This window comes from Silene latifolia, chromosome Y (genome assembly GCF_048544455.1).
Source record: "Silene latifolia isolate original U9 population chromosome Y, ASM4854445v1, whole genome shotgun sequence".
Taxonomy (NCBI): domain Eukaryota; kingdom Viridiplantae; phylum Streptophyta; class Magnoliopsida; order Caryophyllales; family Caryophyllaceae; genus Silene; species Silene latifolia.
Window position 1 is genome coordinate 462364547 of NC_133538.1, and position 72089 is coordinate 462436635.

Consider the following 72089-nt stretch of genomic DNA (forward strand, 5'->3'; position numbering starts at 1 on the left):
AACACTTGGAGACTATGTGTGGATTACAGAGAACTCAACAAGAATACAATTAAGGATAAATTCCCTATTCCCATCATTGATGAGCTGCATGGCTCAAGTATTTTTTTCTAAAATTGATCTTAGAGCTGGCTATTGGCAAATCAGGATGTGTGATGAAGATGTGCAAAAGACTGCTTTTAGAACCCATGAAGGACATTATGAGTTCTTAGTAATGCCCTTTGGCTTAACAAATGCACCCTCAACATTTCAGAGTCTAATGAACTCTATTTTCAAGCCATTTTTGAGAAAATTTATTCTAGTATTCTTTGATGACATACTCATCTACAATCCTTCTATTGAGGCACATGTCACTCATCTTACAACAAATTTACAATTACTGAGAAGACACCAGTTATATGCTAAGATGAGTAAATGCTATTTTGGAGTTACAAAGGTGGCTTATTTGGGGCATATATTCTCTAAGGAAGGAGTTGCCAATGATCCCAAAAAGGTTAAGGCAATGTTGGATTGGCCAGTTCCTAAAAATGTAAAAGAATTGAGGATATTCCTTGGGTTAACAGGCTACTACAGGAAGTTTGTACAAGGATATGGTCTTATTAGCAAGCCCTTGACCAACTTACTCAAGAAGAATGGGTTTCAATGGAATGAACAAGCCACAGGAGCCTTTCAAAAACTGCAAGTTGCAATGAGTCAAGCACCAGTACTTACATTACCAAATTTTTCAGAACCATTTATGGTTGAAACTGATGCATCTGGTTATGGCATTGGGGCGGTACTGTCACAAAAAGGGCACCCAATTGCTTTTATAAGCAAAGCATTAGCTGATAAGCATAAAGCATTGTCAACTTATGAAAAGGAGTTACTAGCTGTGATTTTAGCTATTGAGAAATGGAGGCCTTATTTAATTGGGCAACATTTCATCATTAAGACTGACCATTTCAGTCTAAAATACTTTTTAGAGCAAAAAATTACAACTCTTTTCCAAAGAAAATGTCTTCCTAAACTTTTTGGGTTTGGATTACGAGGTGGTGTACAAAAAGGGAAATGAGAATATTGTTGCAGATGCCCTTTCAAGAGTTTCTGGTGGAGAATTAATGGCAATGGTGGTGACTCAAGTAAGGTCAGATTTACTCCAAAGAATAGTGGATAGCTGGCAAGCTCCTGAGTGTGCAGAACTTATACAACAACTGCAAAATGGTACCTTTCAAGGGAGCAAGCTTCAGTGGTGCAATGACAAATTACTCAGGAAGGGAAGGTTAGTGGTTGGTCCAGACTTTACACTAAGAAGGGATATTCTTAATGTGATGCATAACTCTACTATGGGGGGGTGTCATTCTGGTCTGCAAGCTACTATGAAAAGAATTTCAAGTTTATTCTATTGGAAAAACATGAAAAAAGATGTGGGGAACATGTAAGAGAATGTACAGTTTGTCAGCAAAACAAGCCATTGTTACAAGCTTCTGCTGGTCTTTTGCAACCTCTACCAATACCAGATGCCATCTGGGTTAATATTTCAATGGATTTCATTGAGGGCCTGTCTAAATCACAAGGAAGGGACACTATATTGGTAGTAGTGGACAGGCTTAGCAAATATGCACATTTCCTACTCCTAACCCATCCATTTACTGCAGCAAGTGTGGCAAGGATATACTTTGATCAGATCTTTAGGTTACATGGAATTCCCAAAACCATTGTCAGTGACAGGGACAAGATTTTTCTGAGTAAATTCTAGCAGGAATTGTCAAACTCTATAAGGTGGAGCTTTTGATGTCAACTGCATACCACCCTCAGATTGATGGCCAAACAGAAATTGTTAATAAATGTTTGGAAACATACTTGAGGTGTATGACAGGTGAAAAACCAAAGGATTGGGCAAACTGGATTCCTCTGGCTGAATGGTGGTACAATAGCAATTACCATACCTCTATTAGAACTACTCCTTATAAGGTAGTATATGGACAAACTCTACATGTGCATTTCCCCTACCTACCAGGAGACAGTCCTGTTGCTGCAGTAGACATGAGTTTTACTGTAAGGGAGAAGTGCATTACTATGCTCAAGTTCCATTTGAAAAGAGCCCAGGACAGGATGAAAAATCAATCTGATAAGCACAGATCTGATGTAGAGTTTGAAGAAGGTGGCTTACAAACTCAACCTTCCTGATCAAGCCAAGGTGCACCCAGTTTTTCATGTCTCACGGCTGAGAAAACATCATGGTCCTGCTCCTATTACAACTGTAATGCTAGTCATGGATGGCATGCTGCAACTTAGAGGTGAACCAATGGCTGTGCTAGAGAGAAAGATGGTGAAAAAGGGCATTCATGTTGTTGTCTACTTGCTGATACACTGGTCAAATGGAACACCTGATGATGCAACGTGGGAAATTTATGATGACTTTGTGAAACGATTTCCTGATTTCAAGCTAGATTAAACTGAGCTCAAGTTTCATTTAAGGGGAATGGATTGTAACAGACTTACTGTTACTCTTTTAGAGCCAAGTCAGCACTCAATTAAAAGTTGTTAGAGTCGGTTGTTACAATAGCTAGCTGCCAGTTAGTTAGTTGTACATGAGCTGGAGCTTGTATAAATAGTGAACAACTCATCAGAGTTAGTTAGCTCATTTTTTCACACAAATATCTCTTACAACTTCTCTCTAATCTTTTAGCTAGAACATTGATCAATTACACTTGTAATCTTGTTCTTGAGCTAATACAATTCAATCTTTCAATTGAATTCCTTCTTCCAATTAGGGTTCCTTTGATCGATTTCTGCATGTGTAATTCATCTTTTCGGATTAATTCCCTGAAGTGTATTACTGGTAAGCCACCCAAATAACTTTATTTATCAATTCTTAGTATGAAACTCTGACACCCCCATATACCAAGAAGTCTTACTAAGACCTTCCCTAGCATATAAGGACATCACCATCTCGGTTGCCCGAGGCAAGTAATCGACAAAGGTCAATAAAAGACCATTTTTAATAGTTTTTACAAGTGATACAACCAACTACTGTTACAAAAGGTACATCTCGCCAAACTCTATAGACTACATCTAGCTTTACTCGTGAGGACTCATCCCGCCAAGACTCCAGCTACCATCCAAGACAACACCTGCTAAGACAGACTGCTCACCATAAGGGATCACGGCAGACACAACAGAAACAAACAAAGGACAAACCACACAAGGTCAGTAACTAAGGTAAGACACAACATCAACTATTAGTATACTACAATCACAACCAAGCACACACACCAGATACAACCATTCCAACCAATCACCGTCACCGACTGTCCACTGGACCAGCCCTGCCAGTGGGGGACCGCAGCCGTTCCCATCTAAGCCCGCCTCATCATACCGAGCAATAACCCTGTCTCATTAATGTGCACATCCCCTCCCGTGGCGGGTTCCACGGAGGGCGAAACTAGGGCGTCAAGCCACTCCCGCAAGTGACTCCACTCAGCCGAGGACGCACCTCGAGAACCACAGACAATCAGTCACAAGCAGCTATATCACAACAACGACAACAACAACGACCACAGCAATGACAACAACAATCAACAACAACAACCGACACTCTAACAACCAAGAGAGACTGAGTAGGCGAACCTACCTTTAACCAAAAGCAGCGATTCCTCGTCCATTCACACAACATCGACCAAGCAAGTAAAACCTCTATGGAAAATAGTACAACCGCCTATTACTATCACCACAAGCCTATAAGAAACAATAAAGACAAAGATGATCACAATGACATACCTACGTATCTCACAACGGCGTTAAGACCGCCACCCGACTCAAGCAATCCACTCTTATGGCACAAATGCCCATGAAGGCTCCCATGGGATGTTCTATATCAAAGAGAAGAGGAAGAAATGACATCTAGGTTTTGGGAAAGAGGCGAAAATGATTTGCGGTTTTAACAAAACACGATTATAAACCCCCGCTGAAAAGACGCTACTCGATCGAGTAACCCACTTACTCGATCGAGTGGCCCCTACTCGATCGAGTACCCAAGCTACTCGATCGAGTAGCCTCTAATCTATCGAGTACCACTCACTTCTAAAGGCAATAAAGGCACAAGGTAACTCCGGCACGCCTCACTAAGGACTATTGCCTGTCCCCAAAGGTCGGTCAACGTTGGTCAACGGGTCCCTAAAAGGGCGGGTATTACAGTCTTTACCCCTTAAAAAGAACTTCGTCCCCGAAGTTCAACTCACCCTTCCCCAACTGCACGACAAGAAACCAAGGTTGACAGCACTATTCTCCCGACATAGGTCACTACTCTCTAGAAACATTACCCACTATATCATCATCATCACTGTCTGACACACCATATAAACCGACTTCTACAACCCACAACTTGGAGTACCAATCGCACGACATGTACCAACACGACCAACGATTATACTACTAATCCAAACTCTTAGCCACGCATTATGAAACTATACTTTCACTAATACACAACTATTAACACCAAAACATGTCACACAACGATCCTGTCACACTGCATGATTCTAAGCTGCACTACTTCGTTACCGTTCCTGACATACATATCTCTATATGACCGTCTTTTCATAACAAATTACTCAACTTTTACTTGAGCATACAAATTACTCATCAAAACAATTAAAACAATTATAACTTCATGCTAGAATTATAACAAAGACAATAGCGAGCATTACAAACAACCAACGAAGTTAGTACAGTATACAACAAAATTATTATAATATCAGCCTTTTTATTTCCTTTTTATTTTGCGACATTACTCTTCCCCTCTAAAAAGGAACTTCGTCCCCGAAGTTCACTATCAAACAATTTCCTATACGTGAAGCACCTTGCCGACATTACTCATTAATCACTAATAACAAAAGCTTAATTGTATATAATATGGTTATAGATATTCTGCGAACCAATTAACAAGTCTTTTCGATAATAAATAAGTTACGCTCTCTTGTAGACGTGAAGAATTAAAATGAATGCAATAAAAGAAACCCTTGTGTCACATCTAATCCTACAAAATATCATTTATAAGTCAAGAATGGACCCAAGCATAATTAATAAGTCGACTCAAACATGACACTAACCTTCAATAACCATTATAAATATCGAAATATGCAAAAAGAAACATTCAAACAATTTGCTTTTCGAAAAAGTTCTTGTAACAGTGCCACTTGATCGAGTGGGTTAGGCACTCGGTCGAGCTGGCCCTACTCGATCGAGTATCTTAGCTACTCGATCGAGTAGCCCGAAATCAGATTACTCCCAATCTGCTACACCTGCAGCTACTCGATCGAGTGAGGGGCACTCGGTCGGGTGGCCACAGGTCAAATGTTACTCGACAACCTTCCTAACACAACACAATATATATGTATACGGTCGCATAACTGCGAGTCGGAATGGTAACCCGACCATAAGTCCTGCAACAAGTCTAGGAAAACAAATACGGCCTTATGTCCACCATACAAACCGAACATAAAAAAAAAGGTACGAAATGGAACAACTAATATCCAACTTAACCAACATCCATAATCAAAGGAGAAAGAAAGGAGTATCACTCCTCCTGCTGCTGCTGCTCATCCATGACATAATCCTCATCCCCACCACCACCCGCATCATCACCTGCTCCAACCTCTAGACCCACGTACCATGGGGTCAAACCGCCGTAAGGATAGGACTGTGGTGCTCCCCATGTAGTCATGTCCACCCCGTAGGAGTGGAAAACCCCGCTGTAGTCACCAACTCCCCTCCACCATACGGGATGCGGTCCCTCGGTCCTAATGCCCTGAGCATATGCCATCTCGTGCATGTTCCGGAGTGTCAAGGTAGAGGACACTCTCTCTGCCAAGTAGCTGTCACGCGTCGCCGAGGTATCAAGGTAGGGGTAGCAAGGAAACGGATGATGTGGTGGAGCTGCCGGCTGTGACCGGGTCTCGGCCATCCTCTCCCTCACTCTGTGCGGCCCTCTCCCTAATCTAGGGCGATCCTCCTCAACCCTCACGTTCTCCCCCTTCTTTGGCTCAGGCATGACTTGGAGAAGCTCTGAGTTAATGAAGTATGTCTGCCACGCAGGACGTGCCTCCTCAACCTCCTTCTTATCAGACTCTACAGCTACAACCGTCGCAGGTAAAGGCTCTGTCGGTGGAAGATGCTCAGGATCAGGTATCCTCATCCAGCTAATGCCTCATACTCTCCACGCCAAACTACTATCCCCCAAGGTTCTCAACCATTTCAGGTCGAGGAAATAAGTTCTATCCAAGGTAGGTACCGGGGTAGCTAGAGGGGTGTACTCCGAAGAAGCCTCAAAGGAAGTTAGCTTTTTAGATAACCGGGTGGCAATCGCACCACAACTAAGGATCCTAGAACTAGAAGAGGCCATCAAAGCAAGACTGGCACAAACCATAGCGGGAGCATTAAAGACCACTCTCTCCGTCCTCTCAGGGTTAAGGTAAGCCATCAGAAGCAACAACTCGTGGGAGTTTAACTTAATCATATCAGACCTCTCGTAAAGGAGACACGACACAGCACGAAGAAAAATCCTCAAGGTAACATGTTGCACATCGTTGATCAACATGTTACTTGCGGTAGGAGCATATTTCCCGGTAATACAGGGCATAAGGCGGCAAACCCCGCACTCAGACGGTATGTCCCGGAGGGCATCCTTGGGAGGCTTAGCCAAACCAAGGTGGGAAGCAAACAGGTCCATGGTTAACATAAAGTTGGTGTTCATAAGACGAAACTGCACAGTTTGCTCAACCGGCTCGCATTTAAACGAGCTCATGAACTCAAGGGTCAGAAAAGCATAGGAATGTTTCCGTAAAAGGTATAGCCCTGTGAACCCCAAAGTCTCGAAGATGTGACAGACATCCGTCTCAATACCCAGGTCCTCTAAGATAGTCGTGTCAACACAACGGGTTTGTATCATCTTGCGAGACTGCAAAGCTACAAACTTCTTCCGTTGATTAAAGTCTATAAATACCATTGATGGGTATTCGGGTACCGCTGGGACTACTGGCTCACTCCCCTCACCAACAACGGGCTCAGCAGCCCTGCCCCTCTTACTCTGACGGGTGCCTATGTTCAGTCTCGGCATCTGTTTCAACATATAATTTAAATACACCACATATATGTGACACCCCCATATACCAAGGAGCCTTACTAATACCTTCCCTAGCATATAAGGACATCACCGTCTCGGTTGCCTGAGGAAAGTAATCATCAAAGTTCAATAAAAGAACATTTAAACTTTTTACAAGTGTTACAACCAAACTGCTAAAAGAAAGATACAATTCATCACTATAAACTATATCCTGTCGTAACTCGTGAGGACTCATCCCATCCCGGACTCCAGCAACCATCCAAAACAACACCTGCTAAGACTGACTGCTCACCATAAGGGATCACGGCAAACACAACAAAACAAACAAGACAAACCAAACAAGGTCAGTAACTGAGATAAGACACAACAAACAAAACCAACCTATAACAACCACAACCAAACACACACACACAGTCACAACCACTCCAACCAATCTTCATCACCGACTGTCCACTGGACCAGCCCTGCCAGTGGGGGACCGCAACCGTTCCCACCTAAGCCCCGCTCATCATATCGAGCAATAACCTTGTCCCATTAATGTGCACATCCCCTCCCGTGGCGGGTTCCACGGAGGGCAAAACAAGGGCGTGAAGCCACTCCCGCAAGTGATTCCACTCAGCCGAGGACGCACCTCAAGAACCAGAGACAATCAACCACAGACAGCTGTAGTACATCAACAACCAACAAACTGTATACACCAACCGATTACCACATATACTCTGCCACACAATTCCAACAACACAACAACCATGACACAACAACCGACACACTAGACCATCCACAGAAACTGAGTAGGTGAACCTACCTTTAACCAAAAGCAGCGATTCCTCGATCAGCCATACGACATAAACCAAGCAAGTAATCCCTAAACAATCAGTATACTAGCCTATTACTATGACTAGCACCATATAAAAAAGTACAAAAACAAAGATGACGATGACGACATACCTACGCATCTCCCAACGGTGTTAAGACCGCTACCCGACTCAAGCAACCGATCCTCAAGGTACTAGCATCCTCAAAGGCTCCCATGGAAAGTATTTGGTTAAGGGAAGAAGAAGGGACGACATTTAGGTTTAGAAGAAAGAGGCGGAAACGATTTGCGGTTTTCAGAAAACACGATTGTAAACCCTCGTTGAAAAGACGCTACTCGATCGAGTATCTACTCGATCGAGTAGCCTCTACTCTATCGAGTGCCTCTCGCATAAAAATGAAACCAAGGCACAAGGTAACTCTGGCACGTATCCCTAGGTTCTATTACCTGTCCCAAGGTCAGTCAACGCCGGTCAACGGGTCCCTAAAAGGGCGAGTATTACAGTCTTCCTCCCTTAAAAAAAACTTCGTCCCCGAAGTTCAACTCACCTTCTCCAAAAGCACAAGACACGAAAACAAGGTCGACACCACCGTTCTTCCAACATAGGTCACTACTCTCTAGAAGTACCATCCCACCACGTCATCATCATCAACCGTCTAATACCATATACGCAAACTCCTACGAACCACAACGTCAATTACCAAATTTACCACATGTACTAACACAATTAACAACCATACTACGACTCCGAACTTTTAGCCACGCAACTATGGAACTATACTCCCACTAGTCCATAATTACCAACACAAAACATGTCACATAACACAAACATGTTACCTAACAAGCCTATTACAACGCATGATTCAAAGTAGTACCATTCCGCTACTCAACTTTTACTTAAACATACTTAACTTGTACAACCAACATACAAATTACTCATCAAACAATGAAAACAATTATAACTCATGCTGGAAATATAACAGGAACAATAGAAAAATTTATAAACAAATAACAAGATTATTATGATATCGGCCTTTTTATTTTGCGACATTACTCTTCCCCTCTAAAGAGGAACTTCGTCCCCGAAGTTCACCACCGAATTATTACACACATTACTAATACGTATACCTTGTCATTTACCCCACACATATAATTCCTTTTTGACATTACTCATTATTCATAGCAAACATGACGTTATAAATGCATCCGCTACTGTACTCGAATATTTAGCAACAATCACGAACACATGTATGTATCAAGTCGTATATAAAGAAAATACGCGAACTCCGTGAAATATATAACGAGTCTTTTCGATAATAAATGAGTTAGGCTACTAAGCTAGTAGACATTGAAGATGTAAAAAGAATGAAATAAAAGTAACTGTTACTTTCACTATTCTTCACAAATCTGCATTCAAAATCCAAGCACGTCTTCCAACATATCAAATTAACGGTCCAGACATGTTACTAATTGTCAACAACCATGTTAAACATCGACACATGTAAGAATATAACCATTAAAACAATTATAATTATCGAAATGTCTCTGAAACAATGTTACTCGATCGAGTGTATAGGGTACTCGATCGAGTGCCCTCTACTCGATCGAGTGTCTTAGCTACTCGATCGAGTAGCCTGAGATCAGAATGCTTTTTTCCTGTCACACCTGCAGCTACTCGATCGAGTGAGGGGCACTCGGTCGAGTGGCCACAGGTCAAAAGCTACTCCAAAAATTCCCGACACATCACAAGGTAAGTAAATATATGCACAACATCTCATAAACGCGAGTCGGGATGACAACCCGACTCCAAAATCCTGCAATCAAGTCTAAACTAAGAAGATACGGCCTTATGGCCACCAATACATCCCAACGTAAAAAGTTCGAAATGAAATAAACTAACATCAAACATAACCAACAACCATACTCAAAAGAAAAGAAAGGAGTATCACTCCTGCTGCTGCTGCTGCTTCTCCATGACGTAATCCTACGCTCCGTCACCACCGAAGTACCTGCCCCCAAAGCCCCAAGACTCGCACCATCCCCTGCTCCACCCTCTGGACTCACATACCATGGGGTCAAACCGCCAAAAGCAAAAGACTGTGGTGTTCCCCACGCGGACATGTCCACTCCGTAGGAGTTGAAAACCCCGCTGTAGTCTCCAACTCCACTTCCCCACACCGGATGCGGTCCCTCAGTCCCAATACCCTGAGCATATGCCATCCCATGCATGTTCCGGAGCATCAAGGTAGAGGACACTCTCTCTGCCAAGTAGCTCGAATGTGTCTCTGGGGTATCAAGGTAGGGATAGCAAGGAAATGGGTGCTGAGGTGGTGCTGCTGGCTTTGGCTGGGTCTCAGCCGTCCTCTCCCTCACACGACGTGGTCCTCTCCCTAACCTTGGTCTATCCTCCACCGCTCTCACATTCTCCCTCTTCCTCGGCTCGGGCATAACCTGAAGGATCGTATCATCTATGAGGTACGTCTGTCTCGGCCAGGGTGCATCCTCATCCTCCTCCTCATAAGAATCAACCGCATCCAAAGGCTCAGTCGATGGGAGGTGCTCAGGAGCCGGTATCCTCATCCAGCTCATACCCCACACCCTCCATGCTAGGCTACCATCCGCCAAGGTTCTCACCCATTTCAGGTCAAGGAAATAATCTCTATACATGGTAGGCACCAGGGTGGCTAAGGGAACGTACTCGGAGGAAGCCTCAAAAGAAGCTAGCTTTTCAGCTAACCGGGTGGCAATAGCACCGCAACTCAGGTACCTGGTACTAGAAGAGGCCATCAAGGCAAGACTGGCACAAACCATAGCGGGAGCATTGAAGACCACCTTCTCGGTCCGCTCGGGGTTAAGATAGGCCATCAGAAGCAACAACTCGTGAGAGTTCAACTTACTCATATCCGACCTCTCGTAAAGAAGGTTCGACACAGCACGAAGGGAGATTCTCAAGGTTACATGTTGCACATCATTAATCAACATGTTACTAGCGGTGGGAGCTGACTTCCTGGTGATACAGGGCATAAGACGGCAAACTCCGCACTCAGACGGTATGTCATGAAGGGCATCCTTGGAAGGCTTAGCCAAACCAAGGTGGGAAGCAAACAGGTCCATGGTTAAAAGGAAACTGGTGTTCATAAGACGGAATTGCACAGTCTGCTCAACCGGCTCGTATTTAAACGAGCTCATGAACTCAAGGGTCAGAAAATCATAAGAATGCTTTCGTAGACGATATAGCCCAGTGAACCCCAAAGTCTCGAAAATGTGACGGACATCCGTCTCAATACCCAGGTCCTCTAAGATAGCCGTGTCAACACAACGGGTTGGTCTCATATTGCGAGTCTGTAAAGCTACAAACCTCTTCCGTTGGTTAAAGTCTACGAAGACTACCGAAAGGTACTCTGGTACCGCCGGTACTACTGGTCCGCTACCCTCCCCAACTTCAGGCTGAGAAGCCCTTCCCCTCTTACTTTGTCGGGTTTCCAAGTTTAGTCTCGGCATCTGTTTCAGCATATAATTTAAGTACACTCACATAGGCACCAAAGCATGTGATTTACACAGATTAAGCATTGAATAAATCATCCATGTACACACTATCACCAACAATTTCCCAATTTATACATAGAATTTCAATTTATTGCATTTCAGTCGGTCTCTACAGCTATGAAAGTTTTAGCATAATTAACATGAATTACTCAACTACTACAACTCTCAACACATGGCTTGAATACAACCACATATATACTTGAAAACATGTAAAACATTCATGTACGTTCATAGAAAAGAGCAACTAGGTCCACATTATCACAAACAATCCAAAAATTATAAGTAAAGTTCTCAATTCTAGTCATCAGACGGTCTCTACAGCTGTAAAATTTTTGACATATTTAGCATGAATTACATTACTACTACTACATCAAAGGTTTAACCGTTCAACATATATTCCTGTTCAACACAAAATTCCAATCATAGAAAACGAATTTCAGATTTGGGGCACTTTTAAGACGGAGTTTTAAGGCAAATTTTGAGGTGAAAATCACAAAAATCAACTCCAAACATGATATATACAACATATATTACTCAAATTTCATCCTTCAACATGTACAAGACACCCAAAAATCAATTTAATTTCACAAACCCTAGAAAATTCGACCCCAATTTTTGCAATTTCTATTCGATTTTTAACATAATAAACAACATCAATCATAAAAGGGAATCATATGGATCATATTACAACAATTACAAGCAACTTCTCTTCCATATAAATTGAAATTTCAGATTGTTCTACCATTCCAATCGTTTCTAAGTGATGAAAACATTAAAATAGGGAAGAAATTCATACCTTAATCAATTAGGGAGTGAAGGAACAAGTAAAAGCAAGGAAAAATCCCCCAATAAATTACCACAAGCACAAGATTTCAGGCGTTTGAGGGAGATTGGGGGGTTAGGGTTTGCTATGAATGAGGAAGAAATAAGAGGAATGAGGAAGGAAAGGGGTTTATGAACCCGCGAATTTTCCCGGTACTGTAGCTTACTCGATCGAGTGTCTAGGGTACTCGATCGAGTGCCCTCTACTCGATCGAGTAGGCGCTATTGTATCGAGTAATCGTAGGAAATTTCCTACATCTCGGCGTCATAGCTTCCTAACTAGATCGAGTGAGGTCTACTCGGTCTAGTAAGCACTCACACTCGGTCAAGTAAGGTTAGGTACACGGTCGGAATTACAACATTAACTGAAGAGTCCTGCAAGACAATATCACGTGTCAATTCCAAACCAAGTTCAGAAGTCGTCACTGGTTATCGTATTCATTCACATTATACCATTACTACTCATCTAAATTGCAACCGTTTCACCAAGACTTATAGCACATCGTTTCATAACGAAATTCACACAACATAGTTTACCCTACAATTGAGTCATCCATATATGCACTTAACTCAATATATCATGTCTAACCTTTTTCTACAACATCACTAACAAACTAATAATCACCTTATTCTGAGCACACATTTAGCATTAACCTTTCATGTGTCATCCAAGTACATTAGCAACATATCATGCTTCAACATAAACCAATTAACTTACTCAAATTAATCACGTCATAGGTGGAAACTTTCAGTCATACACATATCACATTCATCCATTAACGTTTTATAATGCTCATTACAATTCTATAACTATTTAACTACTAACATTAGCACTATTATAGGGCTTATGAAATCATATAAAACTACCATTACCAACAAGCTGAAGCAAATATAACCGCTACCACATTCCAGATCACATCACACATTTCTACTCTTTCACATACCTCTATCGTATTAAACCTTTTCACGATTCTCATTATCATCCCACTCACATACAAGTTCCAACAAAAATATTACCATGCATACTTCTATCTTAACTATTACTCTCACACTATCTTCAACAAAGACTCATCCACAATCATTTCTATCATAATCACCATACACATTAGGCACATCCTTGCCGACTATACATTCCCATACCCAGTGACTGGCTTAAGCTCAATGGGGCCAAGATTTTGAAATGAGGGCGCCTACTCACCCAAAATCTAGCATCAGCTGGGGCTCCCATTACACATACACCAGGTTCATTTTATTAGACTCACTACATTCATTAGGTTCATTTGTTACAGGTTCCAAAATTGTCGCTCTGATACCACTTTGTGACACCCCCATATACCAAGGAGCCTTACTAAGACCTTCCCTAGTATATAAGGACATCACCGTCTCGGTTGCCCGAGGAAAGTAATCATCAAAGGTCAAAAAAAGAACATTTAAACTGTTTACAAGTGTTACAACCAAACTGCTAAAAGAAAGATACAACTCATCACTATAAACTATATCCTGTCGTAACTCGTGAAGACTCATCCCAGCCCGGACTCCAGCATCCATCCAAAACAACACCTGCTAAGACTGACTGCTCACCATAAGGGATTACGGCATACACACCAAAACAAACAAGACAAACCAAACAAGGTCAGTAACTGAGACAAGACACAACAAACATAACCAACCTATAACATTCACAACCAAACACACACACAGTCACAACCACTCCAACCAATCTTCGTCACCGACTGTCCACTGGACCCGCCCTGCCAGTGGGGGACCGCAGCCATTGCCACCTAAGCCCCGCTCATCATATCGAGCAATAACCCTTTCCCATTAATGTGCACATCCCCTCCCATGGCGGGTTCCACGAAGGGCGAAACTAGGGCATGAAGCCACTCCCGCAAGTGACTCCACTCAGCCGAGGACGCACCTCAAGAACCAGAGACAATCAACCACAGACAGCTGCAATATATCAACAACCAACAAACTGTATACACCAACCGATTACCACATATACTCTGCCACACAATTCCAACAACACAACAACCACGACACAACAACCGACACACTAGACCATCCACAGAAACTGAGTAGGAGAACCTACCTTTAACCAAAAGCAACGATTCCTCGATCAGCTATACGACATCAACCAAGTAAGCAATCCCTAAACAATCAGTACACAAGCCTATTACTATGACTACCACCATACAAAGAAGTACAAAAATAAAGATGACGATGACGACATATCTACGCATCTCCCAACGGTGTTAAGACCGCTACCCGACTCAAGCAACCCATCCTCAAGGTACTAGCATCCTCAAAGGCTCCCATGGAAGGTATTTGGTGAAGGGAAGAAGAAGAAGGGACGACATTTAGGTTTAAAAGAAAGAGGCGGAAATAATTTGCGGTTTTAAGAAAACACGATTATAAACCCTCGCTGAAAAGACGCTACTCGATCGAGTATCTACTCGATCGAGTAGCCTCTACTCTATCGAGTGCCTCTCGAATCAAAATGAAACCAAGGCACAAGGTAACTCTGGCACGTATCCCTAGGGTCTATTACCTGCCCCCAAGGTCAGTCAACGCTGGTAAACGGGTCCCTAAAAGGGCGGGTATTACAATATATGCACCAAAACGTACAAAGGACACATATCTACTCATGAAAGGATCATCTAAGTACACACTATCACCAACAATTTCCAATTGACTAGTAAAAACTCAAATTTTCAAAGTTCAGACGGTCTTTACAGCTGCGAAAATTTGGCATGATTAACATAAATTAACTTAACTATTACTACTTTTAGGACTCAAATCTTCAAATTACATTCATGTACTACTCAAATTCCCAATTATATGAGACGAATTTTTAGTTTAAGGCACTTTTAAGACGGAGTTTTAAGACAACTTTTGAGGTGAAAATCACAAAATTAACTTTCCACATGACATATACAACATACGTTACTCAAATTTCATCCTTCAACATGTAAAAGACACCCAAAAATCAATTTAATTTCTCAAACCCTAGAAAATTCGGCCCCAAATATATGCAATTTCTACTCGATTTTAGCTTCATAAACAACAATCATAAAAAGGGAGGCATTTAGATCATATTACAACAATTACAAGCAATTTTCCTTCCATATAAATCGAAATTTCAGCTTTTCTATCATTCTAATTGTTCCTAATTAGTGGAAAACATTGGTATGTAAAAGAAATTCATACCTTGAGCAATTAGGAAGTGAAAGAACAAATAAAATCAATGAAAATCACCCAAATAAATCACCACAAACACAGGAATTGAAGAGCTTGAGGGAGATATAGGGGTTAGGGTTTGCGATAAGTGAGGAAGAAATAAGAAGAATGAGGAAGAAAAGGGGTTTATGAACCCGCGAGTTTTCCCGGTACTGTAGCTTACTCGATCGAGTGCCCTTTACTCGATCGAGTAGGCTCTATTTGATCGAGTGTTCGTAGGAAATTCCTACAATCTCGACGTTATAGCATCCTAACTAGATCGAGTGAGCTCTACTCGGTCTAGTAGGAACTCACTCCCGGTCAAATAAGGTTGGGTACACGGTCAGGATTTCGAGATCAACTGAAGGTTCCTGCAAAACAACATCACGTGTCGATCCCCAAACTAAGTTCGAAAGTCGTCACTGGTTATCATACTCATTCACATTATTCTATTACTACTTCAATATTATCGCACGGTTTCACAAACTAAGATTCATATCACCGTATGCTATAACGAACTTCACACAACATGGTTTACCTACTACTGAGTCATTCATGTATGCAATTAATTCATTATATCGTGTCTAAACTTCTTTTACCACATCGCTAACAAACTTATATTCACATTACTTGAAACACATACCTAACGATAAATTTTCCAGGTGTCATCCAAGTACATTAGCAACATATTCAAGCTTCAACACAAACGAATTAATCTACCCAAATAAATTACGCCACATGCAGGAACTTTCAACCGTTCATACATTACATATACCCATTACTATTTTGATAATTCTCATAATAATTCGATAATTCTTTAACTATCATTATTATCACTAGTGTAGGACTTATAAACCCGTATACAACTACCACCACTAACAACCCGAAACAAACACAGACATTACCACATTCCGTATCACAGCACACATTCCTACTCTTTTCACATACTTCTATCGTAAAAAACCTTTCACGTTCCTCATTATCATCACATACACACACTAACTCTATCAAAATTTCACCATACACGATTCCAACGCAACTATTGTGCTTACGTTAACTTCAACAGAGACTCAACCGCAAACACTACTAGCATAACCACCCTACACATTGAACACATATTTGTCGACTCCACATTCCCGTACCCAGTGACTGGCTTAAGCACAATGGGGCCAGGATTTTGAAATGAGGGCGCCTACTCACCCAAAATCTAGCATCAGCAGGGGCTCCCATTGTACATACACCAGGTTCATTTTATTATACTCACTACGTTCATTAGGTTCATTTGTTACAGGTTCCAAAATCGTCGCTCTGATACCACTTTGTGACACCCCCATATACCAAGGAGTCTTACTAAGACCTTCCCTAGCATATAAGGACATCACCATCTCGGTTGCCCGAGGCAAGTAATCATCAAAGGTCAATAAAAGAACATTTATAATAGTTTTTACAAGTGATACAACCAACTAATGTTACAAAAGGTACATCTCGCCAAACTCTATAGACTACATCTAGCTTTACTCGTGAGGGCTCATCCCGTCAAGACTCCCCAGCTACCATCCAAGACAACACCTACAAAGACAGACTGCTCACCATAAGGGATCACGGCAGACACAACAGAAACAAACAAAAGACAAACCACACAAGGTCAGTAACTGAGGTAAGACACAACATCAACTATTAGTATACTACAATCACAACCAAGCACACACACCAGATACAACAACTCCAACCAATCACCATCACCGACTGTCCACTGGACCAACCCTGCCAGTGGGGGACCACAGCCGTTCCCACCTAAGCCCCGCTCATCATACCGAGCGATAACCCTGTCCCATTAATGTGCACATCCCCTCCCATGGCGGGTTCTACGGAAGGCGGAACTAGGGCGTGAAGCCACTCCCGCAAGTGACTCCACTCAGCCGAGGACGCACCTCGAGAACCACAGACAATCAGTCACAAGCAGCTATATCACAACAACGACAACGACAACAACAACGACCACAGCAACGACAACAATAATCAACAACAACAACCGACACTCTAACAACCAACAGAGACTGAGTAGGCGAACCTACCTTTAACCAAAAGCAGCGATTCCTCGTCCATTCACACAACATCGACCAAGCAAGTAAAACCTCTATACAAAACATTACAACCGCCTATTACTATCACCACAAGCCTACAAGAAACAATAAAGACAAAGATGATGATAATGACATACCTACGCATCTCACAACGGCGTTAAGACCGCCACCCGACTCAAGCAATCCACTCTTATGGCACAAATGCCCTTGAAGGCTCCCATGGGATGTTCTATGGCGAAGAGGAAGAGACGACATCTAGGTTTTGGGAAAGAGGCGGAAATGATTTGCAGTTTTAACAAAACACGATTATAAACCCCCGCTGAAAAGACGCTACTCGATCGAGTAACCCACTTACTCGATCGAGTGGCCCCTACTCGATCGAGTACCCAAGCTACTCGATCGAGTAGCCTCTATTCTATCGAGTACCACTCACTTCTAAAGGCAATCAAGGCACAAGGTAACTCTGGCACGCATCACTAAGGACTATTGCCTGTCCCCAAAGGTCGGTCAACGTTGGTCAACGGGTCCCTAAAAGGGCGGGTATTACAGAAACTTTATGAATTAATCAATAAAAGTCTCCATTTTGATGAGATCTGTTTGTCCGTCTCTATTTTCGGAGTTTTTTCAGTCCTTGTTTAGTTCTATTGGAAATATAAATAGGAGCGCCTTGGTCGTTCCTCATATGGTGAAGATGCGGAAGATCAGTTTCGTAACGGATCGTTATACGGTATTACATACACTACTACAAATACAGGCTATAACAACGGTCAAAAACCATTGTTATATAAAAAAACGTCCGTTGTAAAAGATTTTAACAACGGTTGGTTTTCTTAAGGAAACCGTTGTTAAAAATATTAACAACGGTTTTAAGTATAAAAACCCGTTGTGGAAAGTGTGACTCAATTTTGGGGGGAAAGTTATAACAACGGGTTGTAATATACAAAACCGTTGTTATAACTAAAGACAACGGGTTTTTTATACATGACCGTTGTTGTTTGTTCTTAAAAAATAAAAAAAAATAAAATTAAATATTACTAGATGCATGCATAATTACGGCCCGTTATAATTCCGATGCATGCATTATTACTGACATCACTGTGCATATGAACGGACAATATGGAATGAGAAGGGTTAGTAATAAGATTTGAAGCAGCATTGAGAGATATGATGATGATTATGCATGGCACAACTTCCTAACATATATATTAATTAGAAAACAACTCAACCCACACATTGCTTAGTAAAAATACATTGCATTATCTCAACTAACATTTCCATTATCTCAATATATACATCTCCAAACCCTAACTGCTAAAACAAACTCCAAATAAATAACCCTACTTAATCTTTCAAAACAAACTCCAAACTCCAACAAAATGAATGATTTCATCCTTAAGACTCTTACTATGATCGAGAACAACAACAGTTTCATCTGCCGGTTGCTCCATATTGAGGAAAGTTTCAAGAGCTACCTTGCGGATGCTCGATCCGTACTGAAGGACGCCAAAGAAGATGGCTTGACGGAGCAGCAGCGGTTGCAGCTATATGACGATATAGCAAATGCTGAACGGAACCTCCAAATAGCCAAGGAGGAGAGGAACGATATGATAGAGGAGAATAAGATCCTCTATGAAAATATAAGAATTGCATTTTCATTAATGTAATTTTTTTTTTAATTTATGTATTTATAAAAATATATATATATATATATATATATATATATATATATATGTATGTATTAATTATGTTTATCTTGCTTCTTCATCTTGCTTCTTCATTGTTTTTCTAACTAATTATGCGAACAATACTTAAACAAATAACATAATGGTCGATAAAAACACATACATGCAAAAGAAATAATTAGAAAAAGAAAATAATGACGATGAAACTAACAGTGACGGCGAGATTTACCTGATAAATACAGAACGTAAGAGACGATGAAATCAACAATGACGGCGAGAAGATAAAGCGGCGATGAGAAAGAGAGAAAGAGAGAAAGAGACAATGAGAAAGTGTGTGTTTTGTGTTTGTGTTTGTCTGCTGTGTTTGTGTTTGTGTATTAATAAGGGTTGTGTTTTGTGGGCTGCAATGAGACTTGTGTTTGTGTGGTTTATAGTATGGGAAGGTATTGACAACGGTTATTAAACAACAACCGTTGTCAAATATGTTTTAACAACGGTTATAAAAAACACCCGTTGTCAAATATGTTTTAACAACGGGTTAAAAAAGTAACCGTTGTGATTACTTTTCACTAACTTTGCGCCAATTTTGCGCCAAATTATTAACAACGGTTGTGCATGTGTGACCCGTTGTTAAAACTAATAACAACGGTTTTTATAACCATACCCGTTGTAATTAAGTTTAGTAAAATTCTCGCCATACATTCTACAACGTCTATTGTGATTTTCGTGAATAATCGTTGTTAAAGGGGCGTTGTAGTTGCCTGGATTTGTAGTAGTGATATGTTATCAATTTGTTGGTTGCACTCGATCAATTTGGTCAGATGAAATCGTTTCTCGTCAAAGCTTAAGATTCTATGATCCTCTTGCGAAAAGCAGTTTGTGGCGATATGTTAGAGGATGTGATTAGGAGCAATTCAAGTTTACAGATCTTTCATTGAACGAGAATTTATTTTATTTGGTTCTAGTCGAGTTGTATCAGGTCAAATTTGATACATGTTGTAGATGTCGTATGACTATTTATTAATGAATTGATCAAGAAACTGATACACAGACCAATGCAGCAAATAATCAAAATAAATTTAAAACTCCGTATAAAGTAGGGGAAAGCAGACAAGTACGAGTATATAGTAAAACGAAAGATAATACCACGAAAAAATACGTAAGACTAGTGTGTAAGTTTGAATGATTGATATTATAAATTGGATGACTACAACTGAAGGATTACAAGCCTATTTGTAGTACAATGCTAAGATATGCAAGAATATAATATAGCTACAATTAAGGAAGATAATAACAGATTATTTACACGAGAATTTGTTAGCTAAAATTAGGGGAGAATAATTAGTTTCCTAATTCTTCTCTACAGCCCCCCGCAAGATGGACGACCTTTGGGAAAGACCAATCTTGGACATGAGCATTTCAAAGCGGGGATGCGGCAAAGCCTTGGTAAGTGCATCCGCTAGCTGGTCATCATTAGCTACGGGCACAACACGCAAAGTACGGGCCTGGACTCTTTCACGGACAAAATGGTAGTCGAGAGCGAGATGTTTCATACGTGAGTGAAAGACGGGATTAGCACTGAAACTGGTGGCACCAATATTATCACAATAGACAGCAGGAGCATCAGTGACTTTAATCCGCAACTCAGTAAACAAATTGGTGAGCCAAATTAATTCAGCAGTCGCATTTGCTACAGAGCGATATTCCGCCTCTGTCGATGAGCGTGCTACAGTGCGTTGTTTCTTCGAGCTCCAGGAAAGGATATTACGACCCAAATATACAACATAAGCAGCCGTAGAAGTAAGATCATTGGGATTTCGACCCCAATCCGAGTCAGAATATGCGTGAAGTGTAGGTGGGGAAGTACGATGAACCGTGATTCAAGGAGACGTCGTACCAGCAAGATAACGGAGCAGCCTTTTCAAAGCATTCCAGTGACAAACAGTGGGAGCATGCATAAATTGGGAAAGCTTGTTGACAGCGTAAGCAATATCCGGTCTAGTGAGGGACAAATATTGTAGACCACCAACTAGAGTCCGGTATTGAGTTGGGTCATCGTGAGTTGGAGCGTCTTGTAAACTAAGAGTGGCCAAGGCATCCATAGGTGTGGTGGCGGCCTTAGCATCCGCCATCTTGGCGCGAGTGAGAAGATCAAGGGTGTATTTTTGTTGATTTAAAAACAGGCCATGGGAGCAAGATTGTACCTCAACACCGAGAAAATAAGTTAGGGGACCAAGATCCTTGAGCGAGAACTTGGTTGCAAGGGCAGTGATGAAGGTAGAGACTCCGGACGAGCAAGCACCTGTAACAATTATATCATCAACATACACAAGGACAAATATAGGATTAGCGCCATGGAGCATAAACAAGGACGAGTCACAAATGGAGTTGGTGAATCCCGAGCCTAGAAGGTAGGAGCGCAATTCATTGTACCAAGCCCGAGAGGCCTGTTTTAGTCCGTATAGAGCCTTGCGTAATTTGCAAACATGAGTCGGCTTGGCAGGATCAACAAACCCTTGAGGTTGCGCCATATAGACGGTGTCAGTTAGGGTGCCTTGAAGAAAGGCATCGTTGATATCAAGTTGGTGAAGCGACCAACCATTAGTAACGGCAAGACTAAGTAGTAAACGAACCGTGACGGGCTTAATAACGGGGCTAAAGGTTTCCGAATAGTCGAGTCCGGGTCGTTGATGGAACCCTCTTGCGACAAGACGGGCTTTGTGTTTATGGATGGTACCATCGGGGTTGTATTTGGTTCGAAAGACCCACTTACAACCAACGAGGTTTTGGGAGGGGGAAGAGGGAACGAGTTCCCAGGTGTTGTTCGATTGGAGAGCATGAAACTGGGTTTCCATGGCGGCACGCCAGGTGGGGTCGAGGAGGGCCTGTTTGGCCGTGGTTGGTTCAGGGGAGTGGAATTGAGCATTAAAGTTAAGTTTGTTGATTGGTTTGTAGATGTTATGGGAAGCGCGAGTACCATGGGGATGAGGTGGTGGAGGTGGTGGAGGTGGGGGCGACGGTGAGGGAGCAGGGGAGAGCGGAGACAGGGGAGAAGCAGGGGAGGTGGTGGGGTTGGGCGAATTCGTCGATGAGGCAGGGGAAGGGGGCGAACCAGGGGCGTCAGGTGTTGGGTGAGGGGATACAGTAGCTGGCGAAAGGAGGGGAATGGAGACATTACACCATTCAGTCGAGGTGGGTAATGGAGTGGTGGGCGGGTTAGCAGCAAACGAGTAGGTTGTTTCTACAAACCGGACATGACGAGAGCTGTACACCCGGTTTGTAGATGGGTCAAGGCAGAGGAAAGCATGTTGAGATGGCGAGTAACCGACGAAAACACAAGCGATGGAACGGACCTCGAGTTTGTGATGAGTATAAGGTCGAAGCCAAGGGAAAGCAAGGCAACCAAAGTTATGGAAATTGTTGTATTTTAGGTGTTGGTGAAAGAGACGGAAATAAGGGGACTCATTTTTTAGTGTGGGGGTGGGCATTCGATTGATCAAATATGTGGCAATTTAGAGAGCATAGGACCAGTAGGAGAGGGGCATGGAGGCGTGCGCGAGAAAAGCCAAGCCGGTGTCTACTATATGCCGATGTCGTCGTTCCGCAAAGCCGTTATGTTCCGGGGTATGGGGTGGGGAAGTGAGGTGTTGAATTCCGAACATGGCAAAGTCCGGTTTCAATTTCTCAAACTCGCCACCGTTGTCGGAGTAAAATGTACGAATGGGTCGGGAGAATTGTTTTTCCACTAAATTTTTAAATGATAGGAAAGTAGAGTGAGTGTCGGATTTTTTCTTGAGGGGGAAGAGCCACGTGAATTTAGTGAAATGATCGACAAATATGACATAGTATTTGAAGTTATTAATGGAGAGGACCGGGGACGACCATAAATCACTAAAAACGATATCGAGTGGTGCTTCGGATTTAAGGGTTGACGATTTAAATGGTAATTTGTGACTTTTATACAAATGACAAGAAGAGCAATCATTATTATTATTGATAATAGTTTTTGAATCAAAACATGAAACAATAGACTTTAAAACAGAAAAATGTGGATGGCCAAATCGGTGGTGGAGATCAGCCGTAGTAAGGGACGTAGGATGAGCTTGCGGCGGAGACGACGTAGGCCAATAGTAGACTCCATCTTTAGCAGGTCCCGTGAACAAGATGGCTCCATTGTTAGGGTCCTTTACAACAAAAGAGGAAGAACGAAAATCAATGGTGACCTTATTATCGAGACAAAATTTAGAGACGGAGATTATATTTTTATGCATAGCAGGAACATGAAAAATATTGGTAAGTTTAAAAGAAGAAAGAGAGGTGGAACCAGTGTGAAGAATTTGAAGTCCGGAGCCATCGCCTATAACAATCTCATCGGTACCATCATAGGGTTGGTGAAGCGAAAGATTGGCAAGGTCAGATGTAACATGGTGGGAAGCCCCACTGTCGAGGAGGCAAGGGGAGGGGTTCGGCTGGTTGAGAGCCGTGGGGTTGGCTTGCGCCGGGGAGGTGGTGGAGCGTGGATAGGGCGGAACAGTAATATTGGGATACAAGTTTTTGAAAATGGTGCAATAAGCAAGGGTGTGGCCTTGAGTGTGACACCATTGACACTTGCCTTTGAAGGGATTTCGAGGGTTTTGGTTGGGGGTGGCTTGGGTGGTGGTGGAGTTGGAGGCAGCGGAGGGGGATGAACGAGCATAGTTGTGGTGACGGGTATAGGTAGGGTGCGCAACAGCAGGGAAGTCCGTGGAGGGTGATGGGCGAGTTTTGGTTTGAGCGATGGTTAATTCTCGATTAATTAGTTTTTCGAGAAGGGTAGAGAAGGGTATGGGATCGTCACGAGCATTAACAGCATCGATGACGGGTTGATAATCATCATCAAGGCCTTCAAGAACCTGATCGGTGACGTCTTCAGAGGGGATGATGGTGCCTAGGAGGGCTAGTTCATCTATGGTGGATTTGATACGGTTCATATAATCAGTGATAGAGGTGGTACCATTGGTGATATGCTTAAGTTTGTGGCGAAGCTGTTTGATGTGACCACGAGACGGGCGAGCGTAGGAAGCAGCGATGGCATCCCACGCTTCGCGTGTCGTAGTCAAGCGGTTAAGGATGGGAGAGACCATAGGGGTAAGGGTGCTAGCCACGGCGAAGAATAACAACTTGTCTTGCCGATACCAGGAGGCATACGCAGGGTTCGCAGTGGGAGGCGCTGCAGCAGCCGAGGCTACTGTTTTCGCCGGGGGTGCCGTGCCGTCGATAAAGGCAAGGAGACCATAACCATCAAACAACGATTCGAGTTGAATACGCCATTGACGATAGTTGGTGCCGTCGAATTTAACAACGGAGTGCACGTTGAGGAGAATGAAGGGATTTTTTGGATCGTGAGGATTTGGGATCGTTGCACCCGACATTATCGATCGAGGTGAGGAAGAAAAATTTAGGGTTTCAGAGAGGATTGAACCAGTCTCGTGATACCATGTAAGTTTGAATGATTGATATTATAAATTGGATGATTACAACTGAAGGATTACAAGCCTATTTGTTGTACAATGCTAAGATATGCAAGAATATAATATAGCTACAATTAAGGAAGATAATAACAGATTATTTACACGAGAATTTGTTAGCTAAAATTAGGGGAGAATAATTAGTTTCCTAATTCTTCTCTACATAGTGAACACGGTTAAAAATTATCAAAATTGAACAAAAAATCAAAAGAACTGCTGGAAAAACAGGAATAGAACAACATCCATCACCTTAAATTGCAAAGAGAGATGAATTTGGGGAGAAATCACACGAACAACGCAGCGTAACACTTGAGTAATGGAGGAGAGAGAAAGGAAAGAGTAACGGTTAACAACGATCGCGTGCAGAGAGAGAAAATGAACGAAAAATTGTGGGAGAAACAATTAATATAGTAGCATCGAAATTAAATCTGGGCCATAATTCTTTGATGTAAGCCTATAGTTCAACTTTAGAGCACATACTCACAGATAATTCTAATGAAAGCCCCGTATATCGCACGGGCTTTCCAATTAGTTTTATAGTAAGAGAGGGTGGTAATGGTGGTTGGCAGTGCCGCAGTGGTCGTAGGGGATTAGAGTGGCGTTGTGGTGGTGGTGGTTAATTGTCAGAGTTAATGATGGTGGGGCAGACTCGGGTATGGGTGATCTGAAAGAAAGAGAGTGATTAGCCAATCAGTCGACTGTTGAGTAAGTTTAGGATTGGGGTTCCCAATTCTAATTGTACACCATTTTGATAAATATGTTTCATTCCGTATCGAAATGATAATTAATTTATTTTTAAGCATATTATTTTAGAAAAAAAGACTCAAACTTGTTTTTTTTTTGTATTGTAAAAGAAACAAAAAGTATTTCTTGTCAAATATGTCTCTTGCCCAAATTATCATATAGGGGAATACTTCGAGAAACTCTTAGGTGCACCGTAGTAGTGGCAAGCGGCTACGGGTCGGTTACGGTCGGGTCATATCAGATTAGGGTTATGTCAGGTTGGTGACGGGTTTGGATTGGTTACAGTTCATGTCGGGTCATCTTCGAGTCGGGTTATCTTCGGGTGGCAAGCCGGATCAGGTCATCAACGGGTTTATATCGGGCCAGGTTATCATCATATATTTTATCTTATGTATTTAGTTTTTGACTAGTTGAGATCTCATACTAAAGCACGACATTTGTGAGGGTTAAATTAATTGAGCTTGTAAAAATAAAAAATGTTTACATAAATGAGTTGTAGTTATAATAGTATGTTGTAATGTACATTATAATGTTAGTAAAATTATTAAAAAAAAGGTTTACTATTCAAAGAACTTTTAGATTAAGTTATTTTTGTGTGAACCTTTTTTTATTATTAAAAATAATGATAGCTGACTATTATGGAATAACATAATCTAATATAGGGTCAGTACTCTGTTATTATAAAACGCATATTGACCTTATAACGAAAACATATATAAACAGTATACGACATATCTAGAAGGACGATTTACACCTCTCTCCTCTATTTGGGTCATTTGTGAGAGGAAATGGTATCCGTCACTTCGGAGTGACGGATATGTGTCGTCTTCAATGAGATTTTGTGTTATTTTAGTTTAGTGGGGATGAGTAATTTAATGTGTAAACAATGTGTAGGTGTATTAGTAATTTTAAGTGAAAACAATTAATATTAATGTCGATTTGGTCATATTTACATCGTTATTAAGCTAGTTCATTATCGGGTCATTCATGGGGTTGAGTCAATATCGAGTCGCGGATTGGTTCAGGTTAGGCTCGGGTTGGAAAAAATAATGTTATCGGTTATTTTCAGGTCGGGTTCGGATCGGGTCGGTTTCAGTTCACCCAATTTTCGGGTTCCATCGGGTCAGATTTCGGGCGGGGCAAGGCGGAGCGGGTCAACTTTTGCCAACTCTAGGTGCACCCGATGTACCATATTTCATGTCACCGTACACCAAACCAATGATAATATTGTATTTGTTAGTATTTTTCGTCAAAAACTTTCAAGAATCTAAACATCCCCTATCTACAAAAGAATAGGTGAACGTACAAATTTTTCCTCCAAAAAACATCTTTTTAAATAAGGAAGTTATTGATAATTTAATTATATTTACCAAATAAGGAAATTAATAATTATAATGTATTTCATTATATAATTCTTTTCATTAAAATTAATCTTTTCATCAAATTATATAATTTTCACTAAACACTAAACTATAATATTTTAATTAAAGTATAAATAATATAAAACTACTACAAACCATTAGCTTTCTGGTATAAAAAATACATTTCAGCTCATTACCCAATTCTCTTTAATTAATTTTCAGTTTAAATTTCTTTTTGCTCGAAACAAAATACAAAATAAGAAAAATGAACAATTGATGAGATACCAATTATTTTACAGTGGAATTTTACCCAGTGTAAAATAATTGGTATCTCATCAATTGTTCATTTATTAAACAAAATGTACACTAATATTTAATAAAATATATATTTAAACCATTAATCATCATTTATTAAACAAAAAGTACATTAATATTTAATAAAATATATATTTAAATCATTAATCATTTATTAAACAAAAAGTACTAAAAATATATCAATTATATAACTTTTTTTTTTAAAATAAAAAAAAATATTAAAGCACATGGGCTGGCAAACGGACAAGGGACGAAAAACCCATGGGCCAGGCACGACCCGAGCACGAAAATGACCGTGCCTTGAGCGGGTCGCGGCGTAGGTTTGGATCAGTGGGTCTGGCACGGCACAGCCCGATGAGCCCAATATCCGTGTGCCTGGGCCGGGCAAATTTTGGAGGAAGGCACAACGGGCCGGCCTAGCACGGCCCATTGCATACTATAGTTATGTTTTCTAAACCCTCTTTACCATTTTCATAGGCTTGGTGTACTCATTAGTCATTACGTACAAGCTAAGTAACCACATAATTTACAGAAATGATACAAGAATTATGCCTCGCCTCAGCTACAAACTACTCTTACAATCGTATAACATTTTTCGGCCAATTCGATATGCAAACTTTCGTTCTGAAACCGCCTTTCCTTTCCCCAGAATCAACAATAATATACCATATACCAAGCTTTACATGTAAGATTCCTGCAGTTCACATGTTCAAATTCAGGTCATCAGTAATTCAGTATCACTCCAAAAATGAGATGCAGGTAATGTAGCTAATCGCCCTAGTGAACAAAGTTTGATGTTCAAATTCTAGAAAAAACTCATCAATTCTATGCTTATTTTCCGAGGATTTAAGCGGAAAATGCACACGGGAGCAAGAGCAGTAAACAGTCTACGCTTAAAATGAATGTCCATCCTAAACTCAATCAGGGATAGGAGTTGTCCTCTACCGGGGTGGGACAATGTCCCTTTCGCACGAATAGCAATGACCTAATCAAAGACTAAACTGCCCTATATAGTAAACGGGAATGTTGTCCTCCTAAGTGATCCATTCCAATTTTAACCTTCCAAGTACAAGAAAATTGTTTTTGCATTTGGGACAAAATCCAAAATGGAATGGCGATCAATCTTTTTCCGGATAAAGGGAGTATAACACAATCAGTGTAGAAACCTCAAGCCTATCAAGTTGAGATAAATTGAAAGGTCATAAAGAAATACTCCCTCCGTCCCGGTCAGTTGTTGTCCTTTGGTTTTGGCACAAAGACCAAGGAAAGAGGAGAGGACCAATAACTAAATGATAAGTGGAACAAATTGAATGAGAATGATCAAATTACTCATCAAATTCATTCTTAAAATAGAAAGGACAACAAATGACTGAGACACCCAAAAATGGAAAAGGACAACAAATGACCGGGACAGAGGGAGTACATAGGTACTTTTAAACAAATTTATATCGTCTAAAGTTGAGTCGGTAAATAATGTTTAGCAATTACCATCGAGAAGAAAATAAGATTAATGAAGATTAAAACGTCATATTACCAGATTTGTGGAGGAATCCATGCGCTAACTCTACAACTAGAATTAGAGAATAATAATCAAGCAGGTGGCAATGATCGGCGACATGTTGGGCATTCCATTTTTATGTCCATCCATCGTTGTAAGCAACCGGAGTGGAAGAAATGATCACAAGGAGTCACCTGAAAAGGAAATTATTTGTTTATGTCACCGATTCACAATATATATTTTGTAGGAAAACTATTACACAACACACTTATTACCATGCAATCGCCAGACCGTTGAGAGAGATCGATGGCAGCCATGCAAATGACACAGTCTGTTGTACGGTTTGAATCTTGATCGAACCGTCTATAGTAACTGTACTTCTCGGGTAGGATCTACCAGTAAAAGACATGAAAAACTTAAGAATGAACAAGAGACACTTGAAATTTTAAGCTGCATGCATATTACATGGGTTAACCAGTCTTAAATGCAATAAATACATACATGAGAGTGACGAGACATACTTCACAATTCACATCAGTTTTAATCTGTTGAGTAATCTAAAAGTACCATTACACATAACTGAGTACGATGTTCAGAGGAAATAAAACAAACTGAAGTTTGTTCATGCCATAAAACTGAGGAAGTTTCAAATGGTTGCATTACATTGGTTTTAGACAGGCTTGTACACATTAAATATATCCAAGGGGATACACCATTTGCTTTTTCACACATGCCAAAGCATAAATTGCAATATAAATATCTTTAATTTTACATTATACAAAAATATAGAAGTTTGATATTTTTATTGTACTCATAAAGGCGAATCAAACAAGATTCCGCATGGCTATATTTTCTCTTATATATTGCAAAGAATTCTAAAGATTCTCTTCGCTCATGAATAGTGTCAAAAAAGTAAATGGTGTGTTTGAATATGAATGGAGGGAGTGGTTTATACTTTATACAAGTGAATGTATACAACGCCCTGAGACATGTGCTCAATAATGCATTTGTGTTTGGCCCATGCATATAAAGAGACCTTGAGACTAGTTGTGCGGTGTGCCCAGACAATCGTGTACATAGGTTCTACATTTTGGTCCTGGAGCAGGCATTTGCCAGATTGTGCCCAACCTAGATATTTCACAAAAGTGATAGTTGAAAGATGCATTCATTTTTTCCTTTTCACAATAAAAATCTCAACCCCAAACCTTAGAGACTCGAGCTTTCAAACTCTCACCCAGGTCATACACATTTTTTTTTTAACAAAATAGAAGCATATATTTCAGAATGAGAGACGGATCCATGAGGTGATGAAGGTGAAGGTTACCACTTACCACCCGCAATTCTTTGCATATGCTACAGAGCTATATAGGAGTGCAGGAGAAGAAATGAGACAATAATGGGCAAGAGGAGTAGATGTAGTGAAAAGGAAATGAAGAAAACTCAATATTACCTGACGTGGTATAAAGCAACGCGACCCGAAGTAGTGCTGAACAAGAAGAACCAGCGATTGGAATCCCATGAAAGTACACAAACATACACACCATGTTTTGTCTGGCTGAATGCGCATAAAGTTGTTGGGGCAACCAAAGACATATAATGGTATTGCAAGTCGAGTGATAGTCATCCCTAAGATGTAATGAGGGTGCAATGGCTTTCTTGAATCACGGATAATATTGGTAACTATTTGAGGTATCCAAAAGGAGTACATAAGAAGAAGAATAGGTCGAAGATAACTATGAAACTCGTACATAACCAGAATGCCTCCCAACAGGATGCCATCTGTAAACAAAAAAATAATATTAAAAATAGGGAAAGAATCACAGTTGAGTCAATCTACTGGACATAAGATGATTTGCAAGCAAAATTGGCAGATAAAGATGATGAAATCACATATACACAACATGAAATACGAGTCTCCATAGGCTTAATCGAACAACGAACCAATAACTTTATTGCGATTAGTGATACTCACAGAATCTGCTATAGAGAACTGAAAGTTCACGTCTCATGGCCCCCCAACCTTCACCACTATTAGCAGGCCTACTTGCTTTCCATATAGCCAAAAGATATCTCATCTCAAATATTGAAAACACGACAAACTTGAAGAAGGCGGCGGTTGCAAAAGCATTAAACAAGGATTCTGCAACAATGAAAACCAGTGTAAATGGACAAAATAAGCATATTAATATCCATCCCGGATAGAAGATGGAATAGCAAGTTCTGGCAAGCCAAAAGAGCAAGCCATAGAAGATATAAGATAGATATTAAACTGTACAAATGTTTCAAGTTTATAAAAGATAAAGCATTCAGATGTGAACAAATGGCAGCTGAGTTTTCCCTCCAAATATTTTGAGTAGGCTTGTATGAAGAAAAATGGATCCTTCTATGTCCCTCTCCCTCCATTTCCCTCCAACCACTATTGCAAACCAAATAAGGGATACTGCACTCTCTTTTTCCCTTCAAATCCTTCTATCAAAACAAAGCCCTGCCCTTTATTTGGTAGAAGAAATATGGAGGAAAAGGGACGGGGACAAACCCTCTTGTTTGGATATTAAGTTGGGTTTTAGGGAAACATAGAAATATGTTTTCCCTTGTACAATCTAAATAACACCTGAAAGTTCTCAACCACCAACGAAAATGCCCCCACCCACCACCAACACTGATATCCCTTCTGCTTCACCTGAACACACTCTTCAAAACTCACACCACCACCGTAAACACCCACCCCAACCCTTGAAAATCCGCTCCCCACCTCGGAATCCCCTTCACCCCACCCACGAAAAAACTTTCTGAAAATAGGAGAGGGGGATTGGGGGTGGTGGATGGATTTTAATGGCTAAGGGAGGGTGTTTCTTAGGGTCGTCGAATGTGGCAGTAGGGATGGAGAGAAAAGAGGGGAACAGATCTGGGAAAGTTAAGCAGTATCCAAATAATGAGGTTAAGTACATACAGGAGAAAAGGAGATAATCAGAAGGACAAGAACAGCAGCGTTTGTGAGGGAAGAATCACTAGGTCTAGTGGCAAATGTCGACCGTCAAAAGGATGTTTACTTCTGTAAGCAAAGCACTTGGATATGTTGCTCAACTTGATGTCTCGACAGACCTTATTGAATCCCATCAGGCTTTTGCATTGTGTAACGAGCCGCCAATCCCTAAAAATTGCGCGCGTGATCCGTTCACTTCGAACCCTTAGATTTTATGTTTCTACTTATGTATTTTTGTTTATGTTTTTATAGTCATGCAGTACTCCAAGAGTACTTCCCGCGTGTCGAATCTTGGAGCTAGCTTTTTAGTTTAAGATACGTTTTTAGGCGTTTAGAAAACGTATCGCTATTCTGCGCTTGTAATATCAAATTTCCCTCTTTGGGGAGTACTAGTCAATCAATCTGCTTCCCACCCAATTGCCTTCTTATTGCTTCTTGCTTGCATTCTTATGAACGACTCTTGCCTTCATTACTTACAAGCATGTGTGTGTGTTTCAACCATTGATGATCGAGACTAGGATCCCGACACACGCAAACCGAGACCGATTACGAATGCTCTAGTGCTTGACAAACACTAGTGCTTGACGCTCTCACTAGCATTCTTGTCGTGAGTTTAGACAAGGGTGCGCTCCACGACCCGGCTCAAAGTTCGGACCGTGACATTTGGTATCAGAGCTAGGTTTTCACGACGGGCTGCTGCATACGATAGCCGGAAGGACCGTAGAACCGAGTGGGAACAAAAGCGACACTAAGGCTAGAGTGGCGGCCTTAGAGAAATTGATGGACGAGAAAATTCCATCGTTGGAGGCTCTCATTGTGAGTTTGGGGAATACTCACCACGCCTTAGGCGAGACGGTAAAGGGGCATGAGGCCCGCTTCGAAACTGTAGACGAGACCATAACGAGGCCCGCGTGATGACCGTTGAAAAGGCGATTCCGAAAGAATATAACGAGGTGGGCTACCTCCACGAAAAACTCGCTCAACTTGAGAACATGTGTAATACCTTGATGAAAGTGGCCACAGACGGGAGTTTCGGTGGAGCTCCCAAGGTGAAGCCGCCTACACCTATAGTGGGGCGAGAGACTCGAAGGAGGTCGATAACTTCCTCCTCGACATGGAATAGTACTTCCGAGTGAGCATGCTAATGGATGATGCCAAACAGTGGTGGCGCTCGAAATACGCCGAGATGGAGTCAGGGACCGTTGAAAAGTCATGGGACGACTTCAAACGACTTTTCAAGGAGCAATTCTACCCGGAGAACACCGATTTCCTAGCTTGAAGGAAATTAAAGTGCTTGAAACATACAGGCTCAATTCGTGATTACGTGAAAACTTACTCGGCTTGTATGTTCGAGATTGCCTACATGTCCGAGATGGATCGGGTGTTCCAGTTTATCGATGACTTGAAGGAGTGGGCTCAACGAGAGATCATGCGACAGAGGACAGAGTCCCTCTTGGCTGCGATGACAGTGGCTGAAAGACTGGTCGATTACTACACGGAGCGTGAAGCCGCCCAAAAGAAGGGATTCTCTGTAGCGGGCGGAAGTAACCCGAAATTTGGAGGAACGACTCCACAAGCAAGACCTCCCTCTACGCGAAACAGTCAATTCCGTCAAGGGGGAGACAATAGAAGGTGGTGCACGACCAATTCTACTCCAACCTATTCTAAAGGCAGTACTTCGGAAGCGTCCACTGCTAGAAAGCCGTTTGCCTATTTCCTTTGTAAAGGACCGCAATGAATGTCCGAGTGCCCACACCAAGGAGAGTTCAACAATCTCAAGAAGAGTTTGTCTAAGATGTCGGTGGAATCAAACCTCGAGGGGACACACCACGACGCAGAGGGGTGTGATGATGATGAGGCGAGTGAACAAGGGGAAGTGGCTCGGATGGGCGCGGTGCAGATGTGCTCAATGGGAAAAGGTGTGGGAAAAGGTGCCGAGCGCTCCGAGTCCATAGAACTAGTGTACGTGGAAATAAGCATCAATGGGAAGGCGACTCGAGCCATGATAGATACAGGGGCCTCCCTTAATTTCGTCACCCCCGACGAGGGGAAAAGACTTAGGATGAAGTTGAACTGAGAAAGTGGTAGCATGAAAGCCGTCAATTCCAGTGCCAAGCCGATTCAGGGTGTAGCTAAAGAGGTAGCGATCAAGATGGGCGATTGGACTGGAAAACTTGACTTCAGCAGCGTCCCGATGGATGATTTCAAGATCGTCCTCGGAATGGATTTCTTGAAGCGAACCCCGACCTTCTTGGCGCCCCACAATGGGTCTCTAATGATGGTCGGGTCAAAATCATGTCTTGTGAAAGCCGTAGAAGGCGAGAGAAAGCTGAAGGGACCGCTCCTCTCTGCGATGCAATTGAAGATGGGACTCCAAAAGGGAGAACCGACATACCTGTGTACCGTGTCCATTAAAGAGGACACTTCCGCTGAATCCGTGGAACCACAAGTCCAAGGAAGTGTTGGAGGAAACAAGAACGTGATGCCAGATTACCTATGAGTCTACCGCCACGACGGTTGGTGGACCATCAAATTGAGTTAATTCCAGAGACAAGACCTCCTGCTCGAGGGCCATACCGGATGGCACCCAACTACGAAAGCAGCTAGATTACTTCGCTCAGGGTCGATTCGACCTTCTAAAGCTCCATATGGGGCTCCCGCGCTCTTTCAGAAGAAAGAGGACGGTAGTCTGAGATTGTGTATCGACTACCGAGCCTTGAACAAGCCAACGGTGAGAAACCGCTATCCCATCCCTTTGGTAGCTGACTTGTTTGATCAGTTACAAGGCGCCGTGTACTTCACCAAGTTAGATCTGAGATCCGGGTATCATGAAGTTCGAATTACCGAAGGATATGAGCCAAAGACTGCTTGTGTGACGAGATACGGGTCATTTGAATGGTTGGTCATGCCTTTTGGCTTGACTAACGCTCCTGCGACGTTTTGCACGTTGATGAATCATGTGTTTCACAAGTACTTGGACAAATTTGTAGTAGTGTACCTGGAGGATATCGTTGTGTATAGGCGCTCATTGACCGAACACACAGAACATTTGAGGCTTGTGTTCGCGAAGCTCCGAGACAACCACTTATTTGTCAAAAGAGAAAAGTGTGAATTTGCCCAACCCGAAGTCAATTTCCTCGGTCATATCGTGGGAAAAGGGAGACTCAGAATGGATCCGAAGAAGATTACAGCCATCAAGGATTGGGGAACTCCAAGAAACGTGTCCGAGCTCCGCTTTTTCTTGGGGCTAGCGAACTATTATCGGAGATTCATTCGAGAGTATTCAAAGATTGTCGCTCCACTAACCGATTTGTTGAAGAAAGATGTCAAGTGGGAGTGGTCTATCGACAGGAGAATAGCCTTTGAGAGGCTAAGGAAGCGGTGGTACAAGAACCGGTGTTGGCGTTGCCAGATATCACGAAGCCTTTCGAAGTCGAGACAGATGCGTCCGACTTTGCCCTTGGAGGGGTACTCCTCCAAGGGGTGGCTCACCCCGTGGCCTTTGAGAGCAGAAAGTTGAATGGGGGTAGAGACTCGCTATGCTGTCCAAGAGAAGGAACTCCTAGCCATTGTTCATTGCCTACGTGGATGGAGGCACTATCTCTTAGGGTCGAAGTTCGTCGTCAAGACTAACACTGCAGCATCCCACTGTTTAACTCAGCCCAAACACAATAGCCGACAAGCAAGATGGCAGGAATTGTTGACCGAGTTTGATGTGGAATTTGTTTACCGACCAAGAGCGTCAAATAGGGTCGCTGATGCCCTAAGTCGAAGGTGCGACCTGTCTACGTTGCACACGATTGCCTTTTTGTCTACCACCACGGTAAACACAAATATTTGAGATCAGGCGAGAGAGCACCTCGATTAAGACCCAGTAGCGAGGACTTTGAAACAATTAGCCATCGAAGGGAAGACTAGCAAGTTCTGGATGGAGGATGGACTTCTATTCACGAAGGGACATCGAATCTTTGTTCCAAAGGTGACAGGATTGTGGAAGATTCTCCTGCGAGAGTGCCATGATACATTGTGGGCGGGTCATCCGGGATGGCAAAGAACCTTATGCCTACTGAAGCGGAGCTACTACTAGCCACAGATGAAGGATGATGTTATGGAGTACACTAAGATCTGCCTTATTTGCCAACAAGATAAGGGAGAGAAACAGAAGCCGAGAGGGCTGCTAAATCCGTTACCAGTGCCGACCCGACCATGGGAAAGCTTCTCAATGGACTTCATATTTGGGTTGCCGAAGATGGGGGCGTTGAGTGTAATCCTTGTCATTGTGGACCGATTCTCGAAGTATGCAACCTTCATCCCTCTTCCAAAGGCTTGTAGCGCTGAAGAAACAACCACGATGTTCTTCAGGAGGCATGTCGTGAAATACTGGGGGCTACCTCAAAGTATAAAGTATAGTCAGTGACCGCGACTCTCGCTTCACGGGACTATTTTGGGGAGAGTTGTTCAAACTCTTAGGTTCAAGTCTCCGGATGTCATCAAGTTACCATCCCCAAACGGATGGCCAGACAACGGTTTAACAGCATGCTAGAAGAATACCTGCGACACTTTGTGGGGGCAACTCAAATGGAGTGGGTGCGACTCCTTGATCTTGCTCAATTCTGCTTTAATGTTCAGACGAGCTCCTCTTGCAATAAGAGCCCGTTTGAACGTTTGAACTTGTTAGAGGTCAACAACCTTTATTGCCTCCCACAGTTGCAGATGTTTATGGCGGTCGCACAAAGAAAGCTCACGAGTTCGCGCCAAAGAATGGAATGTGAATGCAGAGATTGCTCGAGCTTATCTGGAGAAGGCGTCACGCCGCATGAAGAAATGGGCAAATGAGAACCGAAGACCAAGGGAGTTCCAAGTAGGCGACATGGTCATGGTGAAGTTGAATAAAGAACAGATGAGATTACTCAGGGGACGAGACAAGCGGTTGGTTCGAAAGTATGAAGGCCCAATCCAAGTGATCAAGCGGATTGGAGAAGTGACATACAAGCTCGAGCGCCCTACCTGGATGAAGTGTCACCCGGTGTTCCATGTGAGTTGCTTGAAGCCGTACCATCCAGATCCAGCAGATCCTACCCGCAACAAAAGCAAGCGTGCAAACATCCGTTCCAACCAACTTACAGCACCATCAGCCATCAGCCGACTGAACCAGCGACTGAACCAGCCTTGAAGACTTCCAGCGTTGCCGAGGACGACAACTGATTAGGTGGGGGGAGAGTGTAACGAGCCGCCAATACCTAAAAATTGCGCGCGTGATCCGTTCACTTCGAACCCTTAGATTTTATGTTTCTACTTATGTATTTTCGTTTCTGTTTTTATAGTCATGCATTACTTCCTGCGTGTTGAATCTTGGAGCTAGCTTTTTAGTTTAAGATACGTTTTTAGGCGTTTAGAAAACGTATCGTTATTCTGCACATTCAATGTTTCCTGCTACCAGGCTTGTAATATCAAATTTCCCTCTTTGGGGAGTACTAGTCAATCAATCTACTTCCCACCCAATTGCCTTCTTATTGCTTGTTGCTTGCATTCTTATGAACGACTCTTGCCTTCATTAATTACTAACAAGCATGTGTGTGTCGACCGTTGATGATCGAGACTAGGATCCCGACAAACGCAAACTGAGACCGATTATTACGAATGCTCTAGTGCTTGACAAACACTAGTGCTTGACGCTCTCGCTAGCATTCTTGTCGTGAGTTTAGACAAGGGTGCGCTCCACGACCCGACTCAAAGTTCAGACCGTGACACATTGCCTATTAAAATTTGCTCCTCGGAAGAACGAATTTAGAACTTTCAGTCAAAAGATCTGATGATGAACAGCAATGGTGGTGGTCCTTCGACAAGGGTGTTGGTGGGTGTTGATGGCTCAGAGAGTTGCATATGGTGGGAAAGGGAGAGGCAGTGGTGGGGTCCGGTGGGTGTGCCGGTGGTAATGGTGGGGTGAGAGAATGGAAGTCAAAATTGAAAGGTGGTGTCAAAATGGTGATGCATGGGTGAGGTTGATTTGGTCTTAGGTTTTGTGTGTTTCAATCCTAGTTGGACACCATTTCGATAAATAAGTTCCATTTCGACCTAAAACGATAGTTCTTTAATTGTTAAAAACATTATTTTTAAAAAAGATTCGTTTTAGTCACAGTTGTGGTCTTCATTCCTCAAAACCTTTATAAAACAGTAGCATTTTGGTTTTGCAGCCTTGATTAATACCCTGCTTGCCTCTTCTTTATACTTGTGTTGTTTGGAAATGTAGTAAATCGGAATGAATGGAGGGAGTACAAAGAGACTAGACTATCTATGGCTGAGCACTTTGCTTGGTCAGCACTAGACCTCATGGTTGTGGTTATTGTAATTGGGCTATCACCCAGAATGCGTAAAAGGGAAATGGGAAGTCATAGAAATGCCGTGGCAATTTGTATTTTCACTCCTGTTCAGTTCAAAAGGCTCCAGAAATGTTTTATCTACAATTTTGGTGTGTGTAAATTGAAGTGTCATTAGAATGGACCATATACAAAAAATGAGACTAGATAGAGGGTTTTGATGAATTAACTATTTAAGTAGGATGAAAAGTCTGCAGAGGAGGTTAAACTAGATTAATTCAGTTCTCGGAGACAACTGATATAGAAGGTGGACCTACCAACAAGTATTCCAGCTGTCAAATGTAGAAGGCACAGATATGCATCCATAATAGCCTGCTGCCCAATCATCAATATAGAAACCTTGGCAGCTCCCTGGAAGACAAGTGGAATCATAATAAAGCAAAGACGATGCTAAATTCAATTAGCACTGTAACGGAGTTAAGAGGTTATGGACAAGTCAAGAAAATTATTCTTACAGATTGTGTATTGCTATGCTCCATTTGTCGAATCAACAAAAGAACTTGAAGGAAGGATACCTAAAGCACGGCTTGGTCAAGGAGTCCAACTGTCCAAGTGGTAAAACTTTGAAAAAACAAAAATAGTAACTAATGGAAAAATGGAAAAACATATACACAGGTAATTCAAATAAATAAATAAAATTCACTCTGCATTGAAATTGCTAAAGTTTACAAGGATACAAAGGTAACCATCAGCGTATAATTGACAGCCTTATTGTAGTAGACTTCAATGTTGACAGAGGTAGCATTAAGCAACAACGGAGAAAAACAGTCTCCATCTTCATCAGCAGATGGAGATTCCATTAACCCCTCTAAGTGGTATCGATCATGCTCACCATCTAAAATTCAATCATTTAGAGGCTTAGCAAAGCTACAGCACACTAGTAATAAAATTATAGAGCATCACTGGGGCAGATGGCAAAACTTTTAACAGTTTATGGTAAAAATATTCGTTTAAAACGATGTTTGAGAGAAACAGGAAAAAAAAATGAACATGATTCAAGCACGTAAAACACAGAAGAACGAAATCAAGCGTCTTCATTCACCGTCGCATATGAAGACGTGTTTACTAAACGAATTTTATTTGACTTCTTAATTTATTTGGTGAGCCTGGGAGATTACCTTTCAAACCAGTAGACGAATATGCCGAAATAACTAGCTGTAGCTCGTCAAAATGTCCATAAAGGATGCCTATCTCAATTTAATAAAGAAGTTAACAGCTCACTGACGAAGTTTCAGGCTTTGATAGTTTCATGTACACACCAGTTTCATGTACACACCAGCCTACGCTGAACCTAAATGATGCGAGACCTAAAAAGCTAACTAGCTAAGTTGCATTAACAAAATGTTATATAGGCTTTTGGGGTTCAGAGAAAAACAAATTATCTGCACTTTGCATTTTGAAAGAGCCCAAGTTCAAAAGGCTTAGTTTACTATGAGTCTAGAATTCCTAATATGCTACTGAGAAGGTTTGGCAACAATCTTGAACAGCAGATACATGACAAAGAGAGAAGAGCAGGAAACGGGGAGATACCACTCTGCAAGGATGGAATCCGTGAAACTTGAGCAGCAATTTCTATATTACAATGCTTTTCTATATCCTGCACTTGGGCTACAAAAAAAACAGAAAGAGAATTAAAGTACTGATAATGAAACTTGGATACATGTGTGTGACAAAAATGGAGACTTGGTAGAAACAAATATTACATTTCTTTTTTCTCCATACCCTGGGAGACTCTTGAAAAACTTGTGATGAGAAAACTCCAAGCTGCTCGAAGCCACAAAATAAAATGAAAGGACAAATGTTAGACCTCAAAAGTGAGATAGAGCAATCAACCCTAATAGATATTGATGGTAAAACCCTAAAGAAATGGCAGCAGCAACAATAGCATAATAATTAATCAGAATCAGTCTGGCTAAATGAAAAAAAAATAAGCATAAACGCAAGGCTCATTTATCAGGAAGATATGCCTTGAAATTTTAAATTTAGAATTTTCGCAAAACTCCACGAATAAAAAGGACAAGAATACAATAATTAAGTTCCTTTTTTTAAAGCAAGCACCAGAACAAGAACTCAATAATCCGAGCTGTATATAAGGAAGGACATTATGACTCCCTTTAAAAGCACCTAGACTAACAAAAAGAACGAATTGATATGCTGACCCAATCGTATTCACTTGTGGTAAAGAGTAATAGTGCGCTTTGTGAATAAATAATAAGAGAGTATATTTACCAAGTGATATGGATTAGATAAGAAGTAGTCTTCTTCTAGACCTAATTCACCGTCCTTTCCACTGCACGTGATATCAAACACAATGCCTATTAGAGTATTATACATTGAGACTAAAATCCAAAGCAATCTTTATTGTTTGATAGTAAGTACATAGACACCGTATCAAGTAAACTTATGAGCAATGCAAATCAGAACATTTCTTCAAAAATTGAAATTGCTCATAAAGACAAAATTAAGGACAAACACCTGTTGGCCACCATTCTTAGTTGCCTAAATGGCCATATATATACACCTTCCACTCGAATTTGGGCGCCGCCACTTTCACGGTTATTATCGAACACATCATGGAATACAATTACTCCCTGATAATAGCAATGACATGAAATAAGTCAGCAAAAGTGAGAGAAATAATAAAAACAAAGCATTGAAAGCTAAGAAAAATGCTTCTATTATGAAATATATAACACATGGACAAAGGTGTTTCTAATATAAAGCACGTGCAATTTTCTCCCGCTAAACATTTATCTTAGCCAACTCCGCCTGTGAGTGTTTTCGGGCATTCGCTGCCGGTCCCAAGCCCGGATAAAGGAGGAAGGTTGCGGTAGGTCTGTGGCAGCCAGCATAAAAACTTAGTCACATTTTATGGACATGAATCGGAATTTGAACAACGTTGGGGCGTCTCCTCAGAAGCGACGCGCTGCACTTCTTAGACCCGGGTGTAGTGAAAAGTATGTGAGGGTTGCTAGGTCGTCGCCGGAAGCGACGCGCCATCTTTACATCCGGGGTGGTGTCAAATAGGCGGGGTGCGCTACATCTTCTAGACCGGGTGTAGTGAAAAATATGCAAGGGTTGTTAGGTCGTCGCCCAAAAGCGGCGCGCCACCTCGAAGTATGGGTGTGGTGTCAAATAGGTTTGGATCTAGGAAGCATGGTCAAGAGCGGGTAAAGAAATCAGGACATGACTTTAGGAAGGGTAGTAGGTTACGGTTTGGTACGTGGAATGTTGGCTCTTTGACAGGGAGATTAGCTGAGGTAGGGGAGGTTATGAAAAGGAGGAGAGTGCATATAATGTGTCTACAAGAGACAAAGTGGGTCGGAGATAAAGCAAGGGTGATAGCGCCTTGGGGTTATAAGCTTTGGTACACGGGTAAAGACAAAAGTCGTAATGGAGTGGGTATTGTCATTGATAAAGATTACATTGATGATGTAGTAGAAGTATCGAGAAAGAGTGATAGGATTATGAGTATTAAGCTTGTAGTCGGGGATGAGGTGGTGACGGTTATAAGTGCTTACGCACCTCAAGTAGGTTTGGATGCTTCTTTTCGACGAGCCTTCTGGGAAGATTTAGAAGAGGTTGTAGAACGAGTCCCTATTGGAGAGAAATTGATCATTGGTGGTGACCTCAATGGGCATGTGGGTACTAGTCGAGTTGGCTTCGAGAACATTCATGGGGTTTTGGGTTCGGGGAGAGAAATGAAGCAGGAAGTGACATATTGGATTTTGCTTTGGCTTATGACTTGGGTATAATGAACACTTGGTTCGAGAAAAGACATTCTCATTTGGTGACTTATAGAAGTGGAGGTAATGCTAGTCAAATTGACTTCCTTTTGGTAAGGAATGTGTGGAGGAAAGAGTACACCGATTGCAAGGTCATACCCAGGGAAAGTGCCGCAACACAACATAGACTAGTGGTTCTTGATTTTCGGGGTAAGAGAGACTTGAGGAAGAGAAAGATAATCGGTGAGGCACGGATCAAGTGGTGGAAGCTACAAGGGGGAAACCAACAAGCATTTTTGGATAAGGTTGGAAGTAGCGATATTTGGTCGGATTGCGAGGAGAAAGATATTGATGCAACGTGGGATAAATTGGAGCATGTTGTAAAGGATTTGGCGAAGGAGGTGTTAGGGGAATCTAAAGGGAATAGACCATCAAATAAGGACACATCTTGGTGGAACGATGAGGTGAGACAAGCGATAAAGACAAAACGTGAATGCTATAAGGTTTCGGGGAAATGCATGAGTGATGAGAACTTTGAAAAGTACAAGGAGGCTAGACGAGCCGCTAAAAAAGGCCGTACGGGATGCGAGGGCAAAAGTTAACCAAGAAGTGTATGCCGGGTTGGACACGAGAGAAGGAGAGAAGGATATCTATAAACCGGCCCGCATAAGAGACCGAAAGACGAGAGATATTGGGAGAGTTAGGTGTGTGAAAGATATGGACGGCAAGGTTCTCGTTCGGATAACGAGATAAAGGCTAGATGGTGTTCTTACTTTGATAATTTATTCAATGGACATCAAGGAACAAGGTTTTGGGGATGTAGAAGGTAACACCAAGCATGGTTAATCAGGAATTTGTGCGTAGAATACAAAAGAGTGAAGTTAGAAAGGCGTTAAGGAAGATGGGGTCAAAGAAAGCGAGAGGGACCTGGATGGTATACCCATAGAAGTTTGGAGGTGCTTCGGGGAGAAAGGGATTGAATGGATAACCATGCTCTTCAACAAGATTTGGAGGAGCAACAAGATGCCATCGGCTTGGAGGAAAAGCACTCTAGTCCCTTTGTACAAGAACAACGGTGATGTCCAAGAGTGTTCCAATTATCTAGAATTAAACTTATGAGTCATACAATGAAGTTATGGGAGCGGGTAATCGAGCAAAGGCTTAGGAGATATGTAGACATCTCGGAAAACCAATTTGGATTTATGCCCAGGAGATCGACTATGGATGCGATTTTTATCATGAGACAGTTGATGGAATACCATCGGGACAAGAAGAAGGATTTGCATATGGTTTTTATTGACTTAGAAAAGGCATATGATAGGGTACCAAGAGAAGTACTTTGGTGGGCTTTGGCGAGAAAGGGTGTGTCGCGAAAATATATTGACCTCATAAAGGACATGTATGAGGGGGCTAGTGCAAGTGTTCGCACTAATGTTGGGAGAACGGAAGAATTTCCTATTACCTTCGGGGTGCATCAAGGTTCCGCACTTAGTCCTTTTCTCTTTGCTATAGTTATGGATGAGTTGACAAGGGATATTCGGGACGACATCCCTTGGTGTATGATGTTTGTTGATGATATTGTGTTGATTGATGAGACAAAAGAGGGGGTGGAGAGAAAGTTGGAATTGTGGAGGCGGACTTTAGAGACTCGTGGGTTCAGCCGAGCGGAGTAAGACCGAGTATTTGAGGTGTCGGTTCACTAAGGTGGCGGGGTTGAGATCGACAGAGGCGGGGAGTATTATTTTCGATGGGAATGTTGTTGAGGGTTCGGATTTCTTCATATATCTAGGATCTATTATTCAAAAAGATGGGAAGTTAGACGGAGATGTGGCTCACGGAATTAAAGCGGGATGGTTGAAATGGAAGAGTGCTTCTGGGTTTCTATGCGATAAAGATATGCCCCAAAGATTAAAGGGAAAATTTTATCGCACGGCAATTAGGCCTGCCCTACTTTACGGCTCCGAGTGTTGGGTCGTGAAACATTGTCACATTCAAAAGATGAGTGTGGCGGAGATGCGCATGTTGAGGTGGATGTGCGGACATACAAGGAAAGATCGGTTAAGGAATGAGGTGATTAGGGAAAAGGTAAAAGTGGCGCCAATAGAGGACAAGATGATGGAAAACCGATTAAGATGGTTTGGCCATGTGAGAAGGAGACCTATGGACGCACCCGATTAGGAGGTGGAGACTTGGAGAACGAAAAAGGTCCTTAGAGGCCGAGGAAGACCGAGACAGACATGGTTGAGAGTGATAGAGCACGATATGAGAGTTCTGGGGCTTGAGGAGAGTATGGTGACGGAGAGGGCACAATGGAGGGAAAGGATACATGTGGATTTTTAGTATTTGATGTTTTTGACAGATTTAGTTTTTTTTATTTATTTAATTTAAAGAAATTAATTTATTTATTTTTCTCTCCTTTATTACACACTTTTTCAACAACCACTTTCTTATAGTTTTTACCTAGTTCATTCCGGATCCTTAACTCTATTTCGGTTTTTAAAAATCGCTTTAATCTTTTCTCTCGATTTAAATTTTAAGTTTTTATAAAAGAAAGACGGAATTCGATTTTAAAACCTCTAAGTTCACCTCGACTTTCCATTACATTTTCGTTCTCCCTTTTTGTTTTTCATCTTCCCTTTTTTATTCGCATTTTGAGGCGTGCGTTCACCCATGGACGGTTCGAAAGGATGATTCATGTCAGCCGACCCCAAATCTTTTTGGGATTAAGGCTCTGATGTTGTTGTTGTTGTTGTAAACATTTATCTTAGCCACTAAGAAGACCCCAGAGTTGTGAATGATCCACAAAAAAACTTTCCACCCAAGAGAATATAGCAAACGACAGAACAATCTCTAACCCTACTCCAGATTATGAACTTCTCTTAAACTTTGTGTCCATGAAACAATGTCATCATTGCTAGCCACATCAGCAAGGGACACAAAAGGGCCAAATAGTACGAGCTGCTGACCATAAAGGATGCTTCACTCACCCTCCACAGTTTTAATGGCCAAATTGCCGAAAAGGTAAATTAAATCGACTTTTCAATCACTTGAATTAACTGTATTGCATAAAATATTACTAATCAAACATTTCCATTTCCTATGTCCGACACAATCCGACTAGTACTGGCTAGGTCACTGCTACGTCAAAGCACCATTAGCTTCACATCAACCAGTAGCTCCCTAGTCAGAATCTGGCTCAATCTAACTAATGATTCCAACTTCAACTTTTATCATCCATCCAACACCAACAGGCCTGTCAAAAAGTGAGCCGACCCAAATCCGACCCGTTTAAAGGGTCAAGAGTCATTACCCGTAAATCTTCACCCACGCCCAAAACTACCCCTGACCGGTGACGGGGTCAAACATATGTTTTTGTTAATCGTGTATTTATAACATAAAAATGTTAGTAACTGTTTCAATTAATGTCAATATTTATATATTAAATGTGATATAATAATTAAAAAAGAATTAATTTTAGTACTATAAATCAACCGGATTAGAAAATCAGTTTTATACAACTTTTATATCATTTAATAAGAAAATAATTATTAAAATACTAAATAAATGTTCATAATAGTTCCAAGTTTCCAACATAAGTACTTTTAAGAAATTAATATGATTAAAATATTAAAATCAAATATGATTTAATCTTAAAAGTATTTTTCTCGACTTTAAAAATGGTAAATATAAAGGTGTCGGAAACTATTTTCGACCCGTACTCTGAGCCATCCCAAACCCGCCCGACCAATTTGATAGATCAAATAACCAATGTGGAAGAAGCGAAAACTGTTGCTGAAACTATAACCTACACACAACCTCCTTCGCCAAACATTGGGCTTTTATACTAAACATAAATGGCATAGTTTTGCTGTTGTTAACTCTGACTAGTTCGCTACCTGAACATAATGTACTCCAGTTATTTTCGTAGGGGTACTCATCAACTCAACAATGGAGCTTCCCTCAGATTTCTTGAAATCAGGGAATCTAGCAGAGATATTTGCAGACTCAGTAAACTTCCAATTACCTGCATAACAAAGTTAACGAAGAATTTTGTTAAAAAAAAAAAAAAAACTAATAGAGACGGAAGGAATGAATATACTAAATGAAGAACGACATTTTCCACTTTTCAGAACAGATATTTCACAAGTTCAACGTCTATTATTTTGTTTCTGCTGAATAGAATAAATCCTAGATTTTTCTTCTTTTCATGTAGATCTCAACTATGAAAATCACACATAAACAGACTTTCTACTGCAATAAAATCAACTTTTTACAAACTGAAAATAATCATGTGGGCTTCCTTGTGAACATTGTTCTCATAGGGGGACAGTGAACAGAATGTCCATATGTTTCAGACTACTTCATTACTTAATACTTTCATTTTCCTACTGCTTGCACAATTTAATATTTAATACAGTATTCCATTTCAGGTAGCTAGCTGTCCCAGATGCATTTAATTATTGAAAAATTAAAAACAGAAGTATACAGTGATATAATGCCCTTATTTTTTAAGTGGAACTGTTGTCCTGATTTTCTCATGGATCAAGTTACAAACCTCTGTAAGTTCCACTTATGTTCCAGCTAGAGAAAGGGCCGATGTTATTGTCTTCCTTTTTGACAAAGAGCCACTGAAATAACAGCGTAGACGATTAAATGTGAGTATTTGAGGAACTTAGAAAGGGGACATTACTGTTTAAGAGTATAATGGGGTTAAATAGCATGGGAATTATAAAATAGATCAAACATTTATTACACCACAAATTAAAGGTAAAGTGCCACAGTCTGCTCACATGTAATCTGCAACCTCCAAGAAACTTCTCTTGAATAACAAAAAATAGGAAATAGGAAATACTGTAGGAACTGACAAATTGTTTAATTTGGAAAAGCAAAAATAAAACCTCCAGATGTCTTTTGTATGGTAACCATGAAATTCAGAAGGCTAAAAACATCAGGATATTAAAATCACACTAAGAAGAAGATACTTTGTTTAGCGGAATGTGAGCCTTGATGTATATGGTGTATATGGACCCAGAGGGTATACTCTTAGCCGCGTCCATCCAACATGCATATGTGATATTTGAACACAGGTTAAGAGAAAACTGAAAAAGCGCAAGGATTTTCTCCATGGTTTCATATAGGTAAACTACGTCCCATCTCTCAAAAACAACCCAAAATGAGATTTCAGCTTCAAATCCAGATGAGTGATGACAACATATAACTTAAAATCACAATTCATTACACCACCTCTCAGGAAGTAAAATTTACATGCTTGTATTTTGTTTTACATAAAAAAAAATTAAGAGAAAAGAACAATTGTATAAGATTATAAGTCGAGGGCATTAAAATATAATGAGAAAAGGAAAAGAAAAAAAAAGAGTGATGCATTCTTCCTATCTTTGAGGAAAGCAAATCAAATCGCGCAAGGGTTAGTTGGGTCTGCGTAAACTAAGGGAAAGCTTCTTTGTTGGTTCAAGGGTTAGTTACTTAGTTGGGTCTAAATTCTTGGAACAGGGGTCTGAAGTCAAACACGTGTAAAAACTAATCATATCACTGCTCGCAAAAGCAAACACCAGGTGACTACATCAGCAACATCAATTCTGTGTCGACTTACTCTAGCAAGTTCTTCAGTTCCTCCATATTCAATTAGCCATCAATGAGACAACGGGAAGCTTAAAAACCAAGAGTGCTGAATGAAATTTCTTAAAATGTGACAATGTGAAATAATAAGAAAAACAAAAAAAAAAGAATCAGGAGCACTGCCACACACTTCTAAATCAACTCCTTTTTTGTGGTTCACATTCTTCCATGTTAATCGGATAAGCAGTTTAAGTACAGACGATCAGCGACTTACTCACTTCTACAATTTCATTAGCTTTAAACATATAAGCGGCTGTTTACTTAATTCTAATGCGCAGACCAAAAGTCGGAAACCATGGCAGTGGGTTTTCCCATTCACTCTATATGCTCGCTCCATCAATACATTGAGCAACAAACGCAAATACTGTGAAACACGGTTGGTTGAATACAGTTGTCGGACGAGTAGACGTCTCCTTTGCAATTATCTAATCATTACTAACTACCAAAAAACATTCCCCCCAAAACCAGCAACATATACATGTTTTCAAGGCATAAATAAATGAAGAATATTATCGGGTTGAGGAATTGGAGGTACAACACAAAAGATAATACAGTATTTAAATGAAAAAGTTCAAGGACTAACCTCGTCTCCCCAAGACCTTGATTGTTCCTTCAACGGCCTCAAACTCGACGCCGGCGACAAAAGAGCGAAAGCAAGCAACATAGCCAGAAAACCTCTAAACACAAACCCCAATTTCATTGCCTTACTTCTCCTCGTACCCATCTCCAAATTACAGTAATTAAAGTTTCAAAATCACAAAAACCCAACAACAAATTCCCCAATTTGGAAGGTTTTGAGGGTAAATAATAAGCAAAATTGAACAGAACCCATTTAAGAAAAAAGGGTAAGAAAATAAAGGGTATTGCTTAAAAATGGAGTCAACTAAGAGGAAGCCATAAGATATAGGAGAAAGACGTGCGAAGTTGAAAGTTCAACTAATACGAGTAATTGATTAAAAATGAAATCAAATAAAGAAATAGACAAAAAGAAACAAGCTTGTTGCTGCTGTTCAAATGTAAACTACATGTAGAATGAATGATGAGATAATAATACTAATAATTTGAAGGTCATATGGGGGAATCTTTAGGAAGGTATATTAATTATGATTAATACCAATAATTAATAAGAATGATATGATATGATAATAGTAGATGAGAGTGCCTCTCTCTAGCTGGTGAAGTTGGAATGTGTGAAGTTGGAATGTAGAATGCTGGCTGCTTGACTGCAATTGGTTGAGGTGTTCTTATTTTGGTTGGTAAATGTCGTTACTCACTTTCTAAAACGATGTCTACCGGAGTCCGGAGGAAGAAAGGTCACTATTTCGATAAGTCTTACGCTAATTGTTTATTTTTAGGCAAACAAACACTCATTAATACCGCTAGCCTTCCTTAAAAGGGATTAAGTATCATCCCACATGAATTATGGGGAGAGGTGTACATGGGCCGAGTTCGGGCCAGGCCGGGCTGATCCGGGGCGGGGCGGGATCTCCTGATCAGGCCCTGAACCGGCCTGTTGGAGGGGATGGCTTGGTCGGGTCGGGCCTGGTCGACTATTGGTGTGACCCGGGTCAGGCTCATGGTTGGTAAAGGGCGGGTCGGGCTGGTTACAATTATGTTTTAAATTTTCTTTCCCCTAAAATGGCGGACCGGGTTTGATATGGGAAGCCCACGCTCGACCAGGGGTAAGGGGCGAGTCTTGGGCGGGGTCGCGTTGCCGGGTCTTGAGTGGCCCGATGGGTGGGTCGGGCCGGGCTGACCCGAGCATTTGGCCAGCTCTAGTTATGGGTAAGGTTGTTCATAAACTAGATCGGGCCGACAAATTGGACGGGTCCGGATCGGCTGGTCTGGTCCGATCTCTGGATTCACAAAATTAGGATAGCCAATCTCCAGTCTGGTCCGGTCCGATCCAAGCAAAAAAACTTCAAAAATCTTATATATATATATATATATATATATATATATATATATATATATATATATATATATATATATATATATATATATATATATATAGAATCGAGGATCTCGTGGGAACTATTTTACGGTGCTAACTGCATTTAACCGAATAAGAACCATTGGATGAAGTCAAATTAAAGGTCCGGAGTGTATCTCACATTTACCCATAAATGACTTTATCTTCACATCAACCCCAATTACTCGTACACTTTTAAGCCTTAACACCTCTCCAGGACCCCAACCACCACACCCAACTACCATCACCGGTCAACGCCGCTTAACAACTACGCCGACGACTTCTTTCCATACCCAATGCTTTTTCTCCCGTCTCTTTTCTCTCTCCTCGTCTTTAACTCATGTGCACTCGTCGATGCCGACATCGAATTACCACCGTTGTAAAGACCAGATACGCATCTCTGGGTGGTGGGGTGAGTGGTGGTGGTAAGGGCAGCGTTGATGTCGCGGTTGTCGGAGTGTTGATTGGTAGTTAATAGAATAATAGGTGAAGTGATGGCATCGTAGTGCGAGTGGCGTTAGTGGTCGCCGCAGTGAGTGTGGTGGTGCTCGTTGTGCCGTCACCTTATTGCCGGTGAGAGTGACGACGTTCGTACACATCAACTTATCGACGACATTAAAGATGGTGGAGCCTGGAAGCGAGGTGTCTATGATGGTGGTGGTGTCCGGCATCTAATAGTGGTTGTGGTAGTGCCAGGTTGTAGGTTGTAGTCGATAGCTAGGACTTGTATCTACAGTAGTATGTTGTTTTGTATTCCTGACAAACACTAACTTGTCATACAAATAAATAAATAAATAAATAAATAAATATAGATATATTAAAAAAATACCAACATTATGAAAAATTGTATCATCAATCTTATAAAATGTAACTAAAATTTCATATGTGGCCTCTTTACATCCATATGGGGGGAGGGGGACTCTTTAAACCACTCGCATTGTATGTAATGTATATTACCCATGCATCATTTTCTATGAAATTAAAGAGGTAATTGTGTCAACTGATTGTCGTAGTAGCACTAGTACTTAGTTGTCATTCTATAGCTTTCATTATGGCCAAACTATCAAATTATTGGCAACAAAACTTCCGCATAAAGTTGGGTTCGGATCGGAGCCTATTGTGTACAAAAACTACTAATCTCATTAAGTTGCTAGATATAAACTTGTATCATGTTAGATATATGTCTTTAAGTTGTTAGATACTCTCCTTTAAAGTTGCTAGATATAACCATTAGATAGCTAGATACTCTCGTTTAAGTTGCTAGATACATACCTTTAGATAGGTAGATACATACCATTAGATAAGTATATACGCTCGTTTAAGTTGATAGATACATACCTTTATTTAGCTAGATACATTCCTTTAAGACTCTAGATACGTACCTTTATCTAGCTAGATACACTCCTTTAAGACACTAGATACGTACCTTTAGCTAGCTAGACACACTAGTTTAAGTTGTTAGTTACATATATACCTCTAGATAAATAGATATACTCCTTTAAGTTGCAAGATACATACCATTTGATAGCTACATACACACTTTTAAGTTGTTAGATACATATCTTTTTCTAGCTAGATACACTTCTTTAAGTTGCTAAATACATATCTTTTGCTAGTTAGATACACTTGTTTAAGTTGCTAGATACATACTTCTAGCTAGCTAGATACATACCTCTAGCTAGCTAGATACACTTATTTTTTTGTTAAATACATACCTTTTGCTAGCTAGATACACTTATTTAAGTTGCTAGATACATACATACCTCTAGCTAGCTAGATACACTCATTTAAGTTGCTAGATACATACTAATAAAGATACCCGTCTCCCTCGTTTGATCTTATTTTACCTAAAAAATGAGTGTATCTACCTTGTCAAAGATGTGTATCTAACAACATAAAGGAATGTGTAATACAAAGTAATATTTAAAGGAGCGTATTTAACCTCAAAACAATCTAGGAGCTATTGAAATTTTGTTGCTCAAAACCATGCCAAAATGGGAAGTGCGTATGTTTGCTTTTCGAGAAGTTATTATGCAGACTGTATCTAACACCTTCTTCTTGCCCACTTGGTAATAACATTACGCAGACTGCATCTGTTTCCGCTACTACATATATTTCGGAGTATATCCTATTTTTCTAACATTATAATGACTTGTGAGACTATATTTACATTTGGATCATGATGCTGCTACCACTATCAAAGCTAGTGAGTGTTAATGGGGTTGTATACTTTAAAGCGTCGCTGAAGTTTCGAAAATATGGGTCATTTTTTCTAATCTAATTACTACAGTATAACTCCTTGCTTCTAGTTATCTATTTAGAGATTATTTTTCTAGAAGTTACGTCCTATTAGCACTAATATAAAGCTGAATGCTTTTACTTCTTGTGATTATTTCATTATTATGCCGCTTGTTTAACACTTGCTTACGATTATAGCGGAATTTGGACTACATCAGCAACAAATGGACAAAATACAACTCAATTAACGACAAAATATCTGTTCCAACGCACAAAACATCATAAGCGATATTTTAATAAGCAACAAATAACTTGCTAATCTATAATCGATTTTTCGAACCATTACAAATGGTAGAAAAGTGATTTTATCAAAATTACAACAAGTTCCAACTTCCAGGTGTAAAACTCATCAACAACCAATAATTTATAAAATTGATTTGTGTATGTGTACAACTAATACGTGTATGTGGAATAACTATTGGTGTGTCCACCAGCTTAACTACCACAGCCCACCACCACTTGCCACAACCAACACCGACTAACACCAAACTACCGCCACCACACACTTTTGATTAGCACCACAACCACCACATTAAGACTTGTTACCGCATCGCCCCCACACACCACAACCGCCCCATCCAACCATACAAAGACTAAAAACATCAAAGAACAATGTCGACGACCACCTCACCTCCTACCTACCACCAATCACGCCCCAAATAACATCAAACCCACCAACCAAATGAACAATCGCTAACTACATTTTTCAAATTTCTTCCAAGTGCTAGATCTACAAAAAGGGAAGTAAAATTTGGTAAAACTAACTATACAGTGGATGTAATCGGGAAATTTAGAGCCAAAAAGTAGTCTTCATCACCGTTGTCGGCAATTCAATACAAGGTCGGCGGTGAAGGAAGCGACGAAGAGGAGGGCGGCTCATTGGCGAGATCTACGTCGCCGACATAAGAGAGAGCCGACTCCGGCGGTCCTTTATGATACTGCGATCGGTGGTGGTGATGGTGCTTGTGGTAGATTAGGGAAAAGGAAGGTAGTGTGTGATTTATGACAAAGGACGTGTGAAAGACAAGATAGGGGTTTGACTTTGGGCTTTTTTTATTTGGAAAAGGTTGGGCTTTTGAAATTGTATCTTTTGAGTTGGTTCGTACGGTTCGTACCTAATTCTAGTTCGTACGGGATCTCGACCCTATATATATATATATATATATATATATATATATATATATATATATATATATATATATATATATAGTGTAAAGTTCTCCTAAGTCCTTAATATCTTTTGAGTCCCTAAGTCTTTATTAGGGCCCTTGGATTAGGAAAATGGAGAGTGGAGATTTGCCTACTTTAAAGCCAATATAGGCGTGAAAAAAAAAAAGAAATAGGTTGAGGAGGAGAGAGGGTGTGTGTGTTAGTACTATTGTCTATTACCCACTGTGCACACACAAACACATGCATAATCATTCAACAACCTTCCTCAACACAATTCTAAACAAACTCCACCAAAACACAATTTGAAAAAAACTCATCATGGATATTCATCCTTACTGGCGATAATTTAGAGCAAATAAAACTTCTGAAAATAAAAATCCTACATTCTTCCTTTATCATCTTCCTTTATCATCCTCCATTCTAACAAACAAACAACAAGACCACCGTCCAACGTAAAAAATGGCGGATTTGCAAATGATTCCATTTGTCGATGGTAATTTTTGGATTGTTTATTTATTTTCTTCATTCAAAGTTAGGTTATATTTCTTTTTTTATCAAAACATTAGGTTAAATATCAACAGTAGCTTAAATATGAGAAGGAAGTGTATTTTAGGTTATTTTTGAAGCTTGTTTTTTATTATTTGAAATCTGTAAATCCACTCTTTCAACATGAACTCCAGCATTATAGAGTTCAACATCAACTCTGTGAAGTTGAAGTTAAACTTCTCGACGTTGGAGTTATTTTTCTGGTAGATAATGTCACATTTGTTATGAGTTGCTTCATATTTCAGTTTCTTATTTGTAAGAGTCAATATAGTATCTGCAACGTGACAGTAAAAAGACGAATAAAGTGTAACTGTAACATTTAAAAGTGTAATAATGACGGATGAAAGAGTAATTTCAGGATTCACAAAACTGTAATTATAATGGTCGTAAATGTAATTTTAACTACAAATGGTGTGATTTTAAGCAACAAAAGTATTATTGTAATTATTATGGTAGATAAGTATAATTGTAATTGTATTCGTACAAAGTACAATTCTTTTAACTGTAATTGTAAATTTGAAATTCAAAAGTGTAATATTTGTATCTGTAATTGTAATTGTAAAAATTGTAATTATAACAGATAAAAGTGTTATTTTAACAGCTAAAAGTGTTATTATAACAGACAAAAGTTCTAAATTTGTAAACAGTCATTCTAATAGGAAAAAGTATAATAGTAACAGAGAAACGTGTAATTTTGACTAGTAAAAGTGTTATTGTAACAGACAAAATCTGTAAGTTTTTAAACTGTAATTCTAATAGTAACAAGTATAATTGTAACAGACAAAAGTGTAATTTTAACAACCAAAGGGTTATTGTAACAGAAAAGCTGTAAGTTTTTAAACTGTAATTGTAATAGTAAAAAGTATAATTCTAACAGACAAAAGTGTAATGATAACAACAAAAAGTGTAATTCTAACGAAGCTATAATTTTAACAAATATATGGGTTACTTTAAGTTTATGAAAACAATTGATAATAATGACACTATTGACTGATAATATTGAGCACAATGGAAAATGAAAGCCGAACGAGGAAGAATTTTGCAGGGACGTTGAAGCTAAGTTCACCCCCTATGTTGGTCAGGAATTTCTGGAAATAGAGGAAGCAGTGACATTTTATAGAATTTATGTTGTTGCTTGTGGTTTTGATGTGCGTAAGTACACGACTAAGAGATGGCGTGGCGGGGAAATAAAATCTAAACTGTTGGTTTGCAACCGGGAGGGGTTCAAACATAAGGGACAATTGGAGTGTAGTGGCCGCCAGGACTCAGGTAGGAGACACAAAGTCAGGCGCGTTGGGTGCAAAGCGAGGATTAGGCTATTCATGAGGAATGGAGAATTAATAATTGACAGACTCCACAGTGGCCACAACCATGAACTCGTATCAGCCAGAGATAGAGAGTTTCAAAAGTTGGCATGCAACATAACAGACTATCACAAAATGACAATCCTTTATAATTCAAGGGTGAGTATTCCAGGTTTGCTGAAGTTAGCCTTCGCCTTCTTGAACTTACAGTTTTGTTGGTTAGAATTACACTTTGTTTGAGTCATTGGAATTCTACATTTGTCTGTTAAAATTACACTTTTGTGTGTTACAATTATACATATATTCGTCAAAATTACAATTTATTTTGTCAAAATTACAGTTTTGTTGACTAAAATTACACTTTTGTTGATTAAAATTACACTTGTATATGTTATAATTTCACTTTATTTTGTTAGAATTACACTTTTGTCTGCTAAAATTACACTTTATGCTGCTACAATTACACTTTTTCTTGTTAAAACAACACTTTTGTTTTTTGAATTTATACTTTTGTATCTGTTTAAATTACGTTTTTGTTGATTAAAATACATATATCTAAAAGATTGTCAATAATCAACAAATTGAAGATAGAGCAACGAAGACTTACAAAATTTTGAAGGAACATGTTAATGGGTTTGAAAACATCGGAGCTAGTTTAAATGATTTTAAGAACTTTCACAGAGATGTGAAATGCTACATTCATGAACGGGACGGTCAGATGTTCTCTGGACCACTTTAAGGAATTGGCTGTTAATAGGCCTGGGTTCTTCTTTGACTATGATGTTGATTCTGACGGTAGCCTTAGTAAAGCTATATGGGCCGACGGAATCGCTAGAAGGAACTACTCAGTTTTTGGGGATGCAGTGTCGTTCGATCCGGCGTATTCCACCAATAAGTATGACATGTCCTTCACACCTTTCACCGGGGTTGATCACCATAAACGATCAGTCGCTTTCCGTGGAGCGCTTGTTGCTCATGAAGATGCAGACTCGTTTAAATGGGTTTTCACCCGTTTTTTGGCTGCGATGGGTGGGAAAGAGCCTAATTATATTATCACCAATCAGGATCCTGGTATTCTTAAAGCGGTGCCATTGGTGTTCAAGACAGCGCGCCACCGATATTGTATGTGGCATATCATGAACAAGGTGCCAAGAAAGTATGGAGTGACGAGAGACGATTATTCGGTCTTTGTAAAGAAATTGAATGAATGCCATAATATGGGATGAAGACATTGAAGCGGCAGAGTTCGATGCAAAATAGGAAGAAATTGGCAGAGAACACAATGTTAATAACATTGACTGGTTCCAAGAAATGTACGCTAAAAGGAAGCAGTGGGTATGGCTCATTGTAGGGACCTAGATATGGGGGGTGTTATGAGGATAACCCAAAGATCAGAGAGCTCAAATAGTTTTTTTAAGAGATTTCAGAGTAAGTCAGGAACATTAGTTGAGTTTTCGATGCGTTTTGACAGCGCGATGGACCAGCAAAGACACACACAGAAAAAGATTGACAACTGTAACAGAAACACTTTCCATGTAATATCAACGCATCTAGCTATCGAAGTGCACGGGGCGCAAGTGTACAGTCATAGAGTATTCGAGGAATTTCAAGAAGAGGTCAAGTACTCAATCGGTACTTGTAAAAGCAGAGGATTTACTGAGTGTGACTCTTTAGAGGTGAACACTGTAAGAGATGCAAACAGGGACATAAATTATGAGGTCACATACTGCCCAGGTATCATTCTGTAGCATTTGTTTGTTAAAATTATACTTTTATCCGTTAAAATTACACTTTTGTTGATTAAAATTACACTTTGGATTGTTAAAATTACACTTGTCTTAAAATTACACTTTATGCAACTAAAATTACACTTTTACCTTTTAAAATTACATTTATATTTTGTGTTATGTAAGGTCTATATGTCACTGCTATGCCGGTTAGAATTACACTTATGCCGGTTAGAATTACACTTTTGTGTATTTCAGTCACACTTTCTCCTGACTGATTTAACTAACATATTACTCTATATTGTTGAACTAGATACATTGAAAGCCACTTGTAGCTGCAGAATGCTTGAGAATAAAGGCATTCTTTGCCGGCATGTCATATGGATTTACTCATCAAACGGAGTGAAGAATATTCTAGAACAATGCGTTGCTAAAAGATGGTGTAAAGATGCAAGGTTGTCTAAAATATTCGATTGTAATGGTGAAGCAACTGAGGACGTTGATATAATAGATGGAAAACAGATTGCGATGTCAGTAATATGGTCAAAGATTCATCAGACAGTTGGTATGCTGATGGACAAATTGAAAAATGATGTCGACAACTTTTCTAGTCTAATTAAACAGTTTAAGGAGAAACTTTCACCATTAGGATCACCATTGAATAAACAACAACAGTTGGAGAAAATTCTTGGTTGTTCTCCTAGTCAGGAGATAACCATTTTGCCGCCCAAGAAATCCAAAAACAAGGGAAGCGGAAAGAGAATGTTGTCGATGAAGGAAAAAGCAGTTGCTTTGGCAAGGAAGCCAAAACGTATGTGTAAAAATTGCAAGCGATTAGCTAACCATGACAAAAGGAACTGCCCTAATCCTTTCGCAGAGCACCCACCGTTGTCGTAATCGTCAGAGCCCTCGTCGGAAGAAGAAGAAGAAGAAGAAGAAGAAGAAGAAGAAGAAGAAGAAGAAGAAGAAGAAGAAGAAGAAGAAGAAGAAGAAGAAGAAGAAGAAGAAGAAGAAGAAGAAGAAGAAGAATACATCTTAGAATAATCAATATAATACCTAATAAGCAGTACATTTTTTTGGGGATGTCTACGCAAAATACGAGGTACAACATGATGTTTCGTATTGTGTTTAGACATCAAACTGCCAGGAAGGCAACTGGTCGCCGTTGGTATTACAATGTATTTTGTTGAAGTATTTTCAATTGGACGAAACAGTTATAATCTGCAACACGAGAACGTTCAATTTTTCACTCTTGACTATTATGACAATTTATGTTCTTAGAATTACAGATATCTAGGAAATAAAATTACAATGGCCTCATATCTGCTTAGGGTAGGATTGTTATGATCAGAATTACACTTAAACTCATTATAATTATAGATTATGCAATTAAAGTTACACTTCATCTATAGTAAAGCCTTATAACATAGTTTGGTAAAACAACATAAATATTATTGCACCATCTATTAACAACATAACTATATTTTCATAAAACACCTCGTCTTATAGAATGTTGAAAGCTAACAATAAGCATCTGCTAACATTGTTTACACAAAAACTAACTGTCTAGATTAAGGTTGCTAACATCTGATAATGATACCAAGTATGAAATAAATGTTTACATAGGCAAGGCAATATTCCCACAAAAACTTAACTACTAGATTAAGGTTGTTATTTTTTCACATTGGCACATGGCAATCTACGCTTCTGTTGTAATACCTTCCACAATTTGTCCTTCGTGCTAACAAAAGCTTTGACCTTCTCGAGCACACCTTCGCGCAAGACGTTCATGTCTGCTAGAACGAGGGTAGCTATAAGCTGGATCACCAAATAACGCCTTGATTTCTTCTTCTCGAGGTCTTCATGCTGAAAAGGAAGACCCTCGTATAAGAGCATTGCCATCATGGTGAACAGACCCGACTCTGGTTGGTTGAGAGTAGGTGACATCCCGCTGAAAGGTATCTGGCGTAACGCATAATTAGGAATTTCCCGTGCTCTAGTGTTCTTCTTTTCCTTATCCCGTGATTCTAAATAATCACTCACTGCGCTAGCCTGCATATGTACATAATTACCTCAAAAAACTGATTGAAAAAAATAGATAGCATTTGGAAGAAAGGGATGGACGATAACTTACAATTAAACGCTACTTTTTTCCAAATCGCGACTTTTGCAAATCGAGAATGCATTTGCCCGTCCAAAGAAGTCGATCAATTTGATTTGTGATTGATACATACGCATGCGAAATGGTCGTCAATGTAGAACGGGACAAATAGCAAGTCTGTTTTCAAGTTGACGGTTTGCTCACTGCCGACGATGAAGGTGTCCCAGAGCTGGTACAACTTGTCATAATTGCTGTCTGATTGTGTGCCTGGTTGTTCAAACGTTCCAAGCAATCCCAACAGTATATCCTGTTAAAGGCAATAGTAAACATGATTAATGTGGTTACTTTGTCACCTAAAATTACACTATTGTTCCTTAAAATTACACTTCGACGCTATATGACACTTTTGTTGATTAAAAGAACTAAAGTGAAACATTCACATAATATAACTGCAATTTAGAAAAGTGTCATTCTAACTAACAAAGGTGTAATAGAAGTGGATATAAATATTATGCAATGGTTAATGGAAGTACCATGTGACGTATACCAAAGAATGACATCCTCATTTGGTCGCCATATTCCTCCTTTTCCAAATGGTTCATCAATATCGACCAACACTCAATGACATTCAACGACATAAGGTTTTCAGGCACCAAGGACATAATGTCAGCTCTCCGAAGCGTTGCGTGCGGGTGTACCAGCACACTGCTCACCGCACTCCATAATATTAAAGAACTCGTTAATTAAAATAGACTAAATTTGAAAATTAATGTGAGTATGAGCCATTATTAATTCAGATTAACTGGCCGTTCATCAAAATTGTGGTCATCTAACAAGCAATAGTCGGCAACATGCTTTCTCCTTTGTTTAATATCCTTGATTAACGCTTGGTTGCTCCGGAGCATCTTCGACACCACATTTGTGTTGAGACCACCTCTACCACAGTCGAGGGAGCAGCCCAACCCGCCCCCCTTTCCACGAGGCTAGCTCTTAACAGAGGATAGGGCTTTACCAGACGGAATGCGCATGGTAACAGGTGTCGCCTCCATAACGGGCTCTTCATATTCAGTTACGCGAGCACGTTTTGTGGATTGCGGCCCTATGTCACCATCTGTTTTTCTCTTAACAACGTTCAACTTTCTTGTCAACGGATGTCAAGCAGTTGCTTTGAAATAACCAACCCGCATCAAGATGTCTTCTCTGATACTGTTAATGTCACAGAGGACGAGTGTTGCAGCAATCTTAGCACGGTATAAACTCATAGCATCCTCTTTCCTGAGGTCACATTGAAAAGGGTTTCTGCCGTAAAACATCATATGTAGCATCATGAAAACACCACAGTCATTTCTCGAATACCGTTGACCTTGCCAACTGAACTCAATGTTCACAATATTAAACCCACTGACCTTTGCCCCCTTAGACAGCCCTTTAGACACCAAATACTTCCCCATTATATTTGCCTGAACATGAATACGCGTCAGTGTGTTAACGTAGTATGACCCATATAAATTGGTTGACTTTTGGATATCGGACACTTACCGAAATACGTGCTATCCCTCCGTAAGGGAGCGTTTCTAATGGGTCATCGTATGTGCGGTTGTCAAGGTAGTCAATCTGCTCGGTGAGAAAGTTGATGCACACGCAGCTGTAATGATCATCGTCACCAGATAACACGGGGAGAAAGATCTGCATCGTGTGTCGCTGAGATTAGTATAAGGAATCCTTAAAAATCATGATTTAGATTACATGTTTTGTTACATACCATGTCCGTGTCAAGCTGGAATGGTGCACGACAGGTTTCAGCCCAGGTATCCCAGCCACCAAAAATGTCTTCGTCTTTGTTCAATACTTTCCGAAGCTTATGAGCCTTCCAAATATACCTTGCGGGGTCCTTTAATTTGAAAAGTGTTAAATGCGTGATCAGATAATTAAAAGAGTTATTTTATAAAAATAAAGTGAAACTTTAACCAAAAAAAGTGTAATTGTAACACGCAACAGTGTACTGTTAACACAGAAGGGTAATGTTAAAAGTATAATTTAAACAATAAAAAGTGTAATTCTAACGGCCAAAAGTATCATTTTAACGGACAAATGTGTAATTTTAACATACAATAGTAACATTTTAACTCTAAAAAGTGTAATTTTAACGGACAAATGTGTAATTTTAACTTACAATGTGATTTTGGCCAAAGAAACAACGGGATATGTCCGAAGGTTTCATGATGTGGTTGAGTAGCAAGCACCAACCATCAATAACACTTGTCATGATTTGCTGCCCAGGGTTCAAAGTTCCAATGTCTTCCCGGGTAATGAAATAAAACTCGCTAAATTGGACCAATCGTTCACTATAACAAAAACATTTACTTAGTCAACAAATATATATATATATATATATATATATATATATGTATATATATATATATATATATATACATATATATATACATATACATATATATATATATATACATATATATATATATATATACATATATATACATATATATACATATATATATATATATATGTATACATATATATATATATATATATATATATATATATATATATACATATATATAATTAGGAATGTTAAGGGCCCCTTGTAAAAAATAATACACTTACAACTGGGAAAACGCGTCTGACTGATTGAACGCATAGTCAATCAAGTATTTACTGTCACTAAACATTGGCACTAGGAGCTCATGACTGAATGTTAGGTTTCTCGTCGCAAAGCACAATTCAGGAGCAGGTGCCCCACAATCAATAGAACACCCAAGGTTCTCAATGACGTGATCCATGCACGGTAAGGGCTCGCTCGAGTGAAGTAAAAAAGGATGGTAGCTCAGATCACTATGAGGGACGTACGGTACCGGGATAGGAATGTCGGCGTTCTCTGCCTCTCGGTACTACATCACCGTTTACCTCTCCATGGTCGATAGTCCTTCCAAAGACTTCACGGCATCATCCTTCACTGCCGCATCTGTAATAAAAATAGTGTAATTTCATCATCAGAAAGTAAGTGTAACTGTAGCAGCTTAAAGTGTAATTTTAGTAGACAAAAGTATAATTCTAACAAAATAAAGTGTTATTTTAACAGACAAAAGTGTAATTTTAACTAAAAAAAGTGTAATTTTAGCAGACAAAAGTGTAATTCTAACAAAATAAAGTGTTATTGTAACTAAAAAAAGTGTAATTTTAGCAGACAAAAGTGTAATTCTAACGAAATAAAGTGTTATTTTAACTAAAAAATGTGTAATTGCAGCAGACAAAAGTGTAATTCTAACAAAATAAAGTGTTATTTCAATAAAATGTCACTTTAACTATAAAAAGTGTAATTTTAACTGTCAAAGTAGTAATTTTAGTGAAAAAAAATATAACTTCATCCATGGCACTTCTAAACTCTAAAGGTCAATGGATTACCTCCGTGATCCTTCATCAGCCCCATCCACCACCTTCTCCACCACCATCCGAGGACTTGCATCCAAATTTGGGTCACCATTCTTCCACCCCCCGGTCGTTTTTTTCAAAGATGTACGGATGTTGGGTCCTCCCGAACAACGCGTTTACATCCGCACTAGAATAGACGGTACTTGTCCATTCTACGTCCATAAATTCCTTTACCCGCAACGCATATACATATTCCGGCAGCTCGTTACCCTTTAACGACCGCTCATCAGTCGTGGCACATCCGCCGTTTCCGGGCCCCTTTTCATAATGTTGAGTTTCTGCTGAGGCCTGTTCGGATGCGCGCTCTGCTTCACATATCTCAGCAGTCGAGAAAAGGAACTGAGTGACAGGGGGGCAAATTCTTTGTCCTGAGCTTCCACCAACGCATTTTCCGCCTTCTCGGACTCCCCAAAGATCGTGCCCACTAAATTCCAAAGATTTAGTCTCCACTTGTACAGCATCGTCTAATGTTGCAGTAACCACTGTTGTACTTGCACATTGGAGACCAAGCTCAGCATTACCCTTCCCAATCTGGTCATCATCCTTGTCCGTCTTGGCATTCACAACTTCACTCACATGCACAACCGTTCCCGTAGCATCAGGGGCCACTTTCGACAGTTCCGGTACCTCTCCAATTCCTTGGGCTTCTCTGGTCGGCACTTCAGCTCGGCGCTCTGCGTCAATAATCTCCGCAGTCGAAAATAGGAACTGAGTGACAGTTGGATCAGCGTCGGTGGGCCCATCCTCCTCATTTTTCTTATCAGCTATCTGAGGTTCCCCAGCAACAGGCACCTCCATTTCTATAGTCTACTCTTGTTCCTTTGCAGCAGCAGCCTTCGCATAGAACTTCTTCTCAGCATCATCAACCTCTTCTTTTGAATAATACTCTTCAAGAATTTCCCGGTCAAATTTAGGTGGTTCGTCAACGACCACCTCCTTCTCCACTACCTTCCTCCTTTTGTAAATAACGGAAATTTCCCGAGTTTTACCAATGTCCACGTTGTTGTCGTTACTGTCATCCTCTCTGTTAGCAACGTCCTTAAATTCAGCCGCGTTGTAAAATTGCACCGCCTCCATTATCTGTTGTACAGACACCTCCCGTGCTTTGTCACTGGCTAGTTCGTCATAATCAATTGAGGCGGCTACCCCGCCTTCGAGGTCTGTACCAACATCTACAGTCACCTCTTCTTCATTATCGTATCCATCATCCTCCATATCATCTGTTGGGGTTGGTGTCCTTAACAGTTAGTGCAAGGACTTATAAACCTCTAAAAGGATCAAAGGGCATACTTTTGGTATTATTATCAGTTGATCCACGTTTATCAATAACGGTTGGCTTGCTAGATAAGTTTGACGTTATTGTCATACAGATGGCGGTGATCAACTGATCCCTAAAAGTCACACCTATAGGATACGTTCGAGAGATGTGACGGTATGAAAATACAGTCATGTAGATGCCAAATTTGACTAACCAGTTAGTCCGAGTTATTTGACTAGTAATTAGTCAAAATGTGATGTTGAGATATTATATTTAATACGGATTAAATATTATGGGCTAAGGCGAATTAACCAGTTAATTCGTAAAATTAAATATAAGCGTTTTATATTTGATTAATGTATATTGAATTTAATTATACAATATCGTCTTTGTCGGACATGTATTAATACTTCAACTAACCCGTGTTATTAGTTGATGTTTTAATAGCCGATAACCGATGACGATTTATAATAAACCGCGTCATATACATTTAGCAATTTTCGAGCCAGTCCACGAGGTAAAAATTAAGAGGAAGTGGAAGCCCACTTCCCCATGCATACCCTCGGTCCAGCCGAACCAAACAAAAGGAGAGACTCCCTCTCCTTTTGACCTAGACAATTTCATTTGACAGAAAACTAGGGTTTTGGAGATTATTTTCTCTCTGAAACTGAGATCTCACATCTCGAGAAAAGCTCACATCAAGTTCTCCCAATATTGCAAGGCAATCGGAGAACACGTTCTAGCACAAGGGCATTTCTCGGACAAATCTTGGGTGCAACAATTAGGAGGGAATCTCGTTTGATTTCTGTTCTTTACGCCGTGCATCAAAGGACCCGAGGTTGATTCTTTATCTTTATCGTTTTATTGTTGTATTTCGTTTATGACCATATTTCACATGTTAAATTTGCGTTATAGTCCTAATTTTATAGGGTAGTATACGGATATTACCCCACAAGTGGTATCAGAGCGAGGCCACGTAAATTTTCATTGTGATTTTTCATAAAACGATTTGAAACGGTTGTTTTGTCTCGAAAACCGTGCCTTGTTTACACGGTTGAAATTTTTTTTTGAAACCGTGACATGTTTTACACGGTTATTTCATCTTGTTTTCGATTTGTTTTTGTGCATATTGTTGTTTTATACGGAGATTATAACAATATGTCAAGTTTTATCAAATTGTTAAATTGTTTTGATGCGGTTTTGATCAAAATTGAGGTTGTTTTGTTTCGTCAAAACTGTTTTCACGAGGGTTTTGTTTTTCCAGAAATTTTGCACTCGATCGAGCATGTTATTACTCGATCGAGAGGTTTTCTGTCATGTTTTTACTCGATCGAGTCCTTGCTGTACTCGATCGACCACTTTTTAAACCCTGACTGCTCGATCGAGACCTCCTCGTACTCGATCGAACAGTCTTGCTGATATAGGTCCTCGATCGACCTCATGTTTAGTCGATCGAGCACCTCCTGATTGGCAAACCCCTCGATCGAATGGCAGCCTCATTCGATCGAGCCCTTTTGTTCCTCGATCGAGCACTTATGTCCCTGGATCGAGGGATTTCGTTTTGGCAGCTTTGAAAATTTTTTCCTTTTGCTTTAAATTTTCTTTTGGCCTTAATTTGTACTTTATACGGATATTGTACACTCGCTATGATTGTGAAACGGTTCACACACGTACCATTAAGTTATTTTAAAGCGTATTTAAAGTAACGGACTGTATTAGATTAAAATTAAATTGATAGAAGCGGTTTTATCACATGAATTTTAATCATTAAAAGGTGGTTTGGATAAATTTCACATAATTACGGAATTATGTCACGAATGAATTTGTTTTTAGTTGATGCATTTTATTTATCGTTAATTATGAATGTTTTTGAATGCTTTTTATTACGTATTTATTTATTTATTTTGCAAACAGTTGTAACTTAGTGTGGCCTTAGTAGAACGTGTTACCGTAATGATGGAACACGGTCTTGGTTGTATTTTGAGATCTCGTATCTCCGTTTTGGATTTTTCACTTGTAATTACAGTTTTAATTAGAATGTAAATAGGTTTATATTTGTAATTTTAAATTGTAATTTTTGAGAAGACCAAAGATGAAGATCAGATGCTCACTCCCGCTACATGGATCGAGATGGAACATCAAGACAAGCTTGTCGGGTCCAACGGTGGATTCCAAAGTTGTTTTATGTTTTATTTTACTAGGATAGGCCACACTAGGAATTTTTATTTACGTATTGCATTCAATTTTTTATTTTATCGTAACGATAGTATGCATCATTTTCCGCCTAAAAACCAAACCACCTAATTATTGCATGAAAACTGACACATATAGAGGTCACGAGTTAGTTTTCATTGACATTCTCATGTCACACGATTTTTAAGCCATCACCCAAATTAATTCATTCACGCAGACGCTAGTTATTCGTTCACTTAATATGAATTATAATTTAGTTGATGGGATCTTCCTCGTATAAACAAAAATTGAGAACGGTCTTTATAGGTCAAACTCCAATGAGTCCCTTCTTCGTCGGTAGGCATAATATGACCCCTTCTACGTCGGGTAAGTTGGAACCGATTGACCTATTTTATCTCAACACTATGATCACTCGTACGATCCTGTGATTATGGTGGACTATAGATAGGATTTACAGAAATCTATCGACCAAGAGTTCTTACGAAAGAATTAGCTAAACAGTTGGCTTATCAGTTTACAGAAATTGAGTCTTGGGATCACTTGTATCATTCTTGAGGGAGATCAATTATGCAAGTGCGAGAGTCTACACGTTAAAACGAATTTTTAAATAGACTTAAATCACCTCGATGAGTTGCTTATTTCGTTTTTGTTTTTCTTTCTTTTTCAGTGTAGATCACGAACTTTTAAACTGCTAATATCAAATGGTCGGTTCTACGATAACCCAATGCCAAGTGCCACATTGGACCGCGAGTCCCGGCTTCGGATCTTCATGAATTAGATGAATCGGTCTACTCGATCAAGAATGATGGATCAAACTTCGCGGACTGGGAGGCGGCATTACGGAATGCTCCCGCTGCTGACGGGAAGCTCAAATATCTATTGGAGCCCATCCCGGCAAACCCAGGTCCGACGGCTAGAGCTGCTGAAATCACCAAGTTTAATGATTTCTGTATGGAAGCGGGTGCGATTAAAAACGTACTCATTTTTGCAATGGAACCCAATTTGCAGAAACGCTTCATAGCCCATGGTGCGAACAAGATTTTCACCACGCTCACCAAGGAATTCTCGAAAGCACCGAGAATCGTGACCTATGAGCATACCACTCGCTTCTTTGCTGCGAGACTCCAGAAAGGGCCAACCAGTTAGCCCACACATTCTCAAAGATGATTGAGAATGTCGAGAAGCTGGAAACCTTTGATTGTAAGATCAGCGAGAACATTGTGATCGACCGCATACTTCACTCACCCCACGATGGTTATTCGCAATTTAGAGCGAATTACTATATGAATGATTTGAAGAAAACTCCCCATGAACTGCACTCCCTCCTCGTACGGGCACCGAGAAGGACATGAAGTTCGGTGGGAGCATGAAACAAGATGTTCTCGTTGTGACAAACAAGGGAAAGGGTAAGGGCAAAGCTCGAGCAAACCTAGCGAGAGGTAAGGCGAAGTTCAAGAAGTCGGGTTCGGGTAAGAGTGGACTGGTGAGTCCAAACCTCATCAAAGCGCGACAAAGAGCAAAACCGAAAACATGGAATGCCATCACTGCCACAAGACTGGGCATTGGAGGCGCACATGTCCTGTTTATCATGAAGACATAAAAGCGGTCGCGTTAAACCCGTTGGTATGTCTTCTTCTTCTACTTTTATTCATATGATTGAGATTAACCACGCAAGTTACGGAACTTGGGTACTTGATACTGGTTGTGGTTCTCATCTGTGTAATCATGTGCAGGGCCTCCGAAATCTCGAGCCTCTCGTAAAGGGTGAGGTTGACCTGCGTGTCGGGAATGGAGCAAGAGTGGCTGCCGTCTCGAAGGGAACATATGTGATCCAGCTTCCTAGCGGATTTGAGTTATCATTATATGATTGCTATTATGTACCCAGTCTTTCCAAAAACATTATTTCTGTTTCCGCACTTGACAAACTTGGTTTTTCATTTGTAATAGAGAATAATACTTGCATTTTCTCATTACACGATATGATTTATGGCAAGGCGTCTCCATGAATGGAATTTATGTTTTAGATCGACAAACCGAAATATTACACGTAATGAATAAAAGGTTAAAGGTTGGTGACAAAGATCGACGTATCTATGGCACTTTGCATGGGACACATTAATGAGAAACGCGTAAAACAACTCATTAAACATGGAGCTATCTCGGCCTTTGATTTTCAATCATTTGGCACGTGTGAATCATGTCTCATCGGTAAGATGACTCGAATTTCCTTCAAAGGTGTTGGAATGCGCGCTGCTGACCTATTAGGACTCATACACACGGATGTATGTGGACCTATGTCAATCACCGCACGAGAAGGCTATAGGTATTTCATCACTTTCACGGACGATTTAAGTAGATATGGATATGTCTACTTAATGAAGCACAAAAGTGAATCCTTTGAGAAATTCAAGGAATACCAGAATAGGGTGCAGAACCTATTAGGTAGGAAGATTAAAACACTGCGTTCAGATCGTGGTGGCGAATATCTTTCTCACGAGTTTGATCAACACCTTAAAGACTGTGGGATTGCCCTACAGTTAACTCCACCTGGAACACCTCAATTGAATGGTGTCCGAACGGAGAAATCGAACACTACTTGATATGGTTCAATCCATGATGAGTCACACCGTGTTGCCTGACTCGTTATGGGGTTATGCTCTTATGTCAGCCGCTCTAATACTTAACCGAAGTCCGTCTAAAGCTGTTGACAAGAATCCATATGAACTATGGAAGGGAACGGTCCCTAACTTGTCCTTTATACGGGTTTGGGGCTGCGAGGCTTATGTCAAGTGGAGACACGAGGATAAGCTCGGCCCGCGATCGGTCAAGACATACTTTATAGGTTATCATAAAGGAACACTTGGTCATTACTTCTATTCGCCAACCGAACAACGTGTTTTTGTTGCGGCTAGTGCGACATTCTTAGAGAAGGAATTTCTCGAGAATGCAAAGAGTGATAGAACCTTTGACCTATCGGAGATTCCAGAACCAAGTACCGAGCATCTATTGGAGGAACCTGTTCCTTCAATCCCGGCTGCGGTTAACATTCCTGAGGAACCTACGAGGTCGGGAAGAGTCTCTATTCCTCCGGACAGATACATTGGTATGGTCGAGGAACATGACATAGATGACGTTCTACTCTTAACGAGTAGTGAACCCGCAACCTATAAAGGTGCCATGACTAGTTCTGACTCAAAGCTATGGCTTGAGGCCATGCAATCCGAGATGGACTCTATGTATGAGAACAACGTGTGGGATCTTGTTGACTTACCTGCTAAGGTTCGTCCCCTTCAATGCAAATGGCTTTACAAGATAAAGCATTCTGTGGAAGGTCAACAAGATATCTACAAAGCACGACTAGTTGCTAAAGGTTTCACCCAAGTGCCAGGTTTGCACTACGATGAAATTTTTGCACCCGTAGTCATGCTGCGTTCCATTCGGATTATCTTAGCGATTGCCGCTTTTCATGACTATGAAATTTGGCAGATGGACGTGAAAACCGCCTTCTTAAACGGCTTTTTGGAGGAAGAGTTGTACATGGTACAACCCGAAGGTTTCATCGATCCAGAACATCCTAAGAAAGTGTGCAAGCTTAAGCGTTCCATTTATGGACTTAAGCAAGCATCAAGGAGTTGGAATCATCGCTTCGACCAAGTGATAAAAGAAAATGGATTTACTCGATCGGTCGAGGAACCATGTCTATATATCAAGTCGAGTGGGAGCAAGATTGTCTTCCTAATATTGTATGTTGACGACATACTCCCGATTGGGAATGACATACCTCTCTTAACTTCGGTGAAAGTATGGTTGAAAAACCATTTCCAGATGAAAGATCCGGGAGAGGCGCAAAGAATTCTAGGCATCCGTATCTATCGAGATAGATCACGACGGATGTTATCTCTCGATCAGAGTCTTACATAGACAAAGTCCTAGAGAGATTCAACATGACTAACTCCAAGAAGGGGTTTCTTCCTATGGCTCCGGGGGTGCATTTGAGCAAATCTCGGGCACCGAGAGACACCGGAAGAGAAAGAGCGCATGACACGGATTCCTTATGCTTCGGCTATAGGATCAATCATGTATGCCATGATATGCACACGTCCAGGCGTGGCATATGCATTGAGTATGACAAGTCGATTCCAACAAAGATCCAGGTGAACCACATTGGCTGGGTGTCAAGAACATTCTTAAGTACCTACGGAGGACTAAAGATTGGGCATTGACTTATGGAGGCAAACAAAAGCTATGCGCAACCGGTTCTGCAGATGCTAGCTTCCAAACGGATCGAGATGACTCGAAATCTCGATCTGGATTCGTTTTTACTCTTAATGGCGCTGCGGTCACCGGAAGAGTTCGAAACAAATCTGTTACATGACAGATTCTACGACTGAGTTCGAGTACTATGCCGCGTCTGAAGCTACAAAGGAAGCGATATGGATGCGTCAATTCTTACATGGACTATCCGTAGTGCCTAGTTCGAATGACCCGGTCACCATCTATTGCGACAATAGTGGTGCCATCTTCCAAGCTAAGGAGCCAAAGTCTAGCAACAAGTCTAGACATGTACAACGGAAAGCTCATCTAATCCGAGATTACGTGGAGCAAAAGGAAGTAGTGATAGAAAAGATTGCTACAGATGATAACATAGCAGATCCTCTCACTAAAGCATTACGACAAGATAAGCATGAAGGGCACGTTAATTCCATGGGAATTAAACGTGTTCCTAAGTTGTAGTACTCTTTTATGGATTAGATTCATTCCCTTTTGTACTCTATACGACATCATCGTTTTGATATTTTATACATATTTTGTTTTATCATGTGGAATTGTACGACAATTTTTGAACACCACAAAGTGAACTGAACGAACATTATATTTTTCAGTCCTTAATTGCCCACATGAGCTGATAACTCTGGCAATTATTTTGTGACGTTGGTTGATGGTGGGTTCAACGAGCCATAAGTCAACCGGTTGACTGACCAATCACAGAGGCGATTTATACGGATATCTCGTAGGACACAATTGTGACATCGACGTGGAGTCCTAAATGTTTTATAACATTCGGTGCCCGGTCGTGGATAGGACTTCCATGGTGATCCTAAGAGTCGATTCTTTTGACTATCGACTGTCTCTTGAGACTAAGGCAGATTTTGGGTGACTTTGGTTTCTTTCTCACGGTCATCCGTAACAGGGGGCCAAGTAGATTTTTTCTGGGTCATTTCATGCTGTGCTTAGATCGGAAGGAGTCGAGTTGAAGGAAATATTCAGCCTTTATCGGTACTCGATATTTCTCGGGGCCACTCGAGGAGTCAGAATCGAAATGCATAGCCATGCTCGGATACGGATTCGTTTTATCAGTTAAGTTACTCTCTAGTCGGGGAAACCACTCTAGATACAGATCGATTGTAAAATACGACCTTTGCGGATCCGGATCTGCAAATTGTTTTACATTGAGTGGGAGAAATTTTAAATGAATATGAGAATCGGTTATCGCACATACACTTGTACGGACAAGTGGGAGTTTGTTGGAGCTGTGTCCTCCGGTTAGTGCGGATAACGTCATTGCACATACACTTGTACGGACAAGTGGGAGCTTGTTGGGGTTAGTGTCCTTAACGGTTAGTGCAAGGACTTATAAACCTCTAAAAGGATCAAAGGGCATACTTTTGGTATTATTATCCGTTGATCCACGTTTATCAATAACGGTTGGCTTGCTAGATAAGTTTGACGTTATTGTCATACAGATGGCGGTGATCAACTGATCCCTAAAAGTCACACCTATAGGATACGTTCGAGAGATGTGACGGTATGAAAATACAAATCATGTAGATGCCAAATCTGACTAACCAATTAGTCCGAGTTATTTGACTAGTAATTAGTCAAAATGTGATGTTGAGATATTATATTTAATACGGATTAAATATTATGGGCTAAGGCGAATTAACCAGTTAATTCGTAAAATTAAATATAAGCGTTTTATATTTGATTAATGTATATTGAATTTAATTATACAATATCGTCTTTGTCGGACATGTATTAATACTTCAACTAACCCGTGTTATTAGTTGATGTTTTAATAGCCGATAACCGATGACGATTTATAATAAACCGCGTCATATACATTTAGCAATTTTCGAGCCAGTCCACGAGGTAAAAATTAAGAGGAAGTGGAAGCCCACTTCCCCATGCATACCCTCGGTCCAAATTAACCAAACAAAAGGAGAGACTCCCTCTCCTTTTGACCTAGACAATTTCATTTGACAGAAAAAACTAGGGTTTTGGAGATTATTTTCTCTCTCTGAAACGAGATCTCACATCTCGAGAAAAGCTCACATCAAGTTCTCCCAATATTGCAAGGCAATCAGAGAACACGTTCTAGCACAAGGGCATTTCTCGGACAAATCTTGGGTGCAACAATTAGGAGGGAATCTCGTTTGATTTCTGTTCTTTACGCCGTGCATCAAAGGACCCGAGGTTGATTCTTTATCTTTATCGTTTTATTGTTGTATTTCGTTTATGACCATATTTCACATGTTAAATTTGCGTTATAGTCCTAATTTTATAGGGTAGTATACGGATATTACCCCACATCATCACCATCCTCCTCATCCTCTACATCATCACCATCCTCGTCATCTCCCTCATCCTCATCACCATTAT

At 40.4% G+C, this 72089-nt stretch overlaps 2 protein-coding genes across 2 annotated transcripts; one reads left to right on the forward strand and one right to left on the reverse strand.

Moving 5' to 3' along the window:
• Positions 1–27637: 27637 nt before the first annotated feature.
• On the reverse strand, positions 27638–48775 carry LOC141633465 (transmembrane E3 ubiquitin-protein ligase FLY2-like). Its single transcript, XM_074445928.1, has 15 exons — positions 47994–48775; positions 46329–46401; positions 45670–45797; positions 40524–40639; positions 40278–40338; positions 39752–39812; positions 39579–39656; positions 38726–38883; positions 38504–38563; positions 38306–38399; positions 30661–30828; positions 30139–30467; positions 28964–29080; positions 28725–28882; positions 27638–27884 (listed from the first exon to the last, which is right to left on the reverse strand). The coding sequence occupies exons 1-14, from the start codon at positions 48132–48134 to the stop codon at positions 28781–28783; spliced, it is 1686 nt and encodes a 561-aa protein (XP_074302029.1). The 5' UTR covers positions 48135–48775; the 3' UTR covers positions 27638–27884; positions 28725–28780.
• Positions 48776–56061: 7286 nt separating this feature from the next.
• LOC141632908 (protein FAR-RED IMPAIRED RESPONSE 1-like) lies at positions 56062–57324 on the forward strand. The gene is made up of 2 exons (XM_074445411.1): positions 56062–56434; positions 56741–57324. Exons 1-2 carry the CDS (start codon positions 56062–56064, stop codon positions 57322–57324), a joined length of 957 nt encoding a protein of 318 aa, XP_074301512.1.
• Positions 57325–72089: the final 14765 nt, after the last annotated feature.

Excerpts from the sequence above, each read along its gene's own strand:
- LOC141633465 (XM_074445928.1), bottom strand. The coding sequence starts at position 48,134 with ATGGGTACGAGGAGAAGTAAGGCAATGAAATTGGGGTTTGTGTTTAGA. Across the intron at positions 30,468-30,660 it reads AGTTCTCTATAGCAGATTCT|ATGGCATCCTGTTGGGAGGC; the intron begins GTGAGTATCACT and ends TTTTGTTTACAG. Across the intron at positions 28,883-28,963 it reads AACGGTCTGGCGATTGCATG|GTGACTCCTTGTGATCATTT; the intron begins GTAATAAGTGTG and ends TTTCCTTTTCAG.
- LOC141632908 (XM_074445411.1), top strand. The coding sequence starts at position 56,062 with ATGGGGGGTGTTATGAGGATAACCCAAAGATCAGAGAGCTCAAATAGT. Across the intron at positions 56,435-56,740 it reads TGAGGTCACATACTGCCCAG|ATACATTGAAAGCCACTTGT; the intron begins GTATCATTCTGT and ends TTGTTGAACTAG.